Below are 72,089 nucleotides of genomic sequence, written 5' to 3' on the forward strand. Positions count from 1 at the left end.
AACGAGCCTCGCGAAATTAGATGTGTTCTTTTTTGTTGTTCATGGACACAACCTGAAAATTTTAATGAAAGACTAGAACGTTCCGCTGTGCTGTAAATCGCGAGTGTCCAGCGCGGGCAAGGGACAGGACACACGGAGGAGGCGTTGCAAGTTCCGTCCGTCTGGAAATTCCACAGCTTCAATATGCGGAGAGCGTCTCCGTCCCGGAATAAAAATACAAGCGGCTCACGTGGCCGTGGTCGCCTCAGTAAGCAAGAATGCGAGGCTCCCCACAGACGGCGCTGGGCAGAATGCAGATGGCCGTCACAAGTTTCCATCAACTCGGCCGTGGAAGCACGTCCAAGACAGAACCTGTAAACTGGTTTAAGTTCTACGTTGGTGCGCCATGAATAACAGTAGGCTGAGACCAATGTTAGTATTTCATCTAATTATTTCGCTTGGATTTCCATGTTTCTCCAAGTTGAAATTCAAATTTTCTTGTAACAAAATGGTTCAAATGGCTCTGAGCACTATGGGACTTAACTTCTGAGGTCATCACTCCCCTAGAACTTAGAACTACTTAAACCTAACTAACCTAACGACATCACACACATCCATGCCCGAGGCAGAATTCGAACCTGCGACCTTAGCGGTTGCGCGGCCCCTAGAACCGCTCGGCCACTTCGGCCGGCTTTCTTGTAACAGTTTTAGATTTACTGTGGATGAGAATTTAAAATTACTTGTTTCCATGGCTGCAGATAATTTTTAATGGCCAGAGGCGGCCCAACGCGCTATTAACGTGCTTAGTTTTTGAAGCTACTTCTCTTGAATAAATCACCCAATTTTTCTGAAATTGTAATCACTGGTTTGGCTATAAAAGTACATCACATCTACCGATTTCCGTCTCATTTTACGTGGCTCTGCCAGTCTTCAATTTATTGGCAGAAACAAATGTAGGTAAGCAGTATTGCAGGGTTTGCACATAATTGAAGTCGCTGTTTAAAAGACCGGCAAACTGACCCAATATTCAAAGAAGCTTTGGGCTTCTTCGATGTCTCACCTGCAGATGAGTGGCAGATTCCCAATGGAAATGTCGTGGACTGTAGTTAACGACGACTGGCTACAAGCCTAAAACTTCTTTGAGTACTCAGTTTGCTCAGAAATTATTAAAATTTGCTAACTGATAGAATTGTATCGTAAGAGCGAGAAGACGCAACACACGTCAGCCGCGTCGGTCTTCCAGGAGATTTTCGGAAGCCGTGAACACATCCTAGTCTGACAGGTCCATGTTAGATTCGTGTATGGAGAAAATTTGCACGGTTCTCTATCTTAATGGAACCTATTCGTTTCTTAATTCGTCTAAATATGGCTGTCTCCGTGACTTTTAAACAATATAATCGTTTTCTGGAGAAGCGGGGTTCAAATACCATATCTTTCACAAAACCTGCAGGTGGTTATCTCCCGCATCCGTGTATATTTGAGGCAGTGCTGTGTCCCGAAACGACCTTCTGTTACCGGGCAGACAAACCTAAATTCGTCAGTATTTACGAACAAGTGTTGCTGAACGTTGTAATATTATTAGATAAAAAAGATGCTTGTCAGTTCCCATTTTGTATTATCGTATATGTTTTAGAATCAGGACTTTTCTCACTAGTACTTGAAACGGAGCAGCAGCTCAGTCAAAGAAGGCAAGTACTGGTAATATTGCAGATTTTAGATTCATATCGGTTTACTTTCAGTTTTATTCAGTAAGAACCAAAGAAATGCAATAACAAATGAATGATTATAAAAATGGCAATGAATGAATAGTCCTTTTTATAACACAATGTAATTAGATGAAGAACACTCGTGATAGTTGTCAGTGTGTATGGGTACTCTTTTTTTGGGTGGTTGTGAGATGGAAGGAGATCTTCCGAGCGTCCTGAGACAAAATGACCAGCCAGTTGATAAATTCACGAATCGCACATTATCATCATCATCATCATCATCATCTGCACCTCTAAACTGAAACAGGTATCTGACTGACAACAGGTAATCGCTAAGTAGAATCGTCACACACACACACACACACACACACACACACACACACACACACACACACACACACACACACACACAAATTTTGTTACTCTTCTAACAAAATTCTTGTTATTTGTACTTCCTTAACAAATATTGTTTCTTTGTCAACGGACATTGCAATTGGTGGTATGTCTTACGAGTGCATGTCTGCTTGTATTATCAGCATATACATGGCGGTTCAGGAGGAAAGGTACATACTTTGATGGGTGTCAGCCTTAGTGATTCTGAACATAAACGTCGTATGATAGTATGTCCTCATCTTACCAGTTTCCGAGGTAACTAATGAAAACGTTGGGGAAATGACAAATGCAGATGATATCAAATGAAATATTGTGATCTAATGTTTTGTTTCATTGCGCACTTTTCCTCCCAAAAGATGTTCAAAAAGTCCACAGTTAATGGCAATGCAGCTTGGAGCCCTTGTATACAGCTGCTGGATTGCTGATCTTAGCTCACTCGTACGGACCTTTATTTGACCAAATGCATGTAAAATACGATCGAGAAGTTCCTTGTGGTAAGGAATTTCTTGGCTATTATTTCCGCCGAAATGCATGTAACTGGAACAGCATCACCCCAACTGGTGTACAAGTCAGTTGCCGTGAAGACATATCGGAACCCTCCTGCTGAAAGCAGCAGGCCGCGCAGTCATCGTGTGTGTTGGAAAAATGTATGGTTTCAGAAAAATGACCTGTGGTCAGTAAAGGCAACATTCAGCAGCCTAGTGTCACTTTGATTTTTCACGCATGTGAGGGCTGGTGAAGCGAATGCAACTGACGCCCGTGATTTTCAAAGGGCTGTATTTAGGATACGTTTAACAAAAGGACATATGTCCACTTGAAATTCCTTTCGAAACACCAATACAATCACCCCCCAAAGTATTAACTCTTTGCTCTTGACTCACCCTGTATAGTCCTCCTTTAGCACTATAATGTTCTTCCCGTAATAGTGTTGCGTGGATAATGGTGCAGTTTCTCTAAGCGGTTTAGCAAACCACTGATCAAGAGGAGAAGATTTAGCTAATAGATAATTCTTGCTAACATCATCCCAAATAGTCGCAAGCATGATTTGTCATCATAACAGTGGCGCGGCGATAGCGATGGGCGCGTCGCAGCATATGCTCGTCTTCAAGTCTGGGAATATCAATTCCGCTGCTTGAGCCAAGCGTCTCTCTCTCTCTGGGTCATAGAATTCGAAGGTAATCTGTAATCTGGAAGTCTCCGTGAGCTCGTGTTCCCCCATAAATTGCCTCTCTCGCCGAAGATCGAAAAGTCAGTTAACACATTCTCATAGCAGAACAAGAAAGTTTTTTCGAATGTTGCACTACACTTCAAAGTAACACAGGTACGTGTATTCCACTGGTGTCCAAAATTAAAGCCGGCCGCGGTGGTCTCGCGGTTCTAGGCGCGCAGTCCGGAACCGTGCGCCTGCTACGGTAGCAGGTTCGAATCCTGCCTCGGGCATGGACGTGTATGGTGTCCTTAGGTTAGTTAGGTTTAAGTAGTTCTAAGTTATAGGGGACTAATGACCACAGCAGTTGAGTCCCATAGTGCTCAGAGCCATTTGAATTATTTGAACCAAAATTAAAGCAACAAACGGAAATTTTGCAAGGTTGCGTTTATTTTGCCACAAAACAGAATAAACAGGTGGTAGCAAAGGAAAAACAATGTAAAGAATACAGAACGTAAACAACCATGGAGTGCGCTGTGAATAACGTCATCAATGTCATGTTGAGGCAATAACTCCTATTCTTCATGCGGGCCGGCCGCTGTGTGTGACATCTTATGGGACTTAACTGCTAAGGTCATCAGACCCTAAGCTTACACACTACTTAACCTAAATTATCCTAAGGACAAACACACACACCCATGCCCGAGGGAGGACTCGAACCTCCGGCGGCCGGCCGTTGTGGCCGAGCGGTTCTAGGCGCTTCAGTCCGGAACCGCGCGGCTGCTACGGTCGCAGGTTCGAATCCTGCCTCGGACATGGATGTGTGTGATGTCCTTACGTTAGTTAGGTTTAAGTAGTTCTAAGTTAAGTGCTCAGAGCCATTTGAACCAATCTTCCTGAGCAGCTGCTCGCAAGTCCTGGGAAGTGGTTGTTGGATGTTGAAGTGAAGCAACCCGTCTCTCTGTTGCATCCCAAACATGGTCTGTGGGATTCAAATCGGGAGGTCGAGCACGCCGTGTCATACGTGCAGCATCTTCAGTTTCCACGGAAACATCAACCACTCTTACTCTATGAGGTCGAGCATTATCGTCCATCAGTACGAAGTCTGGGAGCACAGTATCTCGCAACAACTATACATCAGGTAGCAAGACCTTTTCACGATATCTGACAGCAGTTAAACCTTTCCGATTCACCTGTACAATTTCATGATGAGGGGTTCCTGTGGTCAAAATAATCCCTGTTCACACCATTAGTAGTCCTCCTCGATATCCGTCTCTTTCCACAATGCTCAAGTCTCGAAATCTTATTCCACATTCACTTCAGATGCGAATCCGTCGAGAATCACACTCCTGACCAGATTGGGAGTCATCTGTGAAAAGAATGTTTACCCACTGTTCGACTGTCGAGGTGGCATGATGACTCCATTCTAGACGTTCGCTTCTGTGAAGAAGCTTCAAAGGCACACATACAGCAGGTCTCCGACAGTAAAGGCTACTCTGTCGAAGCCTTCCCTACAGTGTTTTCAAATGGTTCAAATGGCTCTGAGCACTATGCGACCTAACATCTGTGGTCATCAGTCGCCTAGAACTTAGAACTAATTAAACTTAACGGTCTGAGCGCCTAGAACCGCGAGACCACCGCGGCCGGCTACAGTGTTTTCCTCGATACAATACGTTCAGTGGAAGTGCTAGGTCAGATGCCATTTGACGTGCAGCACTAAGGCACTATCGTCGTGCTCTAACAGTAAAATAACGGTCCTCCCTTTCTGATGTCACACGTGGTCGGCCCTGCCTTGTTCTTGGGGGATACAGTTTCGGTCTCTATAAACTGTCGCCACATCCGAGAAACAAGAGAACGATTCACATTAAGACATCAGGCCACATGAATTTTCGACTGCCCTGCTTCCATTCTTCCTATGACCATCAATCGCAGAGAGAGTGGTAAGGGTCTTCTCTGTGGCATACTGCACCTTCTGTGACTGTACACAGCGATTGTGGATGTGGCACTACCCGGCAAACACCACTGCATTTGATAGGTGCCATGACATCATCGTTGTCGTGGTTTCCCGTTGACCGAATTGCCATCTTCCACGCAGAACACGACCGTATGGACATCTGTTCACAGTTTGTACGATTATATCATGAATTAAACACAGGACGGGGAAATAGACAGTTGTTGCTTTATTTTGAACACCAGCGTATTTTTCAATACAGTAAAAAAGTCTGTGTAAACAGTGTCTGAACGTCCTACCAGTCATTCAAATCCCTGACGATAGAAATCCGCTCGTTGGTGACGGAGCCATTTCAGAACCGCTGCGTGAACGTCCTCATCGTTGGAAAATCTAGCCCCCCCCCCCGCCCCCCTCACACACACGTGTTCTTTTAGCAAGATGAAATCACATGGTGCAAGGTCTGGACTGTATGGCGGGTCGGTATCAAGCATGTCTATGCGGCCTCGGTCAAATTATTGGAATCGGTTTACTAGGACTGGATGCTACGTTGGATTCGGTCCGTACACTTGCCAGAATTTCACGCTGAATCTGTGTGCACTTTACATATTATTTTGACCACAAGAACCGTACCGTCCCGCGTACTTTAACTTTGGAGAACGTTTCTGGGTGCCAAGGCATTTCACTTGCAGACTGTGACGCGCCTGTTACACATACCACAGCTCATTTGCATTCTACCAGCATTATGCAGAGCTTTAGAATATATCGTCCATGAACAGCGTACCAATTATTTAACATCAAACAACCTCTTAGATGCATACCGCACCAGTCGCGTTGCAATTTTGCGGGAAACCTGCCGACTGCCGTTATAAAAGTGATTGACGAACTGAAAGAAGCTATGGACAAACAACAGGTGACATTTATGTACTTCTGTTCCAGTAAAACATTCGATGCCGCTGATTTTGACATTCTACAGAGTGGTCCCATCCATACCTTTCATAAAGCCAACAGTGTGTAATGATTAGAATTGACACGTCGCGATTGAGGGACATAGTATAAGCGGTGCCGCAAGGGTCAATGTTGGGCCCATTACTTCTCTCATTATATGCTAATGATGTGTCACGTATCCTCTCCCACTGCTGATATCACCTATACGCTGACGACTTTCAGTTATATCTAAGTCCAAGTGCAACAAACTTGTGCGCAGCCATCAAGCATGTAAATGCTGATTTACTTGCAGTGCCAGAGTGGCCACACGACATAGAAATGAAATTTAACCCATCTAAAACGAAAGTAATCTTAGTCGCTCACGAATAACTTATTACCTCGCGGTTCAGAGAATCTCTTCAACTCTTAATCCTAAACTGCACAGAAATAAGCTTTTCCTCTTCTGCAAACAATTTAGAGTTAATTCTGGACCATCTCTTCCATTGGACTGAAAATACAGTCGCCGTCTGTAAGAACGTGTCACCGTCACTTCATTCACTACAGAAATATAAAAAAAAGTATTTCCTTTCGAACTTACGAAGAAGCTCGTGGAGTCACTAATACTCCCCATACTTGACTATGGTGATGCTGTTCTCCAAGTATTTTCGGACGAAGGCTCACACAGGCTAGAACTGGCGATGAGTGCGTGTGCCATATATTTATGATGTACTTTGTTTCGACCATATCACTCCTGCCTAAGAGCAACAATCATGACTACGTACCGATATGCGCAGAGACTATCGTACTCTGTGTCTGAGTTATCTTCTCAGCCATTTCACTCCCTCTTATTTATCTTCATGTCTCACATTACTATCGAACAGCACAACAGAAATACTCTTTCTCAACGGAGTAAAATCCTCCCCCTACCAACACAAAACACAGCCATGTTCTCTAAATGACTTACATTATTAGAACCTGACTTCGGAAACAATCTTCCTAAAAAAGAAATCAGAGAAATTCTTGCCAAACTTCAAAAGGCAGCTAATGGCCCAGCTTCTATCACAGTAGCCATCTCTCCCATGGACTAGTTTGCAGCTCATCCTCGTCAGTCCTCCTCCCCCCCCCCGCCCCACACACACACACCCTTTCACCTATAACTTTTCTCTCACCCACATTGGCAGACTTCTTTACTTAAATTCCGTTCTTTCATGGCCGCCACTGCCACTGTAGTTTCAATCTTCTCCTCTTTGTTTATCTCTTTCGTTTCTGTAATACTAAAAATGTATTCAAATGTTCTAAGCTACTCTATATCATTCTTAATGCCGTTTACCATCATTATCGCTATTGTTATTCGTGTCAGCTATTATTTTCATTATTATTATTATTGTCAGTTATTACCTGGAACGTGTACTTTCTGTAGACAATACGCCTCTCTTTTTGCATGACGGCTTTAGCGTGAGACGACATGTGGAATTTGTTTCTGAAGTCTCTACGTTTCTGCCATTTCGTTGCTTGGGATGTGAGAATGCGCATTTACCCAGACCGTGCTCACTTTCGGAACAAGCATGATTGATTGGCAGCAACAAGGAAAAATATGCAAGCCACGTAAACCCATTAATTACAGACGTTTCCATCTCTGCGAGATGGCGCTAACTAAGCGGATTATGTCAGTGGTGGGCTTAAGATTTCGCTGTCAGGCTCTGAAAGAGAGAGAGAGAGAGAGAGAGAGAGAGAGAGAGAGAGAGAGAGAGAGAGATCGATCTTTGTCTGCCGTGGCGGACAGCGGCGTGCAGAGGAATGCAACGGCGGCGGCCGGAGTCAAACGGAGCCGTCATTAATCCTCGTCGCGGAGGGCACAGATTCGTCGCCGTAACGAGCTTAAACTGGGCCGCACGCTTCTCGCGCGGGGCAGCTGTGACGTCGCCCGCGCGGGTTCAGACGCCGGCCGGGCTCTGGCGTCTGCTGCCAGCTGCAGCACCACTCACTTTGCAGTCGTCTGTCTTCCACCGTGTTTCACAAACGACTTGTTTGGTTTAAAATATGGACCAAGATAACGCGTTGTGCGGCAGGCTGTTCATAAACTTCATCGAACTTTTTGCTAGCTTATAGATAATGTCGTACCAGAGAGGGAAGCGGAGGGAGGGGTGTTACCTCGGAAGAAGCTAGAGACCTTAACTACACAATGATTGTTTACGCGCCACTCAGGGTTTAACAGTATAGTACTGGACTATTTCGTCAGCACATTGCCGTAACCCGTAATCAGGTGCCTTAAGCTGTCGGCTCACAACTCGCATCATGATCATGACGTCAGAGCACATAGTTATCACACTACTGCACTTGGTATTTAGTCAGCTGACATAGTTTGATGTCTGGCTACAGTACAGATACAATGCCTAACATCGTGTAGACCCCCGCGATCAGGCTGAAGTGCCGCAACACGACGTGGCATGGACTCGTCTAATGTCTGAAGTAGCGATAGAGGGAATTGACACCATGGATCCTGCAGGGCTGCCCACAAATCTGAAACAGCACGAGGGGCTGGAGATCTCTTCTGAACAGCACGTTGCAAGGCATCCCAGACATTCTCAATAATGTTCGTGTCTGGGGAGTCCGGTAGCCAGAGGAAATGCTTAAACTCGCAAGAGTGTTCCTGGAGTCACTCTGTAGCAATTCCGGACGTGTGAGGTGTAGCACTGTCCTGCTGGAATTGCCCAAATCCGTGGAAACGCACAGTGGACATGAATTGATGCAGCTGATCAGACAGGATGCTTACGTACGCGTCACCTGCCAGAGTCTTATCTAGACGTAACAGGAGTCCCATATCACTCCAACAGCACACGCCGTTACAGAGCCTCCGCCAGTTTCCACAGTCAAACAGAAGACGCCCTTCGGATTAGAGTTAGAAGAGTGTCGTGGACAAAGAAAGCTCAGAAGACTCATTGGATTCTCTGCCACACTCAACTGGACTTTTAAATGGGCGCGCCAGCTGTACGACAACTGCGGCAAGAGCGTGAGTCAGAAATGCTAGCGCGCATGGAACTCAGACGCATGCGCGGTTAAGATCGAAACCAGTTATACAGCGTTATTTTTTCCACCGTGTACAAATTCAAGGAATTTAGCAATAAGAAGATACGGAACAAAAAAGGTCTAATGAACTTCTGTCCGGAAATGCATGGTTTCCATGCAAGAGACCATTTATTCAGTTACACATTGTTACAGAGACTACTGTCAAATACGCGCTGTACCTTAGCAAAACGAGGATAATGGAATGTAGTCGAATTAAGTCGGGTGATGCTGAGGGAATTAGATTAGGAAATGAGACACTTAAAGTAGTAAAGGAGTTTTGCTATTTGGGGAGCAAAATAACTGATGATGGTCGAAGTAGAGACGACATAAAATGTAGACTGGCAATGGCAAGGAAAGCGTTTCTGAAGAAGAGAAATTTGTTAACATCGAGTATAGATTTAAGTATCAGGAAGTCATTTCTGAAAGTATTTCTATGGAGTGTAGCCATGTATGGAAGTGAAACATGGACGATAAATAGTTTGGACAATAAGAGAATAGAAGCTTTCGAAATGTGGTGCTACAGAAGAATGCTGAAGATTAGATGGGTAGATCACATAACTAATGAGGAAGTATTGAATAGGATTGGGGAGAAGAGAAGTTTGTGGCACAACGTGACCAGAAGAAGGGATCGGTTGGTAGGACATGTTCTGAGGCATCAAGTGATCACCAATTTAGTATTGGAGGGCAGCGTGGAGGGTAAAAATCGTAGAGGGAGACCAAGAGATGACTACACTAAGAAGATTCAGAAGGATGTAGGTTGCAGTAGGTATTGGAAGATGAAGAAGCTTGGACAAGATAGAGTAGCATGGAGAGCTGCATCAAACCAGTCTCAGGACTGAAGACACGACAACAACAACCTTGCAACCAAAGTTACAGTATGTGTAGAAAATGGTTTCCATGTGCCTCAATTCATGCGTTTACGCGCCATAGCATGTTACGTTCCGCACGTTCACATTAGCCAGTCTGTATCCGAATAGTGTCAAAGGCGGCATGAATACGCTGCTCCAGTGTCTCCACATCTGGAATGGGCTCTGCATACACGATACTTTTAAGATGACCCCATAATCAGAAATCGCACGGGTTGAGACACGGTGAACAAGAAGGCCATGCATCTGGACACCGTCGTCCAATCCATCGACCAGTGAAGACATGACTGAGATACGTGCGGACTGTAACAGCAAAGTGGGCTGGAGCACCATCATGTAGCTGCGCCATAACACTTTGAATCATCAAACGCTCTTCTTCCATCAGAGTAGGCAAAGTTACTCGCAAGAAATGCCGGTAGTTTCGGCCTGTTAGGTGACGTGGAGTAACACTGGTCCCAAAATACGGTCGCCAATTAACCCCGCCCATAGACCCCGGCTACACCGACGCTGATGATTCGCTGTCACCATACCATGAGGGTTGTGCGTACTATTCCACAGATACTGTGTTGAAGATGCCACTCCGCGTAAAGGTGGACTCATCAGTAAATAGGATGGATGACACAAATCCGGGAATCGTGGCGCCTGGTGAAGAAACCAGTGACAAAACTGCTACCGATGCTGAAAGTCTGCTGCTATAAACACTGCAAACGCTGCAAGTGATAAGTGTACTAACAATTCTCATGGAGAATGTTCCACACTGTTACATGTATGCCGGCCGAAGTGGCCGTGCGGTTATAGGCGCTGCAGTCTGGAACCGCGAGACCGCTACGGTCGCAGGTTCGAATCCTGCCTCGGGCATGGATGTGTGTGATGTCCTTAGGTTAGTTAGGTTTAACTAGTTCTAAGTTCTAGGGGACTAATGACCTCAGAAGTTGAGTCCCATAGTGCTCAGAGCCATTTGAACCGTTTTGTTGCATGTATGGCTCACCCTGTACTGGTGGTTGGTGCCTGATACTGACAGGGCGGTCACCTTCCACATTGTCCTACAAGTCTGGTGTCCGAATATTTTGAGTACGTTCTTCATGATTTCATGCTGCCTGAAACGACACTGTCTCAGACAGAAGGCGAAACACTGTAGCAAACATTGAATGCTGTGGTTGTTGTCAGCGGGGATGGGTCTCCTGAAACAACCTTGCTGCTCTCCATTTTTTTTTTTTTCCCTGTAAGTAAACGCCATATCGGCAAGCTTCGATTCGAATACAGAACCACTGCGCACAACGCCGTTCACATCCATTACAAGGTGAGTCAGCAAGAGAAGTCAATCGAACACATTACCAATTACTGTGGCAGAAGAGAGCGCTAATGTCGCGACGTATGAGGAACAGTACCACCCTCTAGGAGGAAACTATGCATACTGTAGCTGTGCTGGCGGGGTACAGCGCGTATTATACCGCAGTCTGTGTAACAAAGCATGACTGAATAAATAGTCTCTAGCATGTAAACCACGCATTTATTGGCAGAAGTTCATGGAACCTTTTTTGTTCGTATCGTCTCACCGATAAATCCCCTATATTAGTTGCGAATCGGATAAAGCAAGAGTACGTGACGCGGCCCGCTGAAGCGACGGTAAAGCTAGTGCAAGGTGTAGCACTCACTGCTCCCACTCGCCACGCACTGTGCACATAGGGCCGCAGCAAACAAACAGAAAAGCTCAGGTCTAATAGTGCCACCGCTCCAAGAGCAGTTAACATCTGCGGAACAGTACAGTTCTATTAGCGGTCCGTTCGCATAATGCATGTAGATGACGTACCAGAAGGAGAAAATGGATCTGACGAACACCACTTAAATTCAGCGGTTCGCTAAATGGACATCGTTTCGTTTATTAACCCCAAGGAACCCGCCTCTTCCCCTCCTCCTGCATCCCATTCTTTTCCATTGCGACACACAAGGAATTCCATTTTGTGGAGCTGACTGTGCGACATGCATTGTTTTGTTCTGTTTTTCTTTTGCTTTCATTTCTGTTGTTTCAACTGATGTCAGATGTCTCCCTGGCCCCTCCTATCCCGAACACTTTCAATACGAACATGATCTATTATTTAACGTACATTACACACACACATTCCTTTCCTACGAAATTAACTATCTCAATTTCCATCCAATACGAAATTAAGTAAGCCTAGGTAGCGTACAGTACGACACATCAACTACTGGTAACACACCCTCCCTCCACTACAAATTTCTCTTAGTCTAAGTAATACCTACTTGCTTGGTATTTAATCTATTCACTTGATTTTAAACTTCAAAGTTACAAGGGAAGAAGAAAAAAAGTGAAATATTTGAAGTGCCGTTTACCCTCAGACTTCCTATATGACCGATACCAAAAAGACATATGTAAATTTTCAAAAGGGATTAATTTTCCAACATACATTCTCCAAATATTTCTGTTGGAGTTTTCCTAGGAGATGGTTCGAAGTAGTAGTTGTTTTCAGCCTGAAGACTGCACCTGTCCACGCTACTCTATCCTGTGTAAGCCTCATCATCTCCGAATGCGTTCTGCAACACACATCCTTCTGAATCTGCTCGCTGTATTCATCTCCCGCTGTATAATCTCCCTCTAATATTTTTGCCCCCTCCCCTCACACTTCCCTCTAATACTAAATTGTTGATTCCTTGATGTCTCAGAGCGTGTCGTATCAAATGGTTCAAATGGCTCTGCGCACTATGGGACTTAACTTCTGAGGTCATCAGTCTCCTAGAACTTACAACTACTTAAACCTAACTAACATGAGGACATCACACACATCCATAACCGAGGCAGGATTCCAACCTGCGACAGTAGCGGGGATGTTTTTCATGGTTAGGGTGTGGTCCCGTTACCGCGCTTAAAGGGGGTAGGACGTCAAACGGGCCGACTTGGAGCAGGAGAGGCACCACAGGACATTTTATTTTCTACTGTCTATACGTTTTTAAAGAAATTCAAAAAAACCTTGTCAGCATGACCAGGAAGGATTCAGGATTCACACCCATAGCAGTGGAAGTGCAAAAACATAACAAATCAATTTTTTTAGATATGAAATTTCATCATTTTTTCACTTACTGTTGGCTACATTTGTTGCTATAGGTACATTTGTCTTCACAAGTAAGAGAGATTCTTTAATGAATTTTGCAAAGCATACAAACCATAGTTACAGGTGTATGAAGCTCTTGAATTTTCCAAATTTATTAAAAACTGTGATAAAAATTGAGCTAATTACTTACAAAATTTGTTTTTTTCTAAACATAGAGTTTAAAACGTAACAGCTCATTCATTTGTTCATAAATGAAATAGATTCTAGAGTTTCAGACATCTGTATGTATGGTTTGTATGCTGTGCAAAATTCATCGAACAGTCTCTCTTACTTACGAAGGAAAGTGTGCCTATAGGGACAAATGCAGCCAATAATAGGTGAAAAAATGATGAAATTTCACATGTAAAAAATTATTTTGTTATGTTTTTGAACTTCTGCTGCTACGAGTGTGAATCCTGAATCCTTCCTGGCCATGCTGGCAAAGTTTTATGAATTTTCTTGTAAAAGTATAGACAGTGGAAATTAAAATGTTCTGTGGTGCCTCTCCTGCTCCAAGTCGGCCCGTTTGACGTCCTACCCCCTTAAGAAAATGACAAATATGAAGAGATATGAACACATTTTACGTCATTGTCTGCTTCGTACAGTGGAGAAACAGTTCGGAGAAGATGACACTGTATCAGCATGGCAATGTACCCGGCATAAAGCAGGCAATGATTCGTGGACAATAACATTCCTGAAATGGACTGGCCTACCCAGATTCTGGACGTCAATCGAGTGGAGTTAGAACATCAACTTCGCTCCAGACCCCAAACTTCCAACGCCATTACCTTCTCTAACTTGGGCACTTGAGGAAGAATGGATCGCCATTCCTCCAAAGACTTTCGACACCTCATTGAAAGTGCCCCCGCAGAGTTCAAGCCGTCACAAAGGCAAAAGGTCGACAAACAACCTATTCTTGAGTACTGCTCGAGCGTTTGGGATTCCTATCAGGTCGCATTGAGGGAGGACGTAGACGCAATTCAGAGGCGGGCTGTTAGGTTTGTTAATGGTAGGTTTGATCATCACGCGAGTGTTACTGAAACGCTTCAGGAACTCGGGTGGAAGTCTCTGGAGGAAAGGAGGCGCTCTTTTCGTGAATCGCTACTGAGGAAATTTAGAGAACCAGCATTTGAGGCTGACTGCAGTACAATTTTACTGCCGCCTATTTATATTTCGCGGAAAGACCACAAAGATAAGATAAGAGAGATTAGGGCTCGTACAGAGGCATATAGGCAGTCATTTTTCCCTCGTTCTGTTTGGGAGTGGAACAAGGAGAGAAGATGTTAGTTGTGGTAGGAGGTACCCTCCGCCACGCACCGTATGGTGGATTGCGGAGTAGGTATGTAGATGAACCCGACATTAATGACTACTAATAGCTATCCAGGCGCTTTTGATCCGACAGTGTATTCCTCAGTTGGTGGGGTGATGTGTTGAGGAGTGCTGCAGCAGTGAAGTGGTCGGCCGACGGTGAGCGGAGTGCGCGCTAAGTGCAGGGGAACGTGGTAACCTCGCGGCGGCTCAAGGCGCAGGCAGCCGTCAGCCGGCAGTTCCCCTGGCGCCAACCTGGCACGCGGGCCGCGGCGCCGACCAGGATCAAGGACGAGCCTAGACCGGCCGCGGCGCCGATCCTGACCGCCGCTGCAGTCACGCGGCGGGGCCGGAGCCGGGGGTCTGCGGTTCGACGCCGCGCGGCCCGGCGCCCGCCGCGGTGTGATTGGCTGGCGCCAGGCGCCCGCCGCGGTGTGATTGGCTGGCGCCAGGCGCCCGGCGCGACCTTCACCGCTGCCGCCAGCACCGGCCGCACCCACGGCTAATTCCGTGCCTCCGCTCATCTCGCCGTGTCATCGCCCTTAAATAGACTCTCCTCCTGTCTGCCCTGCACTGCGCTCCAGTCCGTCACACGTCTGTACCCACATCTAAAACCACCTGTACCCTCTGTCTGTCACTCCACCATTCTTCCTTCTCCCAATTCCGTGCACAAGAGAATTTCTCTATTAATTAATTTTTAACCTGAGAAAACATTAGAGTCATCGAGCCCTCATTACACCTAACCAGGCATTCTATGAGTACATATACCATCTGATCAAAAGTATCCGGACATTTATTAGTGAACTTTAATATAAGCAGTGTAAACTCTTCGCCTTTACGACGACTTGAACTCTTTGGGGGACACTTTCAATGAAGTGTCCGTATGTCTGTGGACGAAAAGCACTCCATTGTTCTTCTTGAAGAGCTGAAACAGAGAAGGTAGTTATTTCCGACGCTGGAATCTGGAGCGAAATAGAGGTCGTAACTCATCCAAGAGGTGTTCCGCTGGTTTCAGTTCGCGGCACTTCGCAGGCAGTGGATTTCAGGAATGTTATTGTACACAAAGCTATGCTCGAGTACGCTGTTGCCAGTTTTTTTTTTAATTTATTTATTTACTCGTCAAGTTTCGTAGGGCCAAATTGAGGAGCAAATCTCCAAGGTCATGGAATACAACATAAACGTAATAACGGATAAAAATAAATGTTCATGAACCTTAAAAAAGTCAGTCCATAAGTTTAAGTAAACGCTATCAGCAACACAATAAAAATCAGCTTAATTTTTCAAGGAACTCCTCGACAGATTAGAAGGAGTGACCCCATGAGGAAACACTTGAGTTTCGATTTGGATGCGCGTGGATTACTGCTAAGATTTTTGAATTCGATTCGCAACTTATTGAAAATGGATGCAGCAGTATGCTGCACACGTTTTTGCACAAGAGTTAAGGAAGTCCGATCCAAATGCAGGTTTGATTTCTGCCGAATATTAACCGAGTGAAAGATGCTTATTCTTGGGAATAAATTAATATTGGTAACAAGAAACGACAATAAGGAGTAAACGTGTTCAGAAGCCAGTGTCAAATTACCCACTCGTGAACAGAGGTCGACAAGAGGTTCGTGAACTACCACCACTTATTACCCTAACCGTCCGTTTCTGAGTCAAAAATATCCTTTTAGAATGGGAAGAGCTACCTCAAAATATAAAACCATACTACAAAAGCGAATGAAAATAATCAAAGTAGACTAACTTTTCGTGTCGAACGATCACTCACTTCTGGAACCGTTCGAATAGTAAAAATGGCAGTATTAAGTCTTCGAACAAGATCCTGAACGTGGGCTTTCCACGACAGCTTTCTATCAATCTGAATACCTAGAAATTTGAACTGTTCACTACACATATGCTCGTACTGTGAAATTAAAATGTCAGGTTTTGTTGACGTGTGTGTTAGAAACTGTAAAAACTGAGTCTTACTGTGATTTAGCGTTAGATTATTTTCTACAAGCCATGAACTGAGGTCATGTACTGCACTATTTGAAACCGAACCAATGTTGCACACAACATCCTTTACTACCAAGCTAGTGTCATCAGCAAACAGAAATATTTTAGAGTTACCCGTAATACTAGAGGGCATATTATTTATGTAAACAAGGACCAGGGGTGGCCCCAACACTGATCTCTGGGGCACTCCAATTGGCAAAGAGACTGCGAGAAGATCGATAGTAAGTGCTGGAGCTAGCACGCCTGTAAGGAGAGAGGCCAAAGACAGACTCGCAAGCAATGTACCGCCAACTCCCTCTCGACTGCAAGAATCTAGATAACCGCCGCAGACTGCAGAGCCCAGTCAGTCAGTCACAGTCAGAAAGATTAGTCGCAGACAGAGTCAGTCGCAGTTACTAGCTCAGTCACTATTCTTAGTCGATATCTGTCAGTTCACGCCACAGGCTACCATAATGTAGTCAATATAACGGAACTTTTACTTCACCAGCAGTGAGGCTAACGTGGACTATATGGAAGAGCTCGTACCACAACACATGGAAATTCAAAGATAAGTAACTTCCTGTTCTTGTGAATAAAGAACACTGTCAATACATGTATGCAGCTGTGTTGTAGAAAGAGGATAACGGCCACCAATCAACACCTTCTCCCTTGCTTCTCCTGGTACAGGACTCTACAGTGGCAACGACGACACTAAAAAAGCATTGACTCATATGCGCTGCTTTATGACAGAATGAATTGTCGTGCTGATACAAACAATCATCAACTCTTCCTCTGCTGTACGCAGTACACAACAACATAAAAAGTTTCCTTTAATTTACGTCTATGGTCACAAACTTTTAATCACATGGACGAGTCATGTTGTCAGTAGTACTTCTGTTTAAAACAAAGCCGGCCAATGTTAGTCTCCGTCCGACTGTACACGAGGTCTGTCTGGACTGTGGTTGTTCCTTCATGTTTGCTCCTGATAATCACAGCATCAGCAGTACACTTGGACAGCTTTAGAAGGATTGAAATGTGTCTGTTGGATTTGTTACTAACGTGACATCCAGTGACCAGCCCACATTCGAAGTCACTCAGCTCCCCTCACGGAGAAACTCAGCTGTTACTGCTTCACTGCTGACAGCACAATACTCGCTGCCTCCTTTTATGCAGTCGGCTCCGCCTCTTGTGTGCACGTCGCGATCAGTTCCACATTGACCCGGATTATTTTGAATTTTGACCAAACAGCGTGTTTTACATTACATTCATTACGAATCCATGTTGTAAGATACATCTAAAACACAACATTCAGAGGTTACTGCAAGGCAAACAAAAAAAGAAAAATAATACGGTTAACACTAACATTCGGTTGTGAGAACTACAACAATAAAGACAAATTACAGAAAGGTAGATTTAAGCTATGAGCACTAGTGGCAATGTACATGCGAGAACACAGTTATCGTAATAAAATAAGAGGAATAAGAGCTCACAGGGAAAGACGTAGGGGCGATTTGAATGCTTAACAGCCGACGAATAGTGTGAAAGCGATTCTATGAACCCCTGCCAAACAATTCGGTGTTAACTGCAGAGTAATCATGTATATATAAATGTAGAATGAGTGGAAGAGGAAGAATAAGAGAATCCGATAAGACACAGTTAATTATAATAAAGTAAAAGAAACCGAGAAGGCTGACAATGGAAAGAGAAAGAAACGTAACTCGGATTAGACGGTATCATTTGCTTTACTGTTTTAAAGGGCGAAAACATACCCTATATGTTAATTTTTGGGTGAACATTATGAGGGTGACCAAAGGAAGTACTTCAGCTACTTCTTAAAAGCAACAGCGGTTTAATTGTGTGGAGAGTGCAAGGTAGCATGTTTCAGAAGCTTACAGCGGAAATGGGTAATTTGTTTGCTAATTTCTTTGTTTTGTGGATGGGCACAGCAAGGATTCTGTTTATATTACAGATAAGAGTAAACTGTCTTAGGCAACGGAACTTTTATTTTTGTTTCTAAGGAAAAATGTTTGACTTAATTATTTTAGTGCTTGTTTAGTGGTCTGCAAACGAAATAAAAGAGACCTCTTATGTGTAAGTTTCAATTTACTTTAGTTAAGTTATAGATTAAGGAAAGGCAAGCCTACGTTTCTAGCATTTGTAGACTTAGAAAAAGCTTTTGACAATGTTGACTGGAATACTCTTTCACATTCTGAAGGTGGCAGGGGTAAAATACAGGGAGCGAAAAGCTATTTACAATTTGTACAGAAACCGGATGGCAGTTGTAAGAGTCGAGGGGCATGAAAGGGAAGCAGTGGTTGGGAAGGGAGTGAGACAGGGTTGTAGCCTATCCCCGATGTTATTCAATCTGTATATCGAGCAAGCAGTAAAGGAAACAAAAGAAAAATTCGGAGTAGGAATTAAAATCCATGGAGAAGAAATAAAAACTTTGAGGTTCGCCGATGACATTGTAATTCTGTCAGAGACAGACCTGGAAGAACAGCTGAACGGAATGGACAGTGTCTTGAAAGGAGGATATAAGATGAACACCAACGAAAGCAAAACGAGGATAATGGAATGTAGTCAAATTAAGTCGGGTGATAATGCGGGAATTATATTAGGAAATGTGAGGCTTAAAGTAGTAAATGAGTTTTGCTGTTTGGGGAGCAAAATAATTTATGATGGTCGAAGTAGAGAGGATATAAAATGTAGACTGGCAATGGCAAGGAAAGCGTTTCTGAAGAAGGGAATTTTGTTAATATCGAGTATAGACTTAAGTGCCAGGAAGTCGTTTCTGAAAGTATATGTACGGAGTGTAGCCATCTATGGAAGTGAAACATGGGCGATAAATAGTTTAGACATAGAAGCTTTCGAAATGTGGTGCTACAGAAGATTGCTCAAGATTAGATGGGTAGACCACACAACTAATGAGGAGGTACTGAATAGAAGTAGGGAGAATAGAAATTTGTGGCACAATTTGACTAGAAGAAGGAATCGGTTGGTAGGACATATTCTGAGGCATCAAGGGATCGCCACTTTAGTGTTGGAGGGCAGCGTGGAGGGTAAAAATCGTAGAGGGAGACCAAGAGATGAATACACTAAACAGATTCAGAAGGATGTAGGTTGCAGTAGATACTGGGAGATGAAGAAGCTTGCACAGGATAGAGTAGCATGGAGAGCTACATCAAACCAGTCTCTGAACTGAAGACCACAACAAAAACAACAACAACAACAAGTAGGTGTACATATGTTTCATGCATAGTAATTGCGAACTCTCGGTTTGATGGGAAACGAGTGAGATTTACAGATTTAGTTCACTTTCTCAGTGAAAAATGTGGCAATAAGCTATAGAAAATCTATGGAGCACAAGAAGTTGTCAAGCAAATGTGATTTCAGTTTGTATTTGAAGCTGATTGTACTATCGTTTATCTTCTTTAGATCAGTGAGTAGCTATTTAAAGATTTTTGTGGCTGAATACTTCACCCTTTTCTGTGCCACGCTCAAGGATACTGTAAGTCTTCTTTCTTACTAGTAAGTGTTACTGTTTTCCAATTGGAATGGTTGCTGACAACAAACGTCATACGCGACGTGTCGTCTACAGTGCTACATAACTGCGTCCCGAGTCTTTTCACGTACATTAGTTCGAACTATTGATCGTTTCTTCATGTTATCTTGGCATTACGGTTAGAGGCTATTTAAAACTCAAAATAACATGTATGATCGGAAGAGTTCAGCACACTTTTTCTGGCAATAGTGTGCATTTATAAATAACAAAGTCTACGACTATAGCAGCAACAGACTGAAAGAGGGAACACTTGTTACAATGGACGTAATGCTCATTAGCTTCTCAGCTGACCTTTACCTGCTGATACGCCGTGTTTCCAGACAGGCCGTGGGAAAGAGTGAGCTTTGTGACGCCTCATATGAGACGTGATACGCCTTATCTGAACACCAGCGACCTATCGGACACGTGCTGTGTGCCGGCAAGATTATCGCGTGACGAAAGTCATTGTTATTCAGCTACTCACGGAGGGATGGGAGCTATTTCACAGGTTCGTGACGTAAAAGTAAAACATTTTAGGTTTCAGTAACACAGCACAGAGAATGAATGTTTGCAGTCGACACGATAACAATTTGAGGTAAAAATTGTGTCCTAAACAATCTCCCAATTGTAAATAGTTATGAAGTTAAGTGTTCTTTAAAAATTTCTTCGGCGAATAAACGTTATAAACTGACAGACTAACTCACGTACTGATAAGGAGGTTTGTATTAATTTTCAGTGACAAAATCTTAAAAATCACAGTGCTGATCTCAACGATATTTTCAAGTCTGATTGCAGCGGTACGAACAGGCTTTAGGAAGCGGCCCACCGGGAGCGACCAGTTACTATCACGTGTTTCACAGTGTTTTCCATGTTATTCAAGGACTACTGACAAACTACTGGGAATGCAACACTTGTTTCATCGCTGAAGGAGAATAAACAAAGCAAAGGTTATTTCTTACGCATTTTTTTGTTTCCATTCATGAAAAAAAGTAATGCGATTTGGAGCTATGTACTACCACGTTTCTTTATTAAGTAAATAGAGGTCTCTCTCCCAACAGTCAGCAGGTGCATTTTCTCGGGTGTTTCGACAGATTTTTGCAATTTCGTTTTTGCAATATAAAGGTAGTTTTCGTAAGAGTGTGCAAAAATTTAATAAGGCACAGATGATGCTCCACTGGGCAATTTGAGTTAGGTAACCTGGGGTCGGAGAAGCCAGCTTAAGGAGACAATAGGAAAAAAAAAAACACAATACTTGTTACTTTTTTACATTGTTACAATTAAATGCAAATAGCACCACTGACAAAAGGAAAGTACCATTTGTACTGTATCTTATAAAATATGCCGTAACTGACGGCTATCAACCTTAATGCAAGCATGACGTCGCGAACAAGATTTTGACGCACCTAAGTGTGTTTCCAGTCACATCACCGGCACCTACAATTCTGGCGCCTCAAACCACGCGGCCACTCCGCGCTGATGGTGAGGACCAGTGGAAAGTGTCATCACTTCTGTCTCCGTACTGTCAATTTTTGGAACACAACCTACGACCAGCTTACAGACAGAAGTGATGACACTTTCTGCAGGACCTGACCATCATTTTGCAGGACAATGCTCAAGCGCGTACACTGCAAGCTGCTCCTGATTTGTTTGACTGATGGGGCTGCTAAATACTATACAAACTACCGCACTCCCCTGACTTAAGCCCTCGCGAGGTTAACTCGATTTCTAAACTGAAGTAAATACTTCACGGCATTCGCTTCAGAACTGCTACAAATTCGTCGGGCAATTGACGGCGCCGCTCAAACTGTCAACACAACTGGCACTGCTATGAGTATCCTACGACTTACACATCGCTGGCAACGGGTTATACACAATGCTGGTGACTACTCTGAAGGTCAGTGAAACTTTGAAACACGTATCTATTTTGCACGAGCTGTAAATAAATAGTTGTCACTATTAAACTTCCAACCCTCGTAAATATAACATATTTGCATACACAGGAAAAGAAAGCCGCTACTGTACAACTACACTACTGACGAGAAAATGCTGGAACAGCATCTACCGTAAAGTACCTAGGAGTAACCATCCAGAGCTACTTTAACTGGAATGACCATATAAAATAAACAGTAGGAAAAGCAGCTGCCACACTGGGATTAATAAGAAGAATCTTCAGAAAATGTAACTCGTCCATGAAGAAAGTGGCTTATAAGGCGCTTGTTTGACCGGTCGTGCGTATTGTTCATCCATATGGAACCCTTACCACGTAGGTCTGATGTAAAGATAGAGAAGAGACAATGAAGGGGAGTGCGTTTCGTCACGGGATCGTTTAGCCGGCGCGAGAGCGTTACCGATTAGCTCAACAAACCCAATTGGCAGTCGTTACAAAAGAGCCGTTGTGCTTCACGCGGAGGCTTACTACTGAGATTTGAAGAGAGCGCTTTCCAGGCTACATATTGTTTAGCCGGCCGGTGTAGCAGAGCCGTTCTAGGCGCTTCAGTATGGTACCGCTACGGTCGCAGGTTCGAATCCTGCCTCGGGCATGGATGTGTGTGATGTCCTTAGGTTAGTTAGGTTTAAGTACTAAGTTTTAGGGGACTGGTGACCTCAGATGTTAAGTCCCATAGTGCTCAGAGCCATTTGAACCATATTGTTTCCTCCCACCTACAACTCACGTAATGACCACTACGAGAACATTCGAGAAATTAGAATCAATACAGAGGCTTATCGACAATCATTCTTCCCACGCGGCATTCGTGAATGGAACTCAGTAGGGGAGATAAGTTATGGTATCATTAAGTGGCTTACGGAGTAGGATGTAGATTTAGACGATCACAGCTCGATTTTTTTCAAGTTGATCATGTCTACGCCTCGTACTGTTTCCCTTTAAAACATCTTGTAATTCACAACGTTTTCATGTTGATGCTACAGAGTTTTCTGTGTCATTACAAACGATTGGTTCTTTCAGAGTAGTTCAAAACCTAACTAGTTCACAGAGGTCTATTGGTATCCTGTGTTATGAAAACATATTCCATTTATTACCAAGTAAACGTAAACTCCGCTCGAACAGGCCATGAAGGCCCAACGGTACCGACTGGCCGCCGTGTCATCCTCAGCCCACAGGCGTCACTGGATGCGGACATGGTGGGACACGTGGTCAGCACACCGCTCTCCCGGCCATTTTGTCAGTTTACGAGCCCGAAGCCGCTACTCCTCAATCAAGTAGCTCCTCAGTTTGCCTCACAACGGGTGAGTGCAGCCCGCTTGGCAACAGCGTTCGTCAGACCGGTTGGTCATCCATCCAAGTGCTGGCCCAGCCCAAGAGCGCTTAACATCGGTGATCTGATGGGAGCCCGTGTTAACACTGCAGCAAGGCCTTTATTTATTACCAGCTGCAGGTCACAAATTTAGCTCTGATTCACAATAACAAATACTTTTAGAAATTTCACTTCAACAGTGTTTCAACTGAGTGTATTTCGTTTGAAGACATTCATTTGCATTTTCACCGTCGGACATCCATGAAATATTTTAGACGGTGCTCCTTATTTCACCTGTCATGTAAGGAGGAGGAGATTAGTGTTTAACATCCCGCCGGCAATGAAGTCATTAGTGACGGAGCACAAGCTCGGTTTAGGGAAGGGTGGGACGGAAATCGGCCGTGCCCTTTCAAAGGAACCATCCCGGCATTCGCCTGAAGTGATCTAGGGAAATAACGGAAAACCTAAATCGGGATGGCCGGACGCGGGACTGAACCGCGTCCTTCCGAATGAGAGTCCAGTGTACTAACTACTGCGCCACCTCGCTCGGTGTCATGTAACTGTCTGCGCCGTTTGCCTAGCCCTTTGCATAGAAGCTAAAAGTTAATAGTTTGCTATCTGCTGTTTGCACCGAGTAACGGCTAAGTAATGCACTTGACTTTCAAACATGACAGATAGCATGTTTCATAAATACAGTAAGTAGCAATTTCCGGTAAAATCATGTGTATCTTTAATAAAATGTTGTCGGAGTTCCAGCAGCGACAAGTAGTTAAAATACCTCGAGCTTTCGACGTAGCATTCCTTGGATACTGTCACGAAGAATCATTGCTGATGAGCTGCTGGTACGCTCTTATATACTATACATGCCAGCTCGACTGTAACTTCACTGGTTCTAATAGCTTCCTCATATATGAGTACCGAGCGAGGTGGCAAAGTGGTTAGCACACTGAACTCTCATTCGGTAGGATGACGGCTCAAATCCGCGTCTGGAAATCCTGATTTAGGTTTTCCGTGATTTCCCTAAATCACTTCAGGTAAATGGAGGGATCGTTCCTTTGAAAGGACTCGGCCGACTTCCTTCTCCCCCCTTGCCTAATCCGATGTAATCGATGACCTCGCTGGTTGTTCCACTCCACCAAATGAACCAACCAACCAAGCATATATGAGTATTTGTTGACTACGCGTTTGATGCGCTCGTTTCAACTTCCACACCCCGCTGAGCTGCAGACAGCAGCCTATGCTATCCCGAAAAATCTGCTTTTGCTTGGCGTGCCCTAGAGAACGGTCAACGGATCAAATTCGACGACACCTCTGTCATCGTGGCTGTTGCTGCAACTTCTGGGACTATGTAATTAAGGAAGTTATAGAAATAAAAGTTACCCATAAGACACTTAATAGAGGCGGCGGCCTACAGCTCAGCGCGGCATGAGATCCAGCAACAGCGAGATTGAAGCGGACCCATCTAACGCAGAGCCATATATGGCGATGCTGTGAGCACCACTGACGCGACAGACCACAGCTGGTTCATACAAGGACGTACGAGCAATCCATCAGCAACCATTCAATTCGACAATGACAGGGAGTACTTGCTCGAAGGCTCGAGTATGTGAACCAATTGATGCAGCTAGTGGCCCGAGAACATTTTATTCGACTTTACAGCCGCGACGCTCTGTATTCTTACATGTGCGTTTTGGATTGCACATGTTTCTCGGTTATCTGTTCTCGGACCCGCATTAATTCGGACATGTTTTTACACTGCCATTTTAGCGTGGTGGAGAGGTTATAAGCTCCCCGGACCAAATTTTAGTCACACCTACAGAAATCATTACATGCATTAGCTAATGCTGTGTAATTCCACCTCTAGACTTGGTAACCGTCTAAATTCGGCAGGAAGTGAGACTACAAGCTTGTGCAGGAACGTCACATCCAAATAAAGCCACTCGCTGAGGATTTGACCGCGCAGTTCCACCAAATTGCGAGGGCGCTTATGTCCACGTTTTCCACTGTGTTCTAGCATGTCCCACATATTTGGTACGGGATTCAAATGAGCTGATTTTGCTCCCCAGTCGAGAAATAATATGATGACGAAGTGTTCAGGAAACCACTCACTTATTATTCCAGTCCTATGAACTCTGCAGTTGTCTTTGCGTGCCTGTGTGAGCAGTAGCCTCTGGCGACGAGACCGACTCCAAACGTTCATTGCATCCAGTACCTGTCGTAACGCCCTCTCGCTGACAGGTCGGGACGGACGTTTGGCTCTCTGCAGTAATTCATGTTGGGTTTCGAAGCAATGTTGATTCACGAGCGTCTCCTGTCCCTCTCAGTCAAAACGTCTCCTGTCCCTCTCAGTCAAAATCTTTTTCCGACCACAATTCTGACGTCGTGTTTCGTGGCCACGTATGTTACAGCTGAAATTACGTAGACAGCTGAACAGTCCGCCACGAAACACCAACAAATCCAGCAACTTCACACAGCGTTTGACCATGGGCACGGCCAAACAGGGCTGTCCCTCAAACTCACTGGCAGATTAGGATTGGGTGCCGGACGGAGACTCGAACTCGGGACCTTTGCCTTTCGCGGGAAAGTGCTCTATTGACTAAGCTACCCAAGCAGGACTCACGACCCGTCCTCACAGCTTTAATTCCTCCAGTACCTCGTCTCCTACCTTCCAAACTGAGGAGAGCTTCTGTGAAGTCTGGAAGGTAGGAGACGATGTACTGGAGGAAACAAAGCTGTGAGGACGGGTCGTGAGTCGTGCTTGGGTCGCTCAGTCAGTAGAGCACTTTCCCTTGAAAGGCAAAGGTCCCGAGTTCGAATCTGTCCGCCACCCAATTCTAATCTGCCAGGAAGTGACGTATGAGCGCAAACTCCGCTGCGGAGTGAAAATTTCATTCTGAGAACTGTCCCTTTTTCCACTCTGTCACGTCCTTGAATTTACCCGTGCTTACGTACAATGTCAGCTTGAAACATAAATATCTCACTAATAGCTACTTCCTTATGCTCACGTCGAGGCAGTGCGGGTACGGTTGAACACATGATCCGATAGCTGCGCTGTCAGTTGAGACTTAACGATTCACCTTGCGTGCGCACTGGGGTGAGCAATTGTTCACCCGGTGAGCTTGTAACACCATAGCTCTACTGATCTACTGATTTATTTTGCCCTTTTCTTTTATTTAAGGTTACATCATTGAGCTTCTGTAAATGTGTTTGATTGAATCGATAACAAAAAATTGTATACTTCGTTCTTTGTAAAAACTTTGATGTCTTTTAGAATGTGGGAATTGTAATATTTGTAATATGCACAATATGAGTAAATGATCTTTCGTCTTCCTCATATAATCTCTTTGGTTATCTGTAAAATTAAATAATTTTATTTCTATAATTTTGTGTAAAATTAGCAATATATGCAAATGTTCTTTTTTATTTAAAAATGTTTGTTTGCTGTTATGTAAACTGCTGATCTTCACTTAGGGGTCTTAGTTATTTAGTATGTAAAAGGTGTTGTGGTTCCCCTCGGGAACGGAACTGTGTAGCGCGCGCAAATTGTGGTTGGCCTAGGTAGAAAAGGTGGAACCAAAAGTCAGTCGGGAACGAGCGACCAAACTGTGAACTGCCTATGTAAAAGTTGTATATTGTGCTGGTTCCGAGAGAGGCTTTTCCTGACGCTTTCCTATGCCTCGGATGGATGGACAAAGAGCTGGAACTATTCTGAAACTGGTATCTATTATCGCCACCAAGAAATGACAGAGTCCAGCAATTCTACCTGAAAATCCACCAACCAACACGCAACCGCCACCACATTGCGCAATCACCGTAATGGAACACTACAGTAATGTACAGTGAAGGATCAGCTTTAATGGATGTGTTAGTGTGCTCAAATATAAGGCAATTTATAACTGAATTCATGTACCTACCTCGATTTTTTCCTTATCATAACACCTCTCAGGTTTCTCTCCGTTTGAACTAAACTGATTACTGAGAGTCCTTATTGAAAGAACATTAAAGCCCAGTGTTTTACTAATTAATGCCTCTTGAACATAGTAAAAAGAAAGTTAAAGTTAATTTGGCAAGAGAGTGAACTAAAGTAAATGATGCTTGCTGAAAATAATTTTTCCATTAGAACTGCTTATTAATACGTTGTTGCCAATTTCAAAATTAAAAGTTCTTAAAACTGAGGATTGTCAAGTTTCTTATAGATATGTCAAGTTGTGTTCTACTGCAGTAAGTGATGAGAACTAATACCTTGTTTCTTTAGTGCACTGAAAGCGTGTTTAGCATGCTCTGCTACAGTGGTTAAGGTTAAGGCCCCCCTCCACTGAAAGTAGTTCAAATGCACAAAGTTACTTAATTGTAGCAAGTTTCAATTACTCTTCCTATTCAAGTGAACTTCTGTACAATATTGGAGTCCCCTTGTATTAAAAGTGCATATCAATGGTGCAACAGGATCAACAGTTAGTCTATTGTGCTGATGCTAGATAACGATTAATAGAAAGACCACTATCTATGAAAACAATAATTTCTCAATTCAAAAGACAGTGAGAAGTAACCTGTTGGTGAATTCCATTTAATTTTCATTCTAAATAGAAAAGTATTTAACTGAGAGAGACTTAACTTGTGATCAGTTCATAATTTTGCAGTGAGCTACATTTACTTTTTTGTTTGTTTGTCAGATAGGAAAATGTTTGAAAAGTAATATTGAACCTATGACTATTTTATGGTTTTACAGTGAATATTGATAGTAATTTTATTGAGACTATTCAGTTTGAACAAGCCTTGAAGGTAAAAGTATATGTCGTTTAGTGTTACAAAGAAGAATGTCAATACTTCTCTTGCCTAATTAGGCTGGCGACCGTTTTCCTTACTCTTTGAACAGTGTAGATAGGTAAAATATTGTTTATTACTGTTTAAATATTTACGTATTTCTGACTTTCAGTTCCGATAAGCCACCTCCGTTAGGTACAACACGGTCAACATAACAAAATTCCTCTCAGAGGGTAACACTGCCCTGTTGCTTTATACCATAATTACTTTAACAAGATAATTTTATTTCACGACCTGCCTCCTACTTTATGGTTATGGTATAGCAGTAGCAGGCGGTAGTGTTATAAGCTTACCTCGAAACACGCCGAAAGATTAAAAAATTTAAAAATTTTAACAGAAACCGTAACTGGTATCGGTCTCTGAAAAACGTGTTCAGTAATATTAACGAACATTCTCAGTCAAATAACAGCTAGTATGGCTCTTCCTGACACCACTTCGGTGTAAAGGGGCCGATGTTTTCGCCACACTGCGTGGCAAATACCGTGAAATATTAATAAATAGCCTTATGGCCAGAATCCTCGGTCGCCGTTTCCTCCTCCGCTGGACGGGTTATCGAGCAGAGAATGAAGTGGACCGTGTGAGGCGAGCGCAGCCCAGACGGCGGCAGCGGTGCCGCCTCACTCAGTATGCGCCCCGCGACACGCAGCGGCCGGCGGCAGCCGCCGCGCCTGTTTCGGTAATTGACTCCCTGACCCGCTGGCTCGCCGTCCGCGGCCTACGGAAGCCCGCGAGGGAAGCCTGGCAGAGGCTCAAACGGCCGTCTGCCCTTCCCCACACTGTCACGGTCTACCGAGCATACGAAGACAGTGGCCGACGAATGACAATGCGACCTTACCGAATGACCCTCTACGATTTTCGTCATCATTATTAAAGTAGTAACGTCACGATTTTTCAAAAAAAAAAAAAAATACAGAAAAACCTTGAAAAATCGCCTTTGAAGGTTTACGAGCACTGTTACTTATTACGTCTCCGAGGTTGTCGTCAATTTTTATTCTCCAGCCTTGTCAAATATAGGCTCTAGGAAGTCTGCCTTATCGGTTCGCTAGACAAACAATTAAAACAAATCGTATTAATAAGTTTCATTACCAATTGAAGAGAGACAGTTCTTAACTTTACAACTACACAAATGTGTGGGAAGCAATAGGCGATATAAAAAATAAGCAATCTCTTCAGTATAACAATTCCCAGGTCTGTGTTACATGACGCTGCTATACAAGTGCCTAATCTTGAAGCTACTACTGAACTGGGCAGTCGCCAGTGGGTCGCGGCGCGTGTGTCTTCTTCACATAGGGGCCGCTGCTGTTGCGTTGTCGTCCTGGAGAGGGGTCCGTCAGTCTGCGATTGGCTGACCTCCTCTCCCAGCCATCTTTTCTCACTCGTTTCCGACTGGTGTGCTGGCGCTTGACTTTACGCCGTAACATTAAGCATAATACATTTCAAATTCATGTTCTTGGATGTTGATAGCTGAGGGCCGGGGACATCATGGCCAGACCTCGCATGTTGACCTCTGCCCATTGTGTCCCCAGCCGTCTGCCGAGCAGGAAGAAGCCCACATGTCTTATATCGTCCCCGTCCCGTCTTCCTTTTCCCCTCTTTGTATACGGCGTCACACCTCCTAGTTTACTTTCAGTTTCCTTTGTTTGCGGATGCACTATTTTATTGCCTGCGTAACTTGTTAATAATGATTTTTGTATGTCTGATTCCTAATATAAAAAATCCAAAGGTTGTGGGTTCGATCACCAGAAAAGAAGGGAATTTCTAAAACTGGGTACCGATCGTAAAATTGATAACCAAAAGCGTGTTCAAAAGGTAGCAATAGCTGTATTCACAGTAGAGCGCTTAAGTTTATTTAAATTACACATGCAAGTAAATTTGCCAAAAACCTGTAATACACTATGTATTGTACGCCAGTGAGGTAAAAAAAAAGCGCTGAGCATAATAGCTTTGTAATCGAAAAATCACCGGTTCGAACATAACTAGCAGCAACTATTTCAAACATTCATTTAAATTCCATATTTATTAACGAGTGGTAATGTTAATAAACGAATACTCAGTCACATTTATAACGAAAACATCTTTTTATTTTTGTTTGCTATTTGCATGAAAATGGGAGTATTCACAATTAAATGGTTTAAACATCTTTTCCATGCGGATATCCTCATGTATTATATTTTACTTATCAACCGGTTTCAATCCAAAACCATGATGAGAGTAGTGTACGAGATACAAGGGGTGTTCAGTAAGTATCGCAGCACTTCTTTTCTCGGTGAATTTCGCTTGAAAAGTTGAGGAATTTGCTGTGGGAAATATTCCCTTTTCAGTCCATACAGGCGTCGGTGCTATAATTATCCTTCAAAATGGCATCTGTAACGGAGGTAAGCAGAGAGCTGCCATTGAGTTTCTTTTGGTGGAAATCCAGAGCATCGTGCACATTCATAGGCGCTTGCAGAATGTGTACGGAGACCAGGTAGTGAGGGAGGGGTCAGGCATCATCGCAACATGGACGCGCAAACCTGTCCCATCTCTCGCGTGCCGACAGGCCGCACACGGCCGTGACTCTTGCAATGTTGGAACATGCAGATACTCTCAGACGAGGCGCTCGACAGATCACAATCAAATACGTCTCTGCTCAGCTGGGCGCATCTGTAGCGCTCACACACTCGCGCGTCACTTCATCTACGTCTACATCGATACTCTGCAAATCACATGTAAATGCTTGGCAGAGGGTTCATCGAACCACCTTCACAGTTTTCTATTTTTCCAATCTTGTACAGCGCGCGGAATACTCAGTGGTGTGTGCCTGCTGGGTTCATCGCGGCCTAACAGAAGACTTCCATCTTTCTGGCCCCAATGAAGGATGCACTCGCGGGAAACAGTACGCAGATGACGGAGAGGTTACTGTTCCAGCAAGATGTTGGCTCTGACGTAGAGCAATTGAACCGTACTGTGGGGGCACATAGGCCTTCACAGTAAGGTGCCGTGGCCTTGAATGAAGATTACGTTGAAAAATAGGGTTCTGTAGACAAAAGAGTGGCGAAAATTACGGTGCATTCGAAACCTGAATAAATCCAACCTGCTATCAGTTTTTTTTAATGCGCCTCACACAAAGCAAAAATTATTGACTTACTGACTACGTTCTGTTACACCTAAGACAGGTGAGTTTACAGTTGTTGCTCTATTGCGCTTGTAAACTGTGTATGTGTCATCTTACGTTGATGTCTGTGTGTTACTGTTTTAATCTCAGGATGTCACTGACACATTCCTGTTCTCGTCTTTGTGAAATCGTTTCTTAACATCCTTAACAGTTAAGTTTAGGTTCCTCTGACTTCTATAACTGCCGACTGACTACAAAAATTCTCATGAACCGAGTATGTTCACTACACAAGCTGTCACGGTAGCACTTAAAACTTATACTGTCCTTTGTGACCCCCATCCTTGGTACGCCGAGGCCAAGTGACGTAATGATAATTTAAAATTTTGTATGTAAATATAATTATACATTATTTTGTTAAAAAATCTTGTTTGTAATTTTAGTCTGTCACATATTTTATGCGATAGATTACATTACTTTATGAAGTATTTTATGTACATTTGTTTTACCAAAGGACTTAGTAATCTTTTATTTCTCCATGTGTTATCAATTTGGACGATATCTTAGTATTACGTGGAATTTGGCCATAATGTTAGTGATCATATGTGATTCTGCTGTTGACTCTCTTGAAGCAGTTTATTGGTTTCAGCGCCTGCCCATCATAGAGTCATTGTCCATTGGTTCTGTACTGTTTGAATTTAATTACGTGCCCTGAATATTCGCAAGGTATATGACATGTAGTGTTGGACTGGTAACAGAATTTTGAAGTAACCATCTTGTTACGAATGTTACATCTTAATTTTTGTCCGTGCAGATCATGTTTCTCACTGTATTTTATTTCATTTTTGTATTTCGTACACTATCGTGAGCATGCTCTTGGACTGAAACCGGTTGGTAAATAAAATATAATACAAATGTAGCTCCTAAAATACTCTCAATCAATTTAAATCTGTTACAAAACTGCGAAACATGAAACATTATATAAAATACTTTATTATTTCCACAGACTGAACTTTGTCATTAACGCATATAATTTTTACATTTAACAAAAAGAAATTTGGCGTGTCTATCAAATTTTAATTAATTTTCATTGTACCAGTATTCTTTGAATCGGAAGCCAGGAGCTGATGGATCACGTGATAAGGGACAACTTTTGTTAGACAAAAAGCGTTCACTGACGCTTTTTCGCGACATAAGGAGTCCATCAGTATTTGCCGACCGTGGTTCGATGAGATTTCACCAAACTAACGACTAGCCAGGCGCGCTGCCTGCCCTTATATATAACAGAGTGATTTTCAACAAGAAACTCTTAAGGATAATTACGATATTGCCGTGACTGTGTTATTTCGAATTACGATGCAAAGTTCCTTCAGACGTGCATACATGTTCGAAGGATCAGGAATAGCGGCGACTACATCAGTTATGAAATACAAGAAATGTATTCGCAGTTGTGAATGTGGACAACCATCAACTGTATAACTGAATGGCGACAACGAAAATTTGTGGCGGGCCGGGACTCGAACCCGGATTTCCTGCTTATCGCGGGCGGTCGCCGCCTTACCATTAGGCTACCCGAGCACGACTCACCGCCAGATTCAAACTTTCATATGTCGTGAACCACGTTTCTACCCTGTAATCGACACCCATTATGTACAAGTATTTCCGCACAGGGGAGACGTTTTAGTTGAAAGTCGCTTGCCCGGTGTCGGCGGATAGTTACGGTATTGCAGTGCAGTATATGGAAGTTTGGGTCTGACTGCGGGAGCCAAATGTAAGGCGACCGCTCGCAATAAACGGGAAATCCGGGTTCGAATCCCGGTCTGGCACAAATTTTCGTTGTCGCCGTTCAGTTACACAGTTGATGGTTGTCCATATTCGCAATCTTGTATTTAGGAATAACTGCCTCTGGGACGAAAAATATATTTTAGAAGCGAATCAGGAACTTTAATTATGTTGGACTACCCCATTTCATATGGAGCGGATAACTGGATTATAGGCAACACATGAGGCATACGCACACAGCAGAGTGCTTACGCCTTGCAATATCTCAGGGGTGTAACCAATAACAAAAGATGCCTAGAGCTGCCGAGAACCGTCAGCGAACATTTTGCCTCTGACAAACGCTGTTCCCCATGACGTTATCTTTCACCGCTACGTGTTTGATGCAGAGATTTTGTAACACCCTATCAGTAAAAAAATTTATTTTTATTAAAATTATAATTGAATATGCGATAATTAAAATTTCCATTAGATAATAAACACAGAATTACATAAAAATAACTAGAATGTTGCTGCTAACGAGAAATGAACCAGCTACTTCTCGATTAACAAAACTTGTACGTCAGGCACCTATCTAATGACGACAACGATGTTTTGCACTGCTCAGAAACTTCCTAATCTCCAAAGGCGCATTTTTTTCCAATTTTTCGAGACTTGCGTGGTACTGTTTTATGAAATGTATGTCCAAGCGCTGACTTGACGTAAGTATGAAGAAAATCAAAAGGGTCTCTGGTCAGGTCGCCTGCATTACAAAATACTGAGCCATCAGTTTTTTGCTAACTGGTTCTTCAGCGTCCGTGCTACTGCAAAACTGATGAGTCAACAAGAGCAGTCCTATCTTGAAAAGAGAGATTACTTCTAAAGTCCCTATTAAGGCAACGCGACTGCTAATATTACATTTTCGCGTTTTCCCAACGCAGACCTTGACAGAAATAGCTGGCTCCTCTGTAACGCGCCTTATTAAGAATTTAAGTGAAGGAGAGATAAAGTTCTGAGTTACGCAATACTCTACGGCAGTTAAATAAAACGGTAAAACCATTTTCTAGCTCAAAAATAAACCGTCACAGTGTCACAAAAGAAAATAGAGAAATTCTACAACCCTTATTTCAAGTGCGTTTACTTACATTAATACTAATTAAATGATATGAACATGCAAACCACTTAATTTGCGCACAAATATCTTCCGGTACACGGTTGTATTCCGACACATAACCTCACTAGCCCACATAACAAATGAACCGAATCATATTTCAGATTAATGTAATGTCAATGTAATTGGAAAGCGCCTGATGTTAGCAGCATGCTGTCGAAACGCGCCGTGCTACTTAAATACTAGGGAAAGGTGATTGAAACAGTAGAAATTATTCATAATTTTCGCTCGCGTGGATAAAATCAGTAAGAGCACTCCTCCCCTACGTTCCGGGTCCGAGGTCTGTTCTAATGATTGTTCTCGACAGTGTTATAACACAACAATGGGTGTCGCGCCTGATGGTGTAACGGCAAAGCGCGTGCCAGGAAACTAAAAGGTAGGGCTATCTATTCGCGGTCTGCAGTCTGCATTTAACCTGTACTTCACCTTTCAGTGATGCGAAGCTTCGACAGGAAACACTCTTGGTTCGGATTCATGTGAAACTGTAGTAGGGGGCAGTTTAGGGACATGAAAGTCGCCGAAGCGGCATCCGACTGAAAGACTCGAACCATGCTGTTGAACCACACGGAATTATTATAATATTACTATCAAACACCATCATCATCATCTACTCACTTCAACACCAACAGGGATCTCCCATGAATCATCTGAAGAAACGGGGAAGGAAAACTGGTGTTACCTGAAACACAAGACATTTTGGTCACTATATAACATTATGGCGGTAAGACAATATACAATCTACGTAATTGAATATACACTTAATTAGTAAATAGCCTAAGATCAGACAGTACCAAGCGTTGCTAGTATTTGCCGTTTTCATAATTGTTACTGTTTAACGGTAGTAATTACCACATAAATGTGCTCCAGTGGTTTGTAAAAATGGTGAGGAAGCTCTTAGATGTTTTCATAACTACCTAGACAGTCTGCAGTTAGTGTTCTCGCGGTAGCGTTCTCACTTCTCAAGCGAGAGGGCCCGGGTTCGATTCCCGGCGGGGTCACGAGTTTTCACCTACTCCGAAATGTCCGGGTGTTGTTGTGTTGTTTTCATCATCATTATTCATCCCCCTTACGGTCGGAGGAAGGCAACCGCAAACCTCCATTGTACCTAGTAAGGCGGGGCGGGTTTCCCGCATCGTTCCCCTACGCTCTGTCAAGAAGCATGTGACTTCATTTCTATTCCCACCTGGACAGCTACAATAGTGCATTGAACGATACATATAAAGAATAAGTTGATAAAAAGCTTCAGCCATTGCTGTATACCACTAAAACAGGCACAATTTCAGTAACAGAAACACGAAACAAATAGAATATCTCTATTCTGAAGTATTTGCAACAGCACACTAATTTCTGTAACTGCTGTGTAGATAATCTACTTCTATTTAACAAATGTGCAATAATCTGCAGAATACTGTTTCTATCATTTTCGCAATACGTCGTGCCAGAGTTCGAATTTATTTGGTGATGGGGTTGGAGAGGGGCGGTGGCAGGAAGAGGATGTAAGCATATAATTGCTCCCTAGGAATCAATATGGGTAAATAGCCGGGGTGAGGTGGACTTTGATATAGTCTTTTTTTATATACAGTTCCGCACCCCTGTTTAGTAAACGAGCTATATTGTGACGGAATATTGAAAGACATATGGGACTGGACTAAAGACTTCTGAAGTACGTCGCTCTTAAAAAATCCAAATATCCGCAACAAAATTACTAACATTTACGAAAGTAAACAAGTGAACTGGCTTTTGTAGCTTTCTCATGTTTTTCGCAATTGACGTAGTTATTCGCGAACAGTTGTCAGGGTCCAGGAACACCTGCCTGGAGCTATTTAAAGTAGGACGACGACATAAATATACCGTGAGAAAGGCAGATGAGCGACAAACTTACCGAAAGAATCCTACGGAAATGTTATTCATCGATGACTATGCGCGGTTACGAAACGCTCATTGTACCGATCATTTAACACACTTGTCGGGGTTAGACCCTTACAAAACTGGATTAACGGGAGGGGGAAGGAAGGTCCTGGAAAGAGCTAATCAGTTCGTCGCGGATTTATTCAGACATTGAGGTATCTAGACAGAAATGCTCAACAAACTGCACTGGGAGAGTAAAAACATACAAGAAAGAGATTCATCGCGGAATGTTACCCTCTCCAAATTCCACGAGCCACAGTGCTACCATTGTATGCTCTCCTAGTGGACACGGAGGCAAAATTTGAGAGGTTCGGGTTTACATATCACGTGCCGACAGTCATTCTTCCTGCGTGCCGTCCGCAAATGTAACAGCAAGGAGGTGGATTTAGGTGGAGAGGGGGGCAGGGATGGTAGGGGGGACGGGAGGAACTATTCTTGCACACTATTTACCTTCAACCCCCCAATGAACGGCATCTTAAGAAACGTAGATGTACATGCAACTTTCGCCAGACTGCAAGCTGCATAAGCGTCATGGACCCAGTATCAGTTCATGTCGCGTCTATTTTATTTGACCTGTAACACACAATATGCACTGATGAGCCAAAACATTTGACCACCGGCTTTGGTATGGGTGGAGGTTATACTTAACAGCCGAATTAAGTTAATAATTGGCTCCTTCTACCGACCCCCAGACTCCGACGATACAGTTGCGGAACAGTTCAGAGAAAGTTTGAGCCTCGTAACAAATAAATACCCCACTCATACGGTTATAGTTGGTGGGGACTGCAACCTACCCTCGGTATGTTGGCAAAAATACATGTTCAAAACCGGTGGTAGGCAGAAAACGTCTTCCGAGATTGTCCTAAATGCTTTCTCCGAAAATTATTTCGAGCAGTTAGTCCACGAACCCACGCGAATTGTAAATGGTTGCGAAAACAAAACTCGACCTCTTAGCCGCAAACAATCCAGAGCTAATAGAAAGCATCATGACTGATACAGGGATTAGTGATCACAAGGTCATTGTAGCTAGGCTCAATACCATTTCTTCCAAATCCATCAGAAACAAACGCAAAATAATTTTTTTAAAAAAGCGGATAAAGTGTCACTAGAAGCCTCCCTAAAAGACAATTTCCATTCCTTCCGAACTGTCTATGTGAATGTAGACGAAATGTGGCTCAAATTCAAAGATATAGTAGCAACAGCAATTGAGATATTCATACCTCATAAATTGGTAAGAGATGGAACGGGTCCCCCGTGGTACACAAAAAAGGTCCGAACGCTGTTGCAGAGGCAACGGAAAAAGCACGCGAAGTTCAGAAGAACGCGAAATCCCGAAGATGGGCTAAAATTTACAGACGCGCGATATTTGGCACGTACTTCGATGCGAGATGCCTTTAATAGGTTCCACAACGAAACATTGTCTCGAATTTTGGTAGAAAATCCGAAGAAATTCTGGTCGTATGTAAAGTACACAAGCGGCAAGACGCAGTCAATACCTTCGCTGCGCAGTGCCGAAGGTACTGTTATCGACGACTGTGCCGCTAAAGCGGAGTTATTGAACGCAGTTTTCCGAAATTCCTTCACCAGGGAAGACGAATGGAATATTCCAGAATTTGAAACACGAACATCTGCTAGCATGAGTTTCTTAGAAGTAGATACCTTAGGGGTTGCGAAGCAACTCAAATCGCTTGATACGGGCAAGTCTTCAGGTCCAGATTGTATACCGATTAGGTTCCTTTCAGATTACGCTGATACTATAGCTCCCTACTTAGCACTCATATACAACCGCTCGCTCACCGATAGATCTGTACCTACAGATTGGAAAATTGCGCAGGTCGCACCAGTGTTCAAGAAGGGTAGTAGGAGTAATCCATTTAACTACAGACCTATATCATTGACGTCGGTTTGCAGTAGGGTTTTGGAGCATATACTGTATTCAAACATTATGAATCACCTCGAAGGGAACGATCTATTGACACGTAATCAGCATGGCTTCAGAAAACATCGCTCTTGTGCAACGCAGCTAGCTCGTTATTCGCACGAAGTAATGGCCGCTATCGACAGGGGATCTCAAGTTGATTCCGTATTTCTAGATTTCCGGAAAGCTTTTGACACCGTTCCTCATAAGCGACTTCTAATCAAGCTGCGGAGCTATGGGGTATCGTCTCAGTTGTGCGACTGGATTCGTGATTTCCTGTCAGGAAGGTCGCAGTTCGTAGTAATAGACGGCAACTCATCGAGTAAAACTTAAGTGATATCAGGTGTTCCCCACGGAAGCGTCCTGGGACCTCTGCTGTTCCTTATCTATATAAATGACCTGGATGACAATCTGAGCAGTTCTCTTAGACTGTTCTCAGATGATGCTGTAATTTACCGTCTAGTAAGGTCATCCGAAGACCAGTATCAGTTGCAAAGCGATTTAGAAAAGATTGCTGTATGGTGTGTCAGGTGGCAGTTGACGCTAAATAACGAAAAGTGTGAGATGATACACATGAGTTCCAAAAGAAATCCGTTGGAATTCGATTACTCGATAAATAGTACAATTCTCAAGGCTGTCAATTCAACTAAGTACCTGGGTGTTAAAATTATGAACAACTTCAGTTGGAAGGACCACATAGATAATATTGTCGGGAAGGCGAGCCAAAGGTTGCGTTTCATTGGCAGGACACTTAGAAGATGCAACAAGTCCACTGAAGAGACAGCTTACACTACACTCGTTCGTCCTCTGTTAGAATATTGCTGCGCGGTGTGGGATCCTTACCAGGTGGGATTGACGGAGGACATCGAAAGGGTGCAAAAAAGGGCAGCTCGTTTTGTATTATCACGTTATAGGGGAGAGAGTGTGGCAGATATGATACACGAGTTGGGATGGAAGTCATTACAGCATAGACGTTTTTCGTCGCGGCGAGACCTTTTTACGAAATTTCAGTCACCAACTTTCTCTTCCGAATGCGAAAATATTTTGTTGAGCCCAACCTACATAGGTAGGAATGATCATCAAAATAAAATAAGAGAAATCAGAGCTCGAACAGAAAGGTTTAGGTGTTCGTTTTTCCCGCTCGCTGTTCGGGAGTGGAATAGTAGAGAGATAGTATGATTGTGGTTCGATGAACCCTCTGCCAAGCACTTAAATGTGAATTGCAGAGTAGTCATGTAGATGTAGATGTAGATACGGTGGTGGTCCACCTTTGGTACGCCATATAGAGCGATTCTTCATGGTGTAGATCAAAAAATGGTTCAAATGGCTCTGAGCACTATGGGACTTAACATCTATGGTCATCAGTCCCCTAGAACTTAGAACTACTTAAACCTAACTAACCTAAGGACATCACACTCATCCATGCCCGAGGCTGGATTCGAACCTGCGACAGTAGCTGTCACGCGGTTCCAGACTGTAGCGCCTAGAAGGCTGTTTCCCACTCACCAACATAGTTACGTTACACACCGCTATGTTACACTTCACAATTCAGAGTCCTCTAATGGCACAGGACTACAAATACGACGATATGAAGGACAAATATGTAGGATGTTAATAACGTTTGTTTTACTTAAGAAGTTTTAAGAATATTCACATAAAAGATTCGGAGATATCACGGTTGAGCACGCTCGCCCTCATAATAATATTCATAAATGTAACGCTGGTACAGAAATTGTCGTCACTGTTCATGGCTAAACCTTGCTTGTGAATTAAAGCTGCTGACAGACAATCAAGGGTTTATAAACAAACTGAAATCATTTCTGCCTGACATCTCCTACTTCACAGATGAATTTCTGAATAGATAATAATAATAATAATGTCGTGTGACTAGGGCCTCCCGTTGGGTAGACCGTTCGCCAGGTGCAAGTCTTTCGATTTGACGCCACTTCGGCGACTTGCATGTCGATGGGGATGAAATGACGATGATTAAGACAACACAACACCCAGTCCCTGAGAGGAGAAAATCTCCGACCCCGCCAGGAATCGAACCCGGGCCCTTAGTATTGACAGTCTGACACGCTGACCAATCAGCTGCCGGGGTCGGACTTCTGAGTAGATGAGAGATCGTTCGTTGTTGGATTGCATATATCAATTGTTGTTATAGATTGAGAAATTCTCTCTCTCTCTCTCTCTCTCTCTCTCTCTCTCTCTCTCTCTAATGCGACACTAGCTTTAACTCACTTGTAGCAAGTACGCATGGATAGAAATGAGTTCGAGTACTGTGGGCCTTCAGCGACAACGCTCCGTGGAGCCAGTAGACGACACTTACAGCCACACACAAACTGTCGGACTTGACAAACTGCGTCCTTGGCGAGTGCTGTTTATCATCAGGGCACGACCTTCCTATTCTGCTCCAGTCGCCGCCCGTAATTATGAAAGAGATTTAGTTTGCCAGTCCCATTTCGTCTGGAGCTGTGTCCTGCCACGGACAAGGTCGCCCACCTAACGGAACGTGGAAACGCCACGCGCCTAACCGATGAGCCTCACTGGCTCCTCGTTACGCGAGGCCGTGAGGCTGTAAAACTGTACCGTCAGGGCAGCTGATAGCTGGTGGCCCGCGCGGACACGCCCGCAGGTGGTCATATTCTGTGGGCAGCCTGCGGTCTCATATTTGGCACTCAAATAGTATGGATAATTTAATTTAACGAAATAACTCGTATAGGCATGCATATTCAAACAGAGATATGTAAACAAGCAGAATACGGCGCTGCGGTTGGCAACGCCTATATATGACACCAAGTGTCTGGCGCAGTGGCGGGTTATCGAGATTTAACTGAGTCTGAACGTGCTGTACTAGTCAGCGCACGAGCGATGGAACACAGTATCTCCGAGGTAGCGATGAATTGGCGATTTTCCCCTAAGATCATTACACGAGTGTACCGCGAGTATCACGAATCCAGTGTAACATGAAATCTCAGACATCGCTGCGGCCGGAACAAGATCCTGCAAGAATTGGACCAAGGACGACTGAAGAGAATCGTTCAGCGGCACAGAAGTGCAACCCTTCCACAGATTGCTACTGATTTCTGTGCTGGGCCACCAGCAAGTGTCAGTGAGCGAACCATTCGACAAAACATCATTGATATGGGCTTTCCGAGCCGAAGTCCCATTCGTGTACCCTTGATGACTGCACGACACAAAGCTTTACGCCTTGCCTGGGCATGTCAACACCGACACTGGACTGTTGATGACTGGAAAAATGTTGCCTGGTTGGATGAATCTCATTCCAAATTGTATCGAACGCATGGACGTATACGGGTATGGAGACAATCTCGTGAATCCATAGACCCTGCATGTCAACAGGGGACTGTTGAAGCTGGTGGAGACTCTGTAATGGTGTGGGGCGTGTGAAGTTGGAGTGATATGGGTCCCCTAATACGTCTAGGTAAGACTGGCAGGTGACACGTACGTAAGCATCCTGTCTGATCCCCTGCGTCCATTCATGTTCAAATGGCTCTGAGCAGTATAGGACTTACCATCTGAGGTCATCAGTCCCCTAGTACTTAGAACTACTTCAACCTAAGTAACTGAAGGACATCACACACATCCATGCAAGAGGCAGGATTCGAACCTGTGACCGTAGCGATCGCGCGGTTACAGACCGAAGCGCCTAGAATCGCTCGACCACAGCGGCCGGCATCCATTCATGTCCTTTGTGCATTCCGACGGACTTGGGAAATTTCAGCAGGACGATGTGACTTCCCAAAAGTCGAGAATTGCTACAGAGTGGCTCAAGGAACACTCTTCTGAGTTTAAACACTTCCGCTGGCCACCAGACTCCCCAGACATGAAGATTATTGAGCATATCTGGGATGCCTTGCAACGTGCTGTTCAAAAGAGAGCTCCACCCCCTAGTACTCTTACGGATTTATGGATAGCCTTGCAGTATGGATAGTGTCAATTCTCTCCAGCATTAGTTCACATATTATTCGAGTCCATGCCACGTCGTGTTGCGGCACTTCTGCGTGCTCGCGGCAGCCCCACACGACATTAGGCAGGTGTACCTGTTTCTTTGGCTGTTCAGCTCAATTTGTAGTAATGTTCAATTTGTTGTGTCAAGTCGCCCCATTTCTTAACTCTATACAATATACACACTTCGAGTAAGAATGTAATTTATTTTTTTATTTAGTCTGTATGCAGAAATATTTTGTATTTTGCTATTGCTCTGATAAAGTTGCTTTCTTCATGCATTCTTAGTTGGGGTTGTAAATTAAATGCAAATGGATTAATTGTGGTAGAATATGCTTTTTCTCTGATATCAAGTAAAAATTGTGTTTTACTTAGGGATTTTTAATCAGGCGATTGTTTGCCTCTTTTCCAATGCGAATAATGTTATTTTTGAAAATGATAAGGTTTTATTTATGGACACTGTCTTGGATATGATCGCTGCTGTATTCCCTTTGCCAGCTTTTGTTAAACTTGCCATGTGTAACGAAAGATTTCTTGCCATTGTTTTCTGTTATAGACACTGCTCTGAGAATATTAGTGATACTACCAACAAGAAATAGATGAAGTGAAAAATGAAACTTCCTGGCAGATTAAAACAGTCATTCTGGATGTGAAAAATGTTTATTCAGGCTCAATAATTGTTATTGTTGTTATTCTGTATGTTTTGGTGGTGTTGTTGTTCAGTCTTTGGTCTCTCTTTACATTTTTTTCCATCCGCACTTCCCTCCATTACAAGACTGATGATATTCTGTCGACTCAGGATGTGTCACTTCATTTAGTCAAACTGTGCCATAAACTCTTCTCCCTAATTAGATTCAATACCTCTTCATTAGGTAATGCACGTACTTACATAATGTTGAGCATTCTGTTGTAGCAGCATATTTCAAAATTAGGAAAGAATTTTAAAGACATATTTAAGAACCTCTGGGATTCAAGAAACACTTAGCAGCCTAGCACTGCTGGCTGTGTGAAGACTTTGTATTGTTTGATGTGATTGACGAAGTGACCGATAATAAAGCAGTAGCAGTCACGCGTAAAATTTGTGGATGCGTGCATGGATTACACGTTACAGTGTACTGTGAATGCACAGTTTTGTTCTTCAAGCAAAAAACATGTGTGCACGCCATTACTGATACAAAGTAGACAGTTGTTACCCAGCGATTAGAGAATGGGATTTTTCGAAATTTTTGGGGAAAAATATTTGTTGGGGAAGTTTTGCGGGAACGGAAACCCTGGGGAAAGTCTTGGGGAAGAATATTTCGGTACTGTGGAAACTGGGGAAGTATTTTCTCTGCCTAGCCATACTGCTGTCACCTCTGGTATTTCAGTTCAAACAACACAGATATCCATAGATGCACTCCGTTTTCAAATCAATCGATCCACCTTTCCTTTTATGGGAGACGTTAGGTTCACCTCGGTGGTACCTCTCGGTGACATCACATGCCCAGTTTCGGCAGTTTGGGACGCCTAGCTGCTTTCGTTGCCCTATCGAACTCTCAGGAAACGCCAAATTGGATTTCGTTGTTTTAGTTGACGCTTCTATTTTACGGGATTTATATGTTACAATATGTCCTATGACTACATGCTGTTTAAAATAGCGAAGATATCTCGAAAAGGGTCGATATTGGTGCGATTAGCTATAAAAAAAGTGTAAGATGATGACAGATCGGCAGTTAATAGCCATCAGAGGTGTAAGTAAAAAAATACAGGCACGGATTTTATTTGTTTACAATAGCGTAGTGGATAGAGGTGTCGAACTGCAAAGTGAGGTATAAGAGGTGCGCCAATGCTAAAATCAAAAAAAAAAAAAAAAAAACAGTGAAGATAACAGTGAAGAAACTAAATGTGGCGCCCATAGAGCAAGTTTCTTTCTGGTTAGGCTGTTATTTTTATTTACATAGTAAAAATTTTAGTTTACATACTATAATTTTGTGATATGTACGATAATTTTACTGACGTGAACACATCATTCCCCTTTCTTAAAGCTTCTGATACTCTCAACGCATAACGGTCGAGAGGAGTAGGAAGGTCTAAATTATTAGGAGAAAAATTAACGAAATAGGGCCATTTTTTGTCTGCTATGTGGGAATTTCTAAAACTCAATCTGGAAACGCTGGTCGCACCGGGTCTTTAGTCTGAATCGCGAGATCAGAACAAGAGATACGTACCGTCATTTGTTGCACTACGCATTATAATAAAGTTCCTCACGACACAGGGCGTAAAACTGCCCAAAATTTTGAAAAAAAAATTGTGACACAGTTCCGATACAACGCCCTGAGCAAGACTCAAGTGTAGGCATGGCGCAAATAGTTTTTCGAGGACAAAAAACATGTGAGAATGCAACTCACTGATTACATCCGAAGACCAATTTTACCGAGGAGGATATTCGCATTGTCAACCAGTTTACTGAAGACGATCGCCGAATAAAAGTTGCCTGCTGCTGAGTTTGGCGTAAGCTACGATAGTGTTCAGGGGATCAATCAGAGGATCATTACTGATAACTTTCGGTTTCGGAAAGTGTCCGCGAAGTGGGTGCGTCGTCTTCTCACCGCAGAGCACAAATTTCATCGGCTCGTGGTGTGAAAATGACGACTGGCGCTACCAAACTAAAGGTAAACATTTTTTTTACAGCGGATTGTGGCCTGTGATGAAACATGGCTGCGCCATTTCATTACAGATTCGATAAAAAGCATTTATGGAATGACACAAAAAAGACGAATCTGCACCCGTCAAATACAGAAATCGTGTCTCCGTGGGTCATGTTCTTGCAACAGTCTTTTTTTGTTTTAAAGGAGTTGTTGTCATCGATTTTGTCCATGAACGTCATGCTGTTAACGCAGCGTACCGCTGCCAACATTTGGACCAGACAAAACACGCATATTGCCAGAAAAGGCGCGCATTTTGTATCAGGGAGGTAATAGTGCTTCATGACAACGCTCGACCCAACACAGCTGCACGAAGTTAACAAAAACTGCAGGAATTTTTCTGGACTACACTAAAACATCCTCTCCACAGTATGGACTTATATGCCATGCAATTTTAATTTGTTCGGAGCACTAAAGGAAACAGCCGGAGTACACAGATTTGGTGACGCTGGCGCCGTCGACGTGTTCGTGTGCAACTAGCTACTCTCAACAGCCAAATTCATTTTACGAAAACACGATGAAGAAACTACCTAGTCGCTGAGAAAAATGTGTTTCTCCTTCAGGAGACTATGTAGAATAATACGTTTGTGCGTGTGAAGTTTTCTGAAGCGCGAATAATCTTATAAAAGAACTTCAAGTTTTTATTTGATTCACCCTCGTGTGGCAATCTGATGTTCGTTGCATGCCTTCTTCATGCCATTGCAATGTTAACGGCCAGCAACGTGCATTGCGTATTGTTTTTGACATAATGTCCAGAGTGGATGGACCTTCCGGCAACGCTAGTCGAGGATTGGTGAATGGATGGGCGACTGGGTGGGCGATGTATATGTGTGTGGCGAGCGCGCTAGAGCAACAGGTAGGGTGCGGGTGCAGCTGCAGCGCACGTTACTGTACCAGGAGGGGGTTATGGTAAGGGCCGGCGCGAGCCGAGGCGGAGCGAGCCGACCTGCCGGCGCCGGCCGCGGCTATAAATAGCAGCCAGTGTGTGTGTGTGTGTGTTGTGTGTGTGTGTGTGTGTGTGTGTGTGTGTAACGCTGCCCGAGCCACGCAGAGCCGCGCGGCCTTCACAGCGTCGAGAGACGCCGCGTGGACGGGGTACCGTAACTACACACACACACACACACACACACACACACACACACATGCGCGCCCGTCCGGCTCCCACACTTGTACACGCGCTACGGAGACAAAGAATACCTCTGGTTCAAGAGTTGACTGCGTATGACACACACTGCCTGACAAAGTGGAGCAGCCAGAAGAGGAGGTGGAAACGAAGCGAAACTTCACCGGTTGAGGGGGTATGTGGTGTTATTTCTGTGGGTACAAAATCGAGTCAAATTTACGAGGATCTAAGCAATGTGACGCTACTTATCAGTACGTCGTCTCATCCCCCTGTGGACTGGATGCATGCATTGATCGGTTCAGCTGGATGTCAAAGCTATTGTATTCTTCTCCTGAGGCAACGTGGCCCACAGGTGTTGTAACTGAGCCTTGATATCGTGGATTCTAGCAGTAGAAGGGAGCTGACTTCCGACCTCCTGCCACACATGTTCTATCGGGGTCGGATCTGATTATCTTACTAGGCTCAGGAGACCCTCCTCATTGGGTAAACTGTCCACAGAGAGACGTGCCCATGTGTGGTCGAGCACTGTCCTGCTGCAAAATGACAGTATGATACTGTCGCATGAGAAGTAAAACATAGGACCCAGGAAGTCCGTGACGTAGTCTTGTGCCACGAAATTGCCCTTAATCACCACCAGCCTTGGCCTGAAGTCATACTGATGGCTCCCCACACGTTGACGCCATGAGTAACACCGCTGTGCTTCTTCAGAACAGTGGAAGAATGGAACATCTCGGCAAATCGCCGCCATAATCGCCGACGGAGGTCATCCCAGGTTGTGTAGAACTTCGAGTCATCGCCAAACACAATGTGTCACCATTCATCAGCAGTTTCCAGCACGGTACCGCATTAAATGCTGGCGTTTGCGACCTAGAGCATGCGACGGTAATTCCCTGGTCCAGCTGCTTCTAGTCTCCAACCAACGTTGCGATCTGAGACAGAATGGTGGCAACGGGGTGACGACGTGTTCGGCGCACAGTTTAGTGGTCTTCCCTTGTGGTGGCCAGACTTGGTCGACCGGAGCCATAACGACGAGCACATCTGCACTCACATCTCGATAGAGCACTGTATCGGGCCACTGTCACATCTGAATGCCATACAGATACAGGTATTGCACGACTCGACCAGCCGCCCAAATGGTGACTTTAGATGAGGCCCCTTTCAAATTATATCAGATGCTGATAACGCTGTCTCACGATGTGTACCACATCACCGCGTTCTTCACGGTGGCCACTTAACATCTGACTATTTACACTATAAGACAAAAAAAGACGCATCATGAAGTGTTTTTTCGAATGGGACGGAAATCGGGAGATGTGACGTAAATCTTCAGAAAAATTGAATGATTTATTCAAATAAAAAAATCTTCACAAACTCAGCAAGTAAACAACGCGTTGATGCACGCCTGGCCCTTATGCAAGTAGTTGTTCGATGTCCTCCTGTGGGATATCGTGCCAAATTCTGTCCAACAAGCGCGCTCGGTCGTCAAAATCCCGAGGTGATTCGAGGACCTTGCCTATAAGCTCGAAACGTCCTCAACTGCGGAGAGATCCGGCACCTTTGCTGGCCAAGGCAGGGTTTAGCAAGTACAGAGACAACCAATAGAAACTCTATACGTGTGCGGGCGGGCATTATCTTGCTTAAATGTCAAGCCCGGCATGGCATGCCATGAAGTGCAACAAGACGGGACGTGGAATATCGTCGACGTCCGCTGTGCTGCAAGGGTGCCGCGAATCACAACCAAAGGCATCCTGCTTTGAAAAGAAATGCCCACACGCACACCGTGAGAGCTTCTGCGTGCTTCTATTCGTGCTTGGCAAACCCTCCCCTGGCCAGTAAGTTCGCCGGATCTCTCCCCAATTGAGAACGTTTGGAGTATTTTGGGCTGAGCTCTCCAACCTGCTCTGGATTTTGACGATTTGACGCGCGAGTTGGACACAATATGGCACGATATCCCTCTGGCGGACACGACACCCAATAACTCTTTCGATCAATGCCAAGCAAAATAACACCTTTCATAATGGACAGAGGAGGGCTAACGCGTTATTGACTTGCTCAACTTGTAAAGCTCTTTCTCTTGAATAGATCATTCAATTTTTCTGGAACTGTAATCATTTGCTTGTCTGTACATGTAAATCACATCTATCGTTTTCTGTACGATACGGATACTTCCTTCGTAGTGCGTCCGTCCCCCCCCCCTCCCCCTTCCTTAGACTGAATATACCCAGTGATGGTGAGTACGTGTACCAAGTTTCACTGACATCCGACGATGTCTTCCGTGAGATTTTTTTTTGTCAAATAGTGTATTTATTTACCACGTGTATTAACCGTTCAAAGTTTCCACAACTGTAATAATATAAGCACGGCGGACAAAAAGCCACGTTTATACTATGGGACAGCGCCTTGCCTCAGTCTGGAGAATAAGAGAGTCCACTAGTTTTCCCAGGTATGCCACAACGAGCTAAAGGCACTCATTAGGAGAACCTTGAAAGCGGTCGAAACTGCAGGGAAGATGTTTACTACAAGTGATTTTGCGGGGCAGTCGACATGAGATAGGGTGGTTCAAATGGCTCTGAGCACTATGGGACTCAACTGCTGTGGTCATCAGTCCCCTAAAACTTAGAACTACTTAAACCTAACTAACCTAAGGACATCACACACCTCCATGCCCGAGGCAGGATTCGAACCTGCGACCGTAGCAGTCGCACGGTTCCGGACTGCGTGCCTAGAACCGCGAGACCACCGCGGCCGGCTGAGATAGGGTGCCCAAGTGATCGTCAGACCATGAAATTATGCGCGTAGCTTTGCGAACACACTTGTGTGTCCAAGGACGCCCACGACGAAGATGTCGAAAACAAGTCAACACTTCATCACCGAGAATCTTGATAGAAACATCCTTCTTCATGTTCACGGTGACTTGAATGCGTTGTCCTACGCCGTTGTATGAAAAACACACCAGAACATGGCAAAACAATCTACGAGCACACCTACATCCATCAGACATCGTGGATTAAACGCCTCACTAGGCCGTTGTGCATTCGACGCCTTGCATCATTTCAAAAGAGACAAAACTGGGACTCGTCGGACAAAGGAATACGCCTCCAGTTAGCCACTGTCCAGTTCTTGTGTCACGAAGACGTGCAGCTTGCGACGGTTTAGTCATATACGTCTTTTATTGCCTCCTAAAGTATCGAATTAATATTCATGAAGAAGGTAATGGATCTGAAACTTTGCTGAGTGTTAGGTGAAGTAAAATAAGCGGCAAAAGATCCTTTGATTAACAGTTTTTGAAGAACCTGTTGCATGTCTACTGCAAAGACGACCCGTACCGGTGAGCAGCATCTCATTCCTCGGAACGTTGATTAATATTAATTGATTGCTATTTTAGAGATTAATAAGTTGAATTTAGAATTCACTTATGTAGATTTTTTCTACAAATAGGAATGTGAGTGCGATGGCACCGCGGAGCAATAACCATGGAACAAGAGGCACTACGTATTCCACCATCCGAAGTTTAGGAGGAAACAATTAAGGTATGATTGTATAACAGTCATTCCTCATTTTGTATTCATATTCTATTGACGTTTCGGAAATATACTCCAGGCCAGGGCTAGTAATTACTGATTCAAAAGATCAAAAAGAATTTATTTACAATGAAATGAACACCCTTAGCTGCTTACAGGCGTTGACATACGTCAACGGGGACAGACGAAAATGTGTGCCTCGACTGGGAGTCGAACCCGGGATCTCCTGCTTACATGGCAGACGCTCTATCCATCTGAGCCACCGAGGACACAGAGGATAGCACGACTGCAGGGATTTATCGCTGGCACGCCTCCCGCGAAACCCACATTCTCAACGTATTGTCCCGCACTACATTCGTAATGCCCCCGCCCATTATACTCATTACTCACGGCGCGTTGCCGATTCCCGTAAGAGTTCGGGCACTGTTTGTGCATTCGCACAGAAGAAGAAGATGGTCAAGTGGCCGGTGAGCCTTAACTATATATATACTAAGATGGTATCCGTTCTTTCGGATGCACAAACAGTGCCCGAACTCTTACGGGAATCTTCAACGCGCCGCGAGTAATGAGTATAATGGGCGGAGGCACTACGAATGTAGTGCGGGACAATACGTTGAGAACGTGGGTTTTGCGGGAGGCGTGCCAGATATAAATCCCTGCAGTCGCGCTATCCTCTGTGTCCTCGGTGGCTCAGATGGATAGAGCGTCTGCCATGTAAGCAGGAGATCCCGGGTTCGACTCCCAGTCGAGGCACACATTTTCGTCTGTCCCCGTTGACGTATGTCAACGCCTGTAAGCAGCTAAGGGTGTTCATTTCATTGTAATTTCATTTTAACGAGCTGCATGGGCACCGATGATATCTGTTGTTTTGGACATGTCCGAAAGAACGGATACCATCTTAGTATATATAAGAATTTATTTCTCTATGACGTCTCGTGCCTGTAATATTAATGAAAAAAAAATATTTTGTTTGGTCCCCACTAGTCACTCGTTGCCTTCACAAAATTAACTGACGTGAAAATGTATTTGTTTTGTTTCCAAATAGTTATACCTTTTCTGCAGTCTATAAATCGTGTGCTGAGCTACAATCATTTAGTCTGTAGATTAAAGTTTTGTGATCAGCTGTTCTGTTAACGGCGGGATAAATTTTACTATCGCCAGATACTAAATCTACGTCCCGAGTTGTGACATGGAGTTCGCCGGAACCCATTAAAAATAACAAACTCACATTTTTCATGAACTTCAGCGCTCGAGATTGGAGGATATCAAATAACTCTTAAATAATACCCTCTTTTTTTAAAAAGACCGCTACAAGCTTTGTCTGCAACTATTTGCGGTGACTTTTGTGACATACCCTGCTCCAAATGTTCATTGCATGCAGTTGCTTTCGCATTGTTCGCTCAGACTCTGGTTGAGATAGACGTGATTTCACTGACAGCAGCATTTCCTGTCAAGTTTGAAACTGATTTTCATTGAAGACGCGTATTTCTACAACCACTGTTCTAGCCCTGTGTTACATGGCGGCTAGTGGTGCACCATTCCTCGCAGAACAGTTCGGGTTGTTACATCAGCAAATCTGGCAACTTCATTCTGTTTATTGTCACGGGCACGTCCAAACAGGGCAGCTCCTTTCTGTAACTCAACGTCTCCCATCTTACTGATTCCGTACAACACACTGGCTCACACTGGTTCTTCCATATCAGTTCGGGCAGCATGGAACCTTGGATTTTTGTGGAGACCCAGCTGTTTGTTCTATAAAGTAAGCGTTAAGTTAATATAATTTACGAAATTGCAGCTGCGATAAACAAGATCTTCCGGGTTTTTTATGGGTCAAAGTTGCCGTGATTTAATAAAATCACGCGATACTGAGATTTGTAGCTCAGAAATTATTCAAAGTAAGATTCTCTAATTAAATTCAATATGTAATATTGTATATTTCGAGGTGGTATTTATGCGGTATTTTTTGAACTTATATTTAATGTAATTTTCATCATATTTCATATTTTTTCTGAAAAGTACAGTTCTAAGTGGAATAAAAAGTATACCATATTGTTCAGTAATAGATTTAAAAACAACAGTATTAAACATTTTTATGGTATCTTCAATGGACAGCTTCAGAAAAAATAGGCGGTAAACAGAAACAACCGCAAAACCCACTGGCTGCGCTGCGCCATGTTACGCAACACAACTTCGCGACGTCTGTTTCCCTGATGAGTGACAGACGGCAGCACATTGCAAACTAAGTACAGCACATTGCAAACTAAGTACAGCGTGAGAGTGAACGTTTACTATTTAATTTTTTTCCATGTTTCAGACAGGGGGATCCAACCGTAATCAATGTGTTAAAAAGAGGTTCAAGCCTATGTAAGTTCAATCAGTAGGAAAATTGTGTTTATGTTTAATACAAGATATATAGGTTTTTAAGAATTGTGTTAATGGTTGGTATGTTATTGTTACACACCTCTATCAACTAAAGATATTCAAAATGAACTTTAGTTCACTGTGATCCAATATAAGGTTCTTTAATTACACGACAGACAAAATATCTCGTTCTGAGGATATCGCGAACTTTACCGAATTTTAATTCAAAAACTGTTTACAAAAATGGAATTTTACGGAATTTCTTTTTTTCCTGGGCCGGACTGATATTTGCTGTGGGCCCCGGGTTTCACACCCCTGATTGTTGTTTTATTTTACGGAAATTGGCACCTGTAGAAATTATTCATGATTTAAAAAATACCAGGTCAATTTTCTCATTTTTCGTTCTACATCTACATCTACATCCGTACTCCGCAAGCCACCTGACGGTGTGTGGCGGAGGGTACCCTGAGTACCTCTATCGGTTTTCCCTTCTATTCCAGTCTCGTATTGTACGTGGAAAGAAGGATTGTCGGTATGCTTCTGTGTGGGCTCTAATCTCTCTGATTTTATCCTCATGGTCTCTTCGCGAGATATACGTAGGAGGGAGCAATATACTGCTTGACACTTCGGTGAAGGTATGTTCTCGAAACTTCAACAAAAGCCCGTACCGAGCTACTGAGCGTCTCTCCTGCAGAGTCTTCCACTGGAGTTTATCTATCATCTCCGTAACGCTTTCGCAATTACTAAATGATCCTGTAACGAAGCGCGCTGCTCTCCGTTGGATCTTCTCTATCTCTTCTATCAACCCTACCTGGTGCGGATCCCACACTGCTGAGCAGTATTCAAGCATTGGGCGAACAAGCGTACTATAACCTACTTCCTTTGTTGTCGGATTGCATTTCCTTAGGATTCTTCCAATGAATCTCAGTCTGGCATCTGCTTTACCGACGATCAACTTTATATGATCATTCCATTTTAAATCACTCCTAATGCGTACTCCCAGATAATTTATGGAATTAACTGCTTCCAGTTGCTGACCTGCTATTTTGTAGCTAAATGATAAGGGACCTATCTTTCTATGTATTCGCATCACATTACACTTCGCTACATTGAGATTCAATTGCCATTCCGTGCACCATGCGTCAATTCGCTGCAGATCCTCCTGCATTTCAGTACAATTTTCCATTGTTGCAACCTCTCGATACACCACAGCATCATCTGCAAAAAGCCTCAGTGAACTTCCGATGTCATCCACCAGGTCATTTATGTATATTGTGAATAGCAACGGTCCTATGACACTCCCCTGCGGCACACCTGAAATCACTCTTACTTCGGAAGACTTCTCTCCATTGAGAATGACGTGCTGCGTTCTGTTATCTAGGAACTCCTCAATCCAATCACACAATTGATCTGATAGTCCGTATGCTCTTACTTTGTTCATTAAACGACTGTGGGGAACTGTGTCAAACGCCTTGCGGAAGTCAAGAAACACGGCATCTACCTGTGAACCCGTGTCTAAGGCCCTCTGAGTCTCGTGGACGAATAGCGCGAGCTGGGTTTCACACGATCGTCTTTTTCGAAACCCATGCTGATTCCTACAGAGTAGATTTCTAGTCTCCAGAAAAGACATTATACTCGAACATAATACGTGTTCCAAAATTCTACAACTGATCGACGTTAGAGATATAGGTCTATAGTTCTGCACATCTGTTCGACGTCCCTTCTTCGATTTGAACTGTTATAATTCGTAAGTACCCCTTCTCTGCGAAGATATATTGCAAACCGTGGATAGTCACATGACCATCTGGCACGAGGTGCACACATCTGTAGTGCTCCAGAGCGACCAATGTGCTCTTTAGCCCGGTGAGTTTAGATTTAGCAGTATATATTTGGTCGAACAGACAATATTACCAGCCATGTAGTTGCGAGTTTGTCCATGTTTCGAATGCAAAATAACGTGAATTCTTCATGGAATTCACCAGCGCTAGAAGTCTTTGGTGTGTGGGCGATCTTCCGATGGCACCATTATGACCTCACAGAAGCCGCGCAGTTCCTCTATATTATCATGAAACGATTTGGGTGTTCTGAGCTAATGACAACGAAACTGTGCCATTTCTTGGTGGTTATAGGAATGATCCATAATGATATTACCGGCTGTTCAGCGTAGTTGTCGATTTCATTCTGCTTTGCAGTCTTCTGGCGATTGACCGGGTCATCAGTCTTACATGCTGTGAGTTATAGCCTCAGAACTTTCTCCGAATCTGAGTGCCAAAGAGACTGACATATTGCTGCCCACTGGTCACTGTCTATACCAGAGTCTTATTCCCCATGCCAGCACTGCAATAAACGGGTCAGACGAATCTGATTTCCAGCAACACCTCAACTGAATGCGGGATGCTAAACTTCGCTCGAAAGAGGACACCTAGAATGAAAAAGTAAGGGTCGTATATTGGCACTATGCTAGCCTAATCTGAAGATCACCTTCCTGATATATGACATCCAATGTGACTATGGACCAAACACTGTCCCATATAGTACCACACAGCTTCCAGGATATCGGGCCTGATGATGAGTTACTGGGCACGACAGATGAAGTAGAGTACATCTTCGGAAACCCGATAAGTAATGCGAGAAGGGTATACGGTGATAGACTTCTAGGAAGAGCCAGTCTTCTTCACGTCGGAGGAACGGCAACAGTAGGGTCAAGATGACACATTGTGCGTATCTTACACTCTACAGCACTTCTTCAGCAAACGGCAGAGACGTACTGTCACTGTAGTCCACAGTTCCTCACATGATGGCGCCAACGATGGCACTGAACGTCGCTGATTGACACAACACAGCACGTGTCAATCATCCGGTCGACACCACACTCGCAAACGATGTGCACAAACGCAGAGGCAGAAGCTCCGCTGACTACTATAAACAATTCATCTCTCCTGAGGCGTACTGAACCGTTGTGGTTTGCAGGATAAAGCCAGGGCGTGGCACCCTTACTCGGAACACAGTTTCCAGTAAAAGGTTCCTTTGTCTCTAGCTCACACCACATCATTCTAATGGTAACGATACACAATGGCTGGTCTTCGATGTATGCGTCCTTGTGTGCTTATTCTATACAGTACATGTTGGAGGGTAACTCGAACCAATATTAATGGTTCTCTGTTCTATTCTATTTGCATACTGAGCCAGAGAAAAACTATGGTCTACATGCCCCTGTGTGTGCCCTGTTCTCTCTCGTGTTACTCCTCTGATGCCTACTCTAGAAACGTTATGTTGGATGCACAATGGTGGAATACCACCTGTAACTGCAGGTCTTCTTCATTAACCCTGCAGGATCTCGTGAGAACTACGTAGTTTCTCTTGCTTGTGTTCCCATTTAAGTTCCCGGAGCATTTCTGTTGCACTTTCGTAAGGGGTATATACCAAAACGATCCCAGCGGTGTGTCTGAATTTGTTCGATGCATTTCCAGTCAATGATTGTCCACACACTATTATAGAGCCATTATCAACTTGCACAGTGCACTGTTGACAACTTGAGTCCATGGCTTCAGTGGGTCTGCGCCACACTCAAACCCTACCATCAGCCCTTACCAACTGAAATCGAGAGTCATCTGACCCGCCCATCGTTTTTCAGTCTTCTAGGCTCCAACCGTTATGGTCACGAGTCCTGGAGAGGTGCTGCAGGCGATGTGCTGTTGGCAAAGGCACTCGCGTCGGTATTTCATGTCATAGGCAATTAACGCCAAATTTTGCCGCACTGTCCTAACGGATGCGTTCATCGTACGTCCCACACTGATTTCGGAAGTTCTTTTATGCAGTGCTGCTTGTCTGTTAGCACAGACAACTCCATGCTGCTCTCGGTCATTAAGTGAAGGCCGTCGGCCACTGCGTTGTCCGTGGAGAGAGGTAATGCCTGAAATTTGGTACTCTCGGCACACTCTTATCACTGTGTATTTCGCGATATTGAATACTCGAAGGTTTTCCGAAATGCCGTGTCCCATGTGTCTAGCTACAACTACCATTCCGCGTTCGAAGTCTGTTATTTCCCATCGGGCATCCGTAACCACGTCGGAAACTTTCTGCATGTGTCACCTGAGTACAACTGACAGCTCCTCCAATGCACTGACCTTTTATACCTCGTGTACGTGTTACTACCGCCATCTGTGTGTAAGTGAATGTCGCTATCCCATGACTTGTCACCTCATTGCACATGACGCTAGCCTGGGCGCCCGTGATGTCACAGGCGGTAGCGCCATAATATAAAGACGGCAGCAGGAACCACAGGACAGCCACCACTTGACAATGACCGACAAGTACTTGTTAGAAAACTCGTGCATTTTAAACCACTTGACGCGGCTGGAAACCAGAGAGAATTTTATCACTTTTCGTGCATATTCTTTGACAAAACGAGTTTCAATACGCCTAAGAAATTGTTTCTCATTCCTCGATTACAAAACCAAGGTACTAACTTTTCTCTTGACGAGACTGGGAACTGTCATCGCCATTTTGGACTTTATTTTCGAAGGGTTATAAGTCTAATAAACGTGGCGCATTATACAGACAACAGAGGACGCTGCAGTATCGCCATGCTGAATTTGCTGATAACGCTTACTCTTCAGCGTGCCTGCAGGACGGTGTAGCCCGGGCGCATATTTATCACTGAACAAGAATTCCAGCCTTCTGATGAAAGAGTCGTGAAATGACATTTATTAAACTGTCGACTGGATATCAGAAAGCTAAAAATAGCGAGGTTGTACGCAATAAATAAGGTAATGTGCCATTGTTTCTTATGTCTTCAGCGATTTGTTTTAAAAGTTCAGTGGCGGCGGCATCACAGTGTGAAACAGGAGAAACAAACGGGCTCTGGAGGGACCTGCTTACAGGTTGACGGCGCGACTGAAGCAAACAGCAGATGTGGGGGCCCACAGCGAGATAAGGGCACAGACAATGCGGCAGCCGAGCTCATCCCGGCGAACTAATCCCTCACAGGCGCAGCTCAGTCGCAGATCTGGGTGAGCCACCAATTCGTAAGACTTTCGATCTTTGCACTTTACACAGCGCTTTAATACTTCATTACCGTAATTCAGCCGTCGTTAAGGTTTTATTGCCTTCAAGAGTGCGAACTGAGGCAACAAGCAGCAGAGAGTAGTGAACATTTTCAGGCACGAGCATGTTTCAAAGAATGTCCGAAATGTTCAGGTCTTTTCAGATCCTGGTTAACACACTGACGTTCGCCATTGCCGGCTTCGAAGCAACGTCCGCTGGACAAGTCTCACAAGGGAAGGAAGTGAACACCCAATACATCACCGATTTTCCTCGATTTGGCACGACTGCAGTACATATTCAGATTTAACAAATGGTGCTCCAGTACGATGCGCTAATCAAGAGTTTTCAAAAAATCAGTGTCCAAAGTTTTAAAGCTGGTTAACCTTCAAAGAATTCAAAAGTATAAAAGGGTTACACTCACAGTACATAGGGGTATTTTTGCGTGACTAGATAGTTCTCGAATTTTATTATTGCTATAGGGCCAGCAGATTCGTAGTAGACGCTTTCTGGTTGTTGTTCATTTGTGAGAAGGTACTCGAGAATCTTTGATTTTTTTTTTCTATTTCTTCTTGTGAAGATATCAAAATAAATTACATACCACAAAATTATTTTATAATTCATTTAATTATATCTGGTTTGTGACGGAGAACTTGTCTACGAAAGTTAAGCGCGCATTGCGTTAATTTACGTGTTTTCGCTGTAAATTAGTTACATAATTTAATTAAGAAAAAGGGCAGAAAACTTTACAACGCGGTCCGTGTGTACTAGGGCTGGAGCTCAAATTCATGCTCAGTGGTTAACATTTTCGTATTGTGTGGTTTTGCTAAATATCTTGATGACAATAAGTTTCTCTAAATATGCCCCCTCCCTTCCCCTACACCAGTGCTTCAATTTTAAAGTCGTAATATTATGACTTCAGTCACAAGATCCGAGTCACTTGCTAATATGCCCTCTATTGGAACCACCTTTCGGAAAAGAAGACTTGCTCGAGGAAAATAACAAAGCCATCAGAGCTGCTACGTTCTGGAAATGCTGAATGAAGACGGAAACGAACGAATGAATCACTGTATTTCATTAAAATGGGTGGCTCGGCATTATAAATCACCACCGTACTGTGACTTTTCAGGCTTTTCCGGCGGATCTGTTGCAAACACAGTTCTCGGGTTTGCCGCCGGATGGTACTGTATAAATCGCACAATATTTAATCGACGCTACTGCTCGACATCTTCCGGTGGTGGTAGTTGCTGCTGTCACTGCAGCATGAAGCGACTGCTATCATCAGTCACGTCTTTTCTCAGGCAGGCGACAGCGAAAGTATCGACATACAATGAAGATGAGGAATCAGTATGGTGGTGGTGAAAGGAATTCTCTCCAGCTGTCTACTGCATGAATTTAGTGACAACCGTTCACAGGGTCACAATTATGAGGGCAGCGTGTGTGTGTGTGTGTGTGTGTGTGTACTTAGGGCACTCCGTAGCGAGGTCTTTTAGAGCTGCTGAGCCGAATGTGGTTAAACAGGAAAAAAAATTATATTCGAATTTCAAATCTTAGCAGTTGTGCTACAGCCAAAGCGCATTTGCAGACCAATGCGTTTCCTGAAGAAACCCAATCCTTTTCCTCCGAAATGCTGACATGGTCTCAGGTAATTATAATCGAGTTGCTCCAAAAGACACGTAGCGGAAGAAAGAATATTGAAGTTTCATGTGTATAGGTTTTTCAAAATGCGAACTTTCCACTGGAGAATCACAGGTAATCAAAAAGTATCACTTCTCTGCCTCGTGATTACTGGGTGTTGTGTGATGTCCTTAGGTTAGTTAGGTTTAAGTAGTTCTAAGTTCTAGGGGACTGATGACCACAGCAGTTGAGTCCCATAGTGCTCAGAGCCATTTGAACCATTTTCTATCCTAAGCTCTCTTAAAGAGAGCTGAACAACAAACAGATCATATGATCGGTGAATATCAAGCAGTCTTCATGGAAGGTACATTGAATGCAGAGCAGATTTGTTGATTGAAAGCAATCTTAAGGGTACACTGAAATACCGACACATATGTCACCTTTGTGGCTTTCAAGAAGACGTGTATGACTCTGTTGACAGAAAAACGGTTTTGGTCTCTTCAGAAGAGCTCATCGTAGACAGGAAGATGAAAGAACTATCTGCCAAACGTTCATGGATACATCTCAAGAAGTCTCTGGATGAAATATCTGATTCTTCTGAAGTACATCCAGCAGTTTGACAAGGAGACGGCCCCTCCCCGCTTCTATTTAACGTTGTGATAGACAAAGTCATTAGAGAAAAGGGGAAAGAAATCGAGGGTATGAACAACGAGGCCTCAGGATAGAGAATCAAAGCGAAGTGTCTAGGTTATGATGACGATCTAGCTATCTACACTAAGACTAGGGAGGAAACGAAGTACGCAATAGTGAAGTTGCACGAGATAGCATCAAATATAGGCCTTAAGTATCTGAGAAGACTCGTTTGATGAAAAATGTACATAAAAATATCGTAAGATTTCCACTGAAAACGAAATAAGGGGTAATTTGACATGTGTCTTCTTTTAGATATTTCGGAGAAATCATAGTACCATCTGGACTAAACAGTAAAGCCAATTTAGAAAGAGCCACCACAATCCAGAAAGCGTACAGAATACCACAATATTACTACAACGGACGAGTGATTCCCCGTAATGCGCAACTTCAGCATTACATGAAGCACTGTATTAATCGGAAACTGCATCTCTAGGAGGCCATTCAAAAATTGATGTAATTTTAGAGGAGGAGCGAAAAATTCTAAGTAAAATTTGTGGTCCCACTAATGTAAATAGAAGATGGATTAAAAGAAAAACTACGTACCTAACACGGAACTAGACAAGTTCACTGATGCAATACACAGAAGACGCTTGAAGGCCTATGGTCACCTCTGTAGAATGAACAACGTTAGACTAAATACTAGAAATATAATTTAAAAACAAAGTAAAAATTATTTTGTTAAAAAGAAGTTAAGCAAGACTTACGAAAAATGGCTGCCACAAAATATACCATCAGAGACCGCAAATACTTTGGAATCCTAGTAGCAACTCACACTTTCACGGGCAAAACCAAAATAAACCGCGGACAGAGGAACGGAAGAAGCAACACAGCGAATTCATGAAGAGATTAGGGGAAGAGAAAAGAAAATGAAGCTGTCAGACCACGTCACTAGGTTCAGAAGCGCTCTTTTAACTGGGCGTAAAAAAGAAAAATGGAGAATTTCGAGTGTCATCGACGACGAGATTTTTTGAAATCGAGCACAAGGTGGGATTAAACATTGAAGTCAGTCTTCCCCTGTCCAAAGAAACCATTCCGACTTACGAAAGCCACGTGAAAACGCAATTTCGAAAGCGGAACAGAGATTTAAGGCTCGCTCCTCCCAAATACAGATTATGTTTTTCAAACATTGCATCACTTCATTCGGTCACTTGCGTTGCCATTGTTTTAATCTTTGCAAGCTAACCATTTGAAAAAATCTGGACTTATAATACAGGGTGTGTCAAAAAGAATACAATGAATTTTCTTTTCCGATGAACGGGAAACTCAAAAATCTTTTTTTCATACATTTTCATAGGTGTTCAATATGCCTCCCTTGAGATGCACGGCATATGTCAATGCGCTATTCAAACTGTTCCCACACTGCTGCGAGCATGTCTTCAGTCACAGCTTCCACCGCTGCTGTTATGCGATGTCTCAGTTCATTCATTGTTGTTAGTAACGGAGGCACATAAACAGTGTGTTCTATAAACACCCACAAGAAATAATCACATACTATCAGGTTCGGTGGCTTTGGAGGCCAGTAATGTACTGAATCATGTGGTCCAGTGTGACTGATCCATCGTTCAGTAATCCTTTGATTTAAAAATTCCCGCACTTCCATATGCCAGTGTGGCGGTGCCCCATCCTGTTGGTAAATGAAGTCACTCGAATCAGTCTCCAACTGTGGGAAAATAAACTTCTCAAGCATATCGAGATATGTGTTTCCTGTAAAAGTGTTCTCGGCAAAGAAAAATGGACAATACACCTTTTTCGTGAAACTGTACAAAACACACTAAATTCTGGAAAGTCAAAACAGGAACCATGTAAAACTCGAGAGTTTGCTATTTCCAACAGTACGTTGTTCACTCACGTATCTGAAGTAACATAATAGTTACGATTATTAAAAAACTCGTGTGATTCTTTTTGATACACCCTGTATTTTCTAGTGCAGACCCCGGTGTCGTATCATCTGTGTACTATCCTTAATACACTGCAAGCGTCCGTCGTGGTTACGAAAGTGTTCTGTGTAGCTGAGAGTAGTTAGCTTCATGCCGCTAAAAATAACTGCTATTCTAAGATATTGAGGGAAAGATGATCCAAGATAACGACGTAAGTGCCAAATTGCCGTGAGCAATGAAGAGCAGACGGAGATCCTGCCATTTTATTGAAATGTGTCTTTAAGTAGACTAAAAATTGTGTGTGTTTACCTTGTGCACGGGCTCTGAGCAGCGATAAAAACTCGTCTTTTCCATCATAGTTGCTAAAGAAAAAAAGTGAATTATTCATGTATTCTCTAATCAAACATTTACACCGAATTTCTATGGCTGTAAACAGAGATGTGCGTTTTAATTTGTTGGAGACGGCAGCATAGCGAAGATTTTAAAATGAGCTATATTTATTTATCGAATTGCAGCCTGCTTGACTGAAAAATTTAATGTACAGCTTTTAATGATAAAATATTTTATTGAGTTGAGAAATTAGTGTAGTCTTCTGGGTTTGCTGTGAAAGCACATGTATGAATTACGAGTCAGAGCAACGCAGTGCACTTACGTGGGACCAAACTCTACTTTCTTTTCCAGATAACACCCCAGCTTGTTATTTTTCACCTACGTAAAGAAAAAAATCAGCTTAATGAGATTTTACTGCAAGTGTAAGCTATGTTTTGGTAGTGATGGTACTAATTTCATATGAATTGTAGTTGAGAGTGTGCCAGGGTGCGTTCTGTTAAAACAGGCTCCGCACGTTTTCCTGTAATCTGGATATTTATGGAAGTAGTTGCCTCTTAGTGTGTGATGATGGACTGAAATGCATTTCATTTCATGAAATATGTGGAGAGTAGATGGCTTTTCTTTCAACTGCCGAAGATACGGAGAAAGAAACATATTTTAAGTTATATACGCATCAAAAAATCATTCATAATTTTAGGTTGGGAACGCACTTTAATTGCGATACAGGTCTATCGGTCAATGGTATCTTGCGGACCGAATTATTGATTCAATTTTCCACTTATTTAAAACAGTACTACGTTCGCTTCATGGACGAATTACGTTTCACGCGGTTGGCGTTGTTCATTTACTACTGACGCAATGGCCTTATGATTCTTCTCTTTATGAATGGATTGCGTAATTTTACTTTCGCTCCTCTGTGGCGCGGGGATTTCAGTGTGTACCAGCACTGCAGACGTGTACCTGCAGACAAACAAAGAACTAATTACGTAACTTCGTGTTTTTCGAGGTGATAACCCAAATTTTGAGTAGCCTCTGTATTGAGCTCTTTCTCGATATGTTCATTTAAGGTCGTCTGTCTTAAGTGTCGTCATCAAGAGAAATGTCGCCACTACGAATGCAGCCATCGAATTCTCAACGAATGAAGATTATGGCTCTAGGCTCTGAGCACTATGGGACTCAACGTCTGAGGTAATTAGTCCCCTAGGACTTAGAACTAGTTAAACCTAACTAACCTATGGACATCACACACATCCGTGCCCGAGGCAGGATTCGAACCCGCAACCGTAGCGGTCTCGCGGTTTCAGACTGCAGTGCCTAGAACCGCACGGCCACTTTGGCCGGCGAAGATTATGGAACATTCACCATTATTCGTCGAATAGCCTGTGGTGATGTATCGTCCAAAAGAGGTAACCTTTTGACGGCACGGGATTACAGTTCATGCAGTTAAACAACACTATCACGCCACGCCTACTATATATAAAAAGTATGTGTCCAAGAAAATAACTTTATCAAAACAACGAAGTTATTCATAGCCAGATGTTTACAGGACAGATGCCATACCAGCAACCGATCAGAAAATGAGCTTTATCACATCTTCAGCCCTGTGCACGGTTTTCGTATCGGTCTGCTATCTCAGGTGTCAATTGCAACAGCCAGTTCAGCCGACGCTTCCGGACAGTAACGTAACAACTGCGATTAGTTTCCGATGTTTGAGTTGTTTCTCTGAGCGGCGTTTTTATTTTGTACGACGTAATGCCCTATACTAGTTGAGAAAACGTGCACGAAATGGATAAGACTATTTACTCCCCCTTGTTAGCAGACCCTACTGTGTTCGATTATATTTTTTTTATTACAAAAGGCCTCCTTCGGCGTGATTGCCATTTTCAGGTTATATCAGGTGGTCTTGATATCCATATGACATCAGAGTCTCTGTTGCTGTCACTACCGTATAAGTTTCCTACTTTGATGCTGGAGGAGCTATATGATGTGTTAAACTCTAGCTGGAATACTTATTTCTGACATTGTCGAATTATGAAAGTTTCTATTATAATGACGTTGCTTGACAGCTGTATTGACCGTCGCTGGGTCAACATTTATAGGACATAATCCCAAGAACCATGGACCTTGCCATTGGTAGGAAGGCTTGCGTGCCTCAGCGATACAGATAGGAGTACCGTAGGTGCAACCACAACGGAGGGGTCTCGAGAGGCGAGACAAACGTGTGGTTCCTGAAGAGGGGCAGCAGACTTTTCAATAGTTGCAGGGGCAACAGTCTGGATGATTGACTGATCTGGCCTTGTAACGCTACCCAAAACGGCCTTGCTGTGCTGGTACAGCGAACGGCTGAAAGCAAGGGGAAACTACAGCCGTAATTTTTCCCGAGGGCATGCAGCTCTACTGTAGTGTCTTGAAAGGAGGATATAAGACGAACATCAACAAAAGCAAAATGAGGATAATGGAATGTAGTAGAATCAAGTCAGGTCATGCTGAGAGAATTAGATTAGGAAATGAGACACTTAACGTAGTAAAGGAGTTTTGCTATTTGGGGAGCAAAATAACTGATGATGGTCGAAGTAGAGACGATATAAAATGTAGACAGGCAATGGCAAGGAAAGCGTTTCTGAAGAAGAGAAATTTGTTAACATCGAGTATAGATTTAAGTGTAAGGAAGTCGTTTATGAAAGTATTTGTATGGAGTGTAGCCATGTATGGAAGTGAAACATGGACGATAACTAGTTTGAACAAGAAGCGAATGGAAGCTTTCGAAATGTGGTGCTACAGAAGAATGCTGAAGATTCGATTGGTAGATCATATAACTAATGAGGAGGTATTGAATAGTATTGGGGAGAAGAGGAGTTTGTGGCACAACTTGACCAGAAGAAGGGATCGGTTGGTAGGACATGTTCTGCGGCATCGAGGGATCACCAATTTAGCATTGGAGGGCAGCGTGGAGGGTAAAAATCGTAGAGGGAGACCAAGAGATGAATACACTAAGCAGATTCAGAAGGACGTAGGTTGCAGTAGGTACTGGGGATGAAGAAGCTTGCACAGGATACAGTAGCATGGAGAGCTGCATCAAACCAGTCTGAGAACTGAAGACCACAAGAACAAAATCAAATGGTCCAAATGGCTCTGAGCACTATGGGACTTAACATCTGTGATCATCAGTCCCCTAGAACTCAGAACTACTTAAACCTAACTAACCTAAGGACATCACACACGTCCATGCCCGAGGCAGGATTCGAACCTGCGTCCGTAGCGGCCACGCGGTTCCAGACTGAAGCGCCTAGAACCGCACCGCCACACCGGCCGACAGGACATAATCAAGAGATCAGATCGTGCACAAACTCCTGTGGCAACACTTTCGCAGTTATGGACGGCTGTAGAGGCAACATGGCTCAATATTTCTGCAGGGGCTTTCAACGACCTGTGGAGTCCATGGCATATCGAGTTGCTTGCACTATGCCGGGCAACAGTAGGTCCGACACGATATGAAGAAGATCCCACGACTTTTGCCGCTTCCGTGTAAATGTATCACTGATCAGCACTTCCTCGCGTAGAGGTAATGCGCGTGCGTTTGAGCACGTGACTCGATCGCTGCGCCATCTATAAAGGCTTAACGATGCGTCTGCGCATGCGCACTGAAGTGAGTGAATTTTTGTCCGGTGGGCCAGCGGTGGTCGCGCCGCGCTGCCTCGCTGCCCGCCCGGCCGTCAGACAGAGAGTGCAGACTGCAGGGCGCCGCGCTACGCGTCACTGCAGACGGCCGGCTCTGTCGCGCCCGGCGCTGTTAATTGGCGACCGCTGTCCAAACACCTGCCGCCATCCGGCACACTCATTTATCCCTGCTTCGCGTTCTCCTGCTGCTCCCTGCTCACACCAAACTATCACACCGGCAAGCTGACGTCAACCACACTCCGTGTGGATGTTTCGCCTATCAGCAGTTACGTCAACGTGCTACCAGCAACTGCAAACACCGATCCTGTTAACTAGATCGCTCTGTACGTTCACAAAATCCAGAAGACAAATTACTCAGACCAGGTTGGACGGCGATACCACACTACTGGCCATTAAAATTGCTACACCACGAAGGTGACGTACTACAAACGCGAGATTTAATCGACAGGAAGTAGATGCTATGATATGCAAATGATTAGCTCTTCACAGCATTCACAAAAGGTTGGCGCCGGTGCCGAGACCTACAACGTGCTGACATAAGGAAAGTTTCCAGCCGATTTCTCATATACACAAACAGCAGTTGACCGGCGTTGCCCGGTGAAACGTTGTTGTGATGACTCGTGTAAGAAGGAGAAATGCGTACCATCACGTTTCAGACTTCGATAAACGTCTGATTGTAGCCTATCGCGATTGCGGTTTATCGTTATGCGACATTGCTGCTCCGGTTGGTCGAGATCCAATGACTGTTAGCAGAATATGGAATCGGTTGGTTCAGGAGGGTAATACGGAACGCCGTGCTGCACCCCAACAGCCTCTTATTACTAGCAGTCGAGATGACAGGCATCTTATCCGCATGGCTGTAACGGATCGTGCAGCCACGTCTCGATCCCTGAGTCAACAGATGGGGACGTTTTCAAGACGACAACCATCTGCACGAACAGTTCCACGAAGTATCCTTGCGAAAACCTACATTTCAGCAGGATAATGCACGACCGCATGTTGCAGGTCCTGCACGGGCCTTTCTGGATGTTGGAAATGTTCGACTGCTGCCCTCGCCAGCACATTCTCCAGATCTGTCACCAACTGAAGACTTCTGGTCAATGGTGGCCGAGCAACTGCCTCGTCACAATACGCCAGTCACTACTCTTGATGAACTGTGTTATCGTGTTGAATCTGCATGTACACGTAATCCAAGCTCTGTTTGACTCAATGCACAGGCGTATCAAGGCCGTTATTACGGCCAGAGGTGGTTGTTCTGGGTACTGATTTCTCAGGATCTATGCACCCAAATTGCGAGAAAATGTAATCGCATGTCAGTTCTAGTATAATATATTTGTCCAATGAATACCAGTTTATCATCTGCGTTTCTTCTTGGTGTAGCAATTTTAATGGCCAGTAGTGTATTTCCCGATAAACACAGTTCTTCCGTGTGAAATGGTTAAAAGAAAATAAGAGCCGCCGGATACACAACTATGCCAATTACATTGCATTACCATGAAGATGTCAGGCAACAAACCACAAATTTGCATTATTTTTAATACATGTTAGGATCCTTCCCTGAGGCATCAGGGGATCACCAATTTAGTATTGGAGGGCAGCATGGAGGGTAAATATCGTAGGAGGAGACCAAGAGATGAATACACTAAGCAGATTCAGAGGAATGTAGGCTGCACTAGGTACTGGGAGATGAAGAAGCTTGCACAGGATAGATTATCATGGAGAGCTGCATCAAGCCAGTCTCAGGACTGAAGACCACAACAACAACAGCAGGATACACAAATGATGAGCATTTAAGTGCTGCCACGCAAAGTAGCTATGACCAACACCATTATGTATACGCATTGGTTCAGCTGCCCCTACCGACCAGAAGAAGGGATCGGTTGGTAGGACATGTTCTGAGGCATCAGGGGATCACCAATTTAGTATTGGAGGGCAGCGTGGAGGGTAAAAATCGTAGAGGGGGACCAAGAGATGAATACACTAAGCAGATTCAGAAGGATGTAGGTTGCAATAGGTACTGGGAGATGAAGAAGCTTACACAGGATAGAGCAGCATGGAGAGCTGCATCAAACCAGTCTCAGGACTGAAGACCACAACAACACGATTTGAGAATGGGCGAGTCATCCCAAAACCGGTAACCACTGCAGTGAATTATATATTCACGCAAGTGAGACCCAGAAAATAAAAATTTATTAAATATTCCTCAGTACTATACAGTTATCGACCTACCATCCCAAAGCAGGATACCTTGAATCAGCGGCCACTGTTGCTATAAGAGGTCTGCTCTGTGAACTGAAACACGTACAAATCTAATAATTTATTCTTTCTAATGTACAAGCACAGTAACATATTGTTTTTTGCTATCCATCCTGGTCTTGCATTTTTAATCGCCAGCATTGTCCATCACACTGAGTATGTACACTTCCGTAAATGACCCGGTAGTTAACATTTGTAGCTCTGACGCTGAGTGCAGATGATGCAGTTGTACGTAGGAAGGTATCAGTAGGAAAAAGAATGTAATGCGATGTAGGGAGACTTGCAGACGATCTGCGCTTGGTGTCAACAAAGCCGGTTGCCCGTCAAACATAAAAGAAAACTAAATGTAATGCGAGGAGACAGGCAAAAAAGACTCGAATCGTCTGTCTATAAGACCTGCGATATCTCGCTAGATTCGGTCGCGAGCTTCGAGTGTCAGTCTGGAAGAAAGCCAGACGCGGCAACGGTTTATCGGGATAATCCTAAGGACTCTTATTTGATATACGGAGGTATCAGCTTAGTAAACCTGTACCTGAGCTGCGTGCAGCATCTGTTATCAGCTTGTTAACTGTGCAGATATGCTCAACAGACTAGGGTGGAATATCATATAAGACAATCCTAGTGATTTGTAGAGAGCAATACTTTCAAAATTTAAAGTGCTTATGCCATTCATCGAAACTGCCTTGGCAGGTGAATCTTTCCTTGTGTCCTAGTTCTGTAGCTTCTTATGCGCCGACGACGTAGATATACTTCGAACTTCTATTATTTCTCCATTTCTTATATTCCAATCTCAAAAGAATATTCGCATGTAAACTTGTGTAATACAATCTGTTGTTGTTGTGGTCTTCAGTCCTGAGACTGGTTTGATGCAGAACTCCATGCTACTCTATCCTGCGCAAGCTTCATCATCTCCCAGAACCCACTGCAACCCACATCCTTCTGAATCTGCTTAGTGTAGTCATCTCTTGGTCTCCCTCTACGATTTTTCCCCTCCACGCTGCCCTCTAATACTAAATTAGTGATCCCTTGATGCCTCAGAACCTGTCCTACCAACCGATCCCTTCTTCTGGTCAAGTTGTGCCACAAACTTCTCCCCAATCCTATTCAATACTTCCTCATTAGTTATGTGAAATACCCATCTAATCTTCAGCATTCTTCTGTAGCACCACATTTCGAAAGCTTCTATTCTCTTCTTGTCCAAATTATTTATCGTCCATGTCTCAATTCCATACATGGCTACACTCCATACAAATACTTTCAGAAATTACTTCCTGACACTTAAAGCTATACTCGATGTTAACAAATTTCTCTTCTTCAGACACGCTTTCCTTGCCATTGCCAGTCTACATTTTATATCCTCTCTAATCGACCATCATCAGTTATTTTGCTCCCCAAATAGCAAAACTCATTTACTACTTTAAGCCACTCATTTTCTAATTTAATTCCCGCATCATCACCCGACTTAATTCGACTACATTCCATTATCCTCGTTTTGCTTTTGTTCATGTTCGTCTTATATATCCTCCTTTCAAGACACTGTCCATTCCGTTCAGCTGTTCTTCCAGGTCTGTCTCTGACAGAATTACAATGTCATCGGCGAACCTCAACGTTTTTATTTCTTCTCCATGGATTTTAATACCTACTCCGAATTTTTCTTTGGTTTCCTTTACTGCTTGCTCAATATACAGATTGAATAACATCGGGGAGAGACTACAACCCTGTCTCACTCCCTTCCCAACCACTGCTTCCCTCTGATGTCCCTCGACATTTATAGCTGCCATCTGGTTTCTGTGCTAATTGTAAATAGCCTTTCGTTCCCTGTATTTTATCCCTGCTACCTTCAGAATTTGGAAGAGAGTATTCCAATCAACATTATCAAAAGCTTTCTCTAAGTCTACAAATGCTAGAAACGTAGGTTTGCCCTTCCTTAATCTAGCTTCTAAGGTAAGTCGTAGGGACAGTATTGCCTCACGTGTTCCAACATTTCTACGGAATCCAAGCTGATCTTCCCCGAGGTCGGCTTCTACTAGTTTTTCCATTCGTCTGTAAAGAATTCGCGTTACTATTTTGCAGCTGTGACTTATTAAACTGATAGTTCTGTAATTTTCACATCTGTCAACACCTGCTTTCTTTGGGATTGGAATTATTATATTCTTCTTGAAGTCTGAGGGTATTTCGCCTGTCTCATACATCTTGCCTACCAGATGGTACAGTTTTGTCAGGACTGGCTCTCCCAAGTCCGTCAGTAGTTCCAATGGAATGTTGTCTACTCCGGGGGCCTTGTTTCGACTCAGGTCTTTCAGTGCTCTGTCAAACTCTTCACGCAGTATCTTATCTCCCATTTCATCTTCATCTACATCCTCTTCCATTTCCATAATATTGTTCTCAAGTACATCGCCCTTGTATAGACCCTCTATAAATTCCTTCCACCTTTCTGCTTTCCCTTCTTTGCTTAGAACTGGGTTTCCATCTGAGCTCTTGATGTTCATACAAGTGGTTCTCTTATCTCCAAAGGTCTCTTAAATTTTCCTATCTAACTTAATTACAGCAGTATATGCATAGAGAAATGGTATGTTTTACAAGAAGCGATTCCGTGAAGTATCCTCCGCTTAGATTTTGGCGCACTACTCCGTGTGAACGCTGCTAGGAACAGAAAATGCAGTACAGTGCAAGGTCTTGGGGAGATTTAAGATTGACAAATGGTGCATCCTCAGTTCTCTACAGGAAAAAACGACAAGGAAATTACTGATGAGCTGGTTGCTATGCACAGAGAATGCTCAAATAATGGTTAAGTGCTGCAGGTGTGTTCTCTTAGCGAGGAAACGAAAAGTGCTACGTAAGTGGTCCTAGTGTTTGAAGACCGTCTGTCACCTTTCTGTCGAGCAAACATTGGAGAAGGTAGACGTTATTCATGGGTCAATGGCTTTGATAATTCACAAGTTTCCCGACATGTCAATAGTTTCTGCCTGTCTAGTACCATGCTTGTTTAGATCTCCGAGAGGAAGCAGCAGCACAAATTTTACAGTTTTACCAGCCTGATTCTGACGACGTTTATAAGCTTCGTATTACCTCTGTGAGTGATCGGTATATCTTTACGACCCAGAGACTAAGCGGCAGAGCAAGCTGTGGAAACAGTCCGCAAAGACACCGCCGAGAAAACTGAGGGCGACAGACGTCATCGCGAAGTTTATGTTAATATTACCAGGATGTCCTGGCGAGACTGGTTCGAGCTATTTACCAAAAACCCAGCTGGAAGCGCCCTTGGGGGGGAGACCTTTTTTTATGGCTCGGAAAGCATCCATTTTCCCACGCTGAAGTACACGAATTACGACAACACTGTACAGTATAAATTACATTGCAACTGCTTACAAGCAATCAGCTGTTGTTACATTTACACAACCTGACGCCGTAGTAAAACACGGAAAACATGCTTAACGGCCCGGCCCATCGCCAATGAGGTGATTATAGGCGGAAGACAAGCTAGGACTGGAGAGGGAAAAGCGGGGAGGTGAACAGCGAAGACGGGGAGTATCATCCATCTGTCTGCCAGAGCTCGAGATATTGCGTAAGCCCAGGCGACAAGGTCAACAGCGCGGGTGTACTCTCTTTAGAGCTAGTCTTTGTATTGACACAGAGATCATTAGACAGTAGTAATTAAGACAATTTACGAGTAATCTGGGCGGTCTTAGCAGAAGTTGGCAGGTGTGGCGACATCAGCATGTGCAAGAATTAAGCTTTCTTCAGCTGTGAATCGCGTTAAACGCGAACTATAAAATTCTACAATACTACTTTCGTAGGTAACTAGGAATTACACTACTGGCCATTAAAATTGCTACAGCACGAAGATGACGTGCTACATACGCGAAATTTAACCGACAGGAAGAAGATGCTGTGACATGCAAATGATTAGCTTTACAGAGCATTCACACAAGGTTGGCGCCGGTGGCGACACCTACAACGTGCTGACATGAGGAAAGTTTCCAACAGATTTCTCGTACACAAACAGCAGTTGACCGGCGTTGCCTGGTGAAACGTTGTTGTGATGCCTCGTGTAAGGAGGAGAAATGCGTGCCATCACGTTTCCGACTTTGATAAAGGTCGGATTGTAGCCTATCGTTGCGGTTTATTGTATCGCGACATTGCTGCTCCGGTTGGTCGAGATACAATGACTGTTAGCAGAATATGGAATCGGTGGGTTCAGGAGGGTAATACGGGACGCCGTGCTGGATCCCAACGGCCTCGTATCACTAGCAGTCGAGATGACAGACACCTTATCCTCATGGCTGTAACGTATCGTTCACTCGAGTCTCGATCCCTGAGTCAACAGATAGGGACGTTTGCAAGACAACAACCATCTGCACGAACAGTTCCACGACATTTGCAGCAGCATGGACTATCAGCTCTGAGACCATGGTTGCGGTTACCCTTGACGCTGCATCACAGACAGAAGGGCCTGCAATGGTGTACTCAACGACGAACCCGGGTACACGAATAACAAAACGTCATTTTTTTGGATGAATCCAGGTTCTGTTTACAGCATCACGATGGTAGCATCCGTGTTTGGCGACATCGCGGTGAACGCACATTGGAAGCGTGTATTTGTCATAGCCATACTGGCGTACCACTCGGCGTAATGGTATGCGGTGCCATAGGTTACACGTCTCGGTCACCTCTTGTTCGAATTGACGGCACTTGCCGTGGACATTACATTTCAGATGTGTTACGACCCGTAGCTCTACCCTTCATTCGATCCCTGCGTAACCCTACATTTCAGTAGGATAATGCAAGACCGCATGTTGCAGGTCCTGCACGGGCCTTTCTGGATACAGAAAATGTTCGACTGCTGCCCTGGCCAGCACATTCTCCAGATCTCTCACCAACTGAAAACGTCTGGTCAATGGTGGCCGAGCAACTGGCTCGTCACAATACGCCATTCACTACTCTTGATGAACTGTGGTATCGTGTTGAAGCTGCATGGGCAGCTGTACCTGTACACGCCATCCAAGCTCTGTTTGACTCAATGCCCAGGCGTATGAAGGTGGTTGTTCTGGGTA

Source organism: Schistocerca gregaria, chromosome 2, assembly GCF_023897955.1.
Source record: "Schistocerca gregaria isolate iqSchGreg1 chromosome 2, iqSchGreg1.2, whole genome shotgun sequence".
NCBI classification, from domain to species: domain Eukaryota; kingdom Metazoa; phylum Arthropoda; class Insecta; order Orthoptera; family Acrididae; genus Schistocerca; species Schistocerca gregaria.